Source organism: Crinia signifera, chromosome 2, assembly GCF_055691185.1.
Source record: "Crinia signifera chromosome 2, ASM5569118v1, whole genome shotgun sequence".
NCBI classification, from domain to species: domain Eukaryota; kingdom Metazoa; phylum Chordata; class Amphibia; order Anura; family Myobatrachidae; genus Crinia; species Crinia signifera.
In genome coordinates this window covers 343,693,755-343,759,180 of record NC_139218.1, presented here as the reverse complement: position 1 = coordinate 343,759,180, position 65,426 = coordinate 343,693,755, and the positions used below count along the sequence as shown (strand labels likewise).

General features: G+C 43.4%; 1 protein-coding gene across 1 annotated transcript; it reads right to left on the bottom strand.

Moving 5' to 3' along the window:
• Window positions 1-5,549: 5,549 nt before the first annotated feature.
• Window positions 5,550-51,910, bottom strand: LOC146059154 (keratin, type II cytoskeletal 6A-like). Its single transcript, XM_083171273.1, has 10 exons — window positions 51,869-51,910; window positions 9,825-10,353; window positions 9,413-9,633; window positions 9,160-9,220; window positions 8,985-9,080; window positions 8,275-8,439; window positions 7,617-7,742; window positions 7,215-7,435; window positions 6,504-6,538; window positions 5,550-6,410 (listed from the first exon to the last, which is right to left on the bottom strand). The coding sequence occupies exons 2-10, from the start codon at window positions 10,335-10,337 to the stop codon at window positions 6,184-6,186; spliced, it is 1,665 nt and encodes a 554-aa protein (XP_083027399.1). The 5' UTR covers window positions 10,338-10,353; window positions 51,869-51,910; the 3' UTR covers window positions 5,550-6,183.
• Between the last annotated feature and the right edge of the window lie 13,516 nt (window positions 51,911-65,426).

The window sequence follows — 65,426 nt, the reverse complement described above, 5'->3', positions numbered from 1 at the left end:
TACTGTGTCCACTGTCCATCCTCTTTAGTCATTGGCTGCTGGGCTCTGATATCTCCACTCCAGCTAGTGGCTAGTGCTGTGTTGCACTTTGCCCACTATCAATCCACTCCAGTCAGTGGCTGCTGGGCTGTCTGCATTGTTCTGGGTTCACTGTCCATCCTCTTTAGTCAATGGCTGCTGAGCTGTACTGTCTCCATTGTACTGTGTCTACACACTGCTGCTGTGTTGCCCTGTGTTCACTGTTCATCCACTCCAGTCAGTGGCTGCTGGGCCATGCTATCTCCATTGTGCTGTGTCCAATGTCCATCCACTCTAATAAGTATCTGCTGCTGTGTCCATCTACTCCAATGTGGTGCGCTTCTGTAGTGTTATTTACGAAAACAGTTTTTAGAAAAAAAGTTTAAAATGTACAAACTGTTGTCTGTGCTATACCATACTGCATTTGTTTGTATATTAGCACTGTGATACCATGCAGTGTGAGCATGCAAATTAAAGTAGTAAAAAATATATATATGTATTGTTCTATTATTTGCACTACTTCTATATTTCATCAATATGGATAACAAGAGCAGAAGCAGCAATTAAATACTAGCACTGCAACTGCTGCACCGGTCATTACGATACTACTTCATCAATGTTATCTACTATAACTGTGTAGGCATAAAGGTTGAAATTTAATAGGATGAGTTATTCAGAGAGTAAGAGATTTGGTAAGAAATCTCCAGGTTTTATAAAGCGGTAATAATTTACACTTCAAACTCCAACTGTTTTTTGCCGTGCAAATGAGTGCCGCTTTAAGAAAAAAACTTGATTTTTCTTATAAAATCTCTCACTTTCTGAATCTCTCATCCTATTAAATTTCCCCCACAGGGTTTAAGTCAGGGCATTTGAAGTAAAAAAAAAAATATATATATCTTTTCCAGTGGTAAAGAAAAAGACACATCTAATAAAAGGAAGATTTCGTTCAATCAATCCATCCATCAATAAATCATATTTTGATTCTTCTTTTATTATTCTTTTACCACTAGGCCTTACCTCACTGAGAATATGAATTATACAGTTACCTACCACAATCCTTTTTTTGATTCTTCTTTTATTGTCTTTTTTGTCGCTACACCTCACCTCACAGAGAATAAGGTTCATACATTTGCCAATGATGTTTTTATAAAAAAGGGGGGAAATGAAAATGTAGATTTAAAATCAAAACATACAATATCAGGGTGGATTTGGCAAAACCAAAACACAAAGATAATACATATTCAAAACTAAAGGGAATGATGCTGTAGAAAGCAAGAATACATTTTCAGGGTGGATTTGGCAAAACCAAAACACAAAGATAATACATATCCAAAACCAAAGGGAATGATGCTGTAGAAGGCAAGATTACATTTTAGAGGGCGCAGTTGCCTTCATAACTAGTCGTTCTCATATATTTATTACCTGCAGATGCTCCCTCATACCAAGTGGCTCTAGTCACAACAAATACCCCCTTGTGGCATGACAGAACACTGGTTGATCATCTTTTTCAATCAATATGTTCACTTACTTTGCATTAAGAAAACTTGGAGCGACAAGTCAGTACATTGCTACTATAGCTTGCACTGATCAGTTTGATGTGCTACATTTGGACGGATTCAGTATTGAATCCCGGCGATCGGGATCCCGGCGTTCAGAATCCCGACGCCGGAATCCCGACAGCCGAAATGCAGACAAGGGGGGACGTGGATGGCCCCCTATTGCGGGCTCGCTGCGCTCGCCACGCAGCGGGCCCGGTGCCTCGCTACGCTCGGCACACTAATTTATTCTCCCTCCAGGGGTGTCGTGGACACCCCAGGAGGGAGAAAGTGTCGGCATTTCGGCGGTCGGGATTCCGGCGTCGGGATTCTGAACGCCGGGATCCCGACCGCCGGGATCGTAACTGCATCCCATTTGGACATCTGGGTGCAAATGAGTCAGAATCTACATATGAAGTTCTACAATGAAGCAGCTGCAGTTTTTTGTGCTTGATATATGACTTTGAACATGTTTCACTTCAGTGGTATGCATACCACAAATTAAGGTATGCTATGGGATGCGATGGGACCCAATTTCCGGGCCCACAGACCCGCACTGTACGATAAAATATTGCACGCATGCCATTAGAAATGGCATGCGATGCGATATTAAATTCTACAAGCACCCTGATGGGTGATTACTATGTTAAATGTACCCCCATTGTTAACGCCACACCATTATCAACGGCCACCTGAAGCGTGGCAAGTGCAGCGAGCCCGCGAGGGGCGGCGGTGCGCGTCCTCCGACCTTTTCATACCCCCAATATCCACATCGGCGTGGAGTTGATTTTAGATAGTGTGGCGAGCGCAGCGAGCCAACGAGCCCAAAGTGTGGCGAGCGGATGTGGATTACATGTGAAGTAATCCGCGTGCGCTCGCCACACTATCTAAAATCAACTCCACGCCAATGTGGATAGTGGGGGTATGAAAAGGTCAGAGGACGCGTACCCCCACCCCATGCGGGCTCGCTGCACTCGCCACACTTCGGGTGGCCGTTGAGTGGGGGTGGCGTTAACAATGGGGGTCGATTTAACATATCCCCCATTGTTGCCTGTAGGGTACCTGTACAATTAAAAATCGGGTCCAATTTGGTCGCATCGCATCGCATGCGATCGCATGCAATCGGATCGCATGCGATGCGACCAAAACTATGTCGTACGATGGAAATCTTGGGCGCCGTGATAATACACAAGTACCCTCCCCGTCTCTTAGGACTGACGCCTTTGCCAAAACACAGCAGACCAGGTCACGCACGCTCTATTTTCTTGGGGGGAATCCCAATCTAAGTAACCGCACTACCCAGGCTATTGATCCATAGGAAGGTCAGGCCATCGCCCTACCCATGCTATTGATCCATAGGAAGGTCGGGCAAAAGTGTTGCTCAGGCTATTTATCCATAGGAAGGCCAGGCAACTGCACACACCCAGGCTATTTATCCGTAGGAAGGCCGGGTTTCCTTGGAAGACACAAATCTAAACAAGCCCCTGAGGAATTGCTCTTTAAGTCCTGTGCACAGGCCGACTATTGGACTCGGATACAGGACAATAATTGGGTACCGGTACCATTTTGCCATATTGTGTTATGTTTTACCTATACTCTCAGTTACCAGTTTATGTGGGGTATAGAGGGGTTTGAAGTACCGATTTGTCTGACCGCCGTAATACGGTAGGGATAACTACGGTGTTAGTCCATTCTGTTCAGAGGTGTTCCGTAAGAGGCCTAATGTATGCTGAAATGCCGAATGTTAAAGTGTAATAAATAGAGCATGTGGATATGCGCTCTTGTTTAGGTTTACACTGTTAGTACTGTCTGAAGTGAATTGAACGGCTGAACTCGCGGTAGCAGTAACATTGTAGATCTGGAGTTGTTACATTTGTTTTTGCTGAACAGTAAGCAATAAAACTAAACCCGTTAAATTGCACCTGCTTCTATAAATCTGTGCTTCAGTGTTGCCTCCCAATCCCCTGGAGTAAAGGCCCTAGCTGGGCCTGCGACCTTCACACATGCTGTTGACCATTAATGTCTCCTACACAGGGCCAGATTAAGACATCAGGGGGCCCCGGGTCACCCAAGACAGGTGGGTCCCCTCCCATCCCCCACGCCCACTTCTTCCCCACCCCCTCCCTCAGCCCACCGCCCCACTTGCCTCAGCCTTTTAGCATCGCTGCTGGCAACAGGAGACAGGAGCGGCCGGGGGAGGCCTATGCTGCAGGGTGGAATGAAGACTCCAAACTGCTGGGGATGGAGGGTTCCAATGCCAGCAGCTGTGTGGCACCTCCATACCCCTCCTTTTGATTAGCAGGCACTCTCTATGCTCTGCTGCTGCTAGCAGTGGATAGGTCTTACAGCAGGAGTGGATCAGTGGAGCAGCTGTGGCCAGAGGGCCCCCTAAGACATGGTTGCTTGGGGTTTGTACCCCCCCCCCCACACACACACACACACACACACACACACTTTATTAGGGCTCTACTACACTATTCTAAACATGGGTGAGAGAAGGCACTTAATTAGGATGGAATTGGCTTGGCTTTTGCTGACTGAAGCATATTAGCATTAGTATTTGAGCAGCTGAGCATCCTATTGGTTATCGTAAGAAAAAGTGGAAGTCTCACAGGTGAAAATCTCTATTACTACTGAAGTAGGGCCACTATATAATGTATAGTCCCTATTAATGTTATTTTTGTTTTATAGGGGATATCCTATTAAATGCATTAATGCTTCTTAGGGAAGCTTATCAGGGATTTTACTTCATATTCCATGTGAAGCGGAATCCCCAATAAGTGCCACCTTACAGAGCTAATTGGATAGCCCCATGGGAATCCATTAGCTGCAATAATGTACCTCAGCTAATATGATACCACCCATAGTGTACACTGTACCGCAGCTAATATGATACCATCCATAGTGTACACTGTACCGCAGCTAATATGATACCACCCAAAGTGTACACTGTACCGCAGCTAATATGATACCACCCATAGTGTACTCTGCTATCTTTGTGTTAAAAAATACCTCATTACAATTGTAAGCACAGGTAATAGTTTGGCTATAATTTGATCCACGTCACAAGCATGGCTGAAGTGACTATTTAATGGAGATTATTGATCACTGCATCATTGAAACTAATTAATCATTGGAATTGATTACAACTAATCAGCTGCTGGGAGGCACACATAGCTAGCACAACCAATAGGCAAACCTAGGGCAGGGGTGCTCAAACTAGTTTCCCCTGGGACCCCGTCAGACAATAAAAATTATTACAGGACCCCAGCAAGTTATTACTGAATGAATGACACATGTGTGGTCAGTGAAGTGAAGTGACCACTTTTGTGACAGGGAGGCAGTGGCTAATGGAGGGGATGGAAAAGGGTGACAGGGGGATGGAAGAGGGAAGCAGTGGGGGTTTACTTAATGAGTTATACCCTGTCCTCCCTCCACAGACACATTAGCCTGATGATCAGCAACATAGAGTCGTGACCCCATGCTGAGGTGGTCGGGACCCACTTTGAGGTCAGGGCCCACAGTTTGAGAACCGCTGGCCTAGGGAACCACTGGTTAGGAAGCCTAATCCATAAATGTATAAATGTATTACCCAAAGTGATGCAGAGATGCTTTGTTATGGATGATGGCTTACTATATATTTGCCAATGTATGCAACTGAAACTTCTGCATTACTCTTGCCATGTACTGCAGGCTGTATGTGTCTTTTGCTGGTCCATTGCGGTGTACTGGGGGAGGTTGTTTTTTTATATGAAGTAGCAGCAGCCAGCAGACTTTTACACATAAAGTTATCAATGTTAACCCTAGGTTTTAGCATGTGGGTGCAGGTACTCTCCATGGAGGTAAGGGTGATCCCAAAGCTAAGCCATGTATATTCTTATGTTCTGACCCTCTGTCAGTGTATAAAGTATAATTCGCCCATGGCTATATTCCTTAACATTATACCTTTTATAGATGATTTGAATAGCCTCCATGATAAAAATAGCACGATGACAATTGAGATCCATATGCAGTTTATTGAAGATATACAGAAAAGATAAGACATGCAAGCCTGGAGTTGAAAGATTGACTAATGCATTTAAAAGGTTTTATATACAACAAACACCCATCTCCCATTACTCAGAGACAAATATAAGCATGAACTTACAGGACTGGCAAAAGCCATAGCCTAGCTCAGATACCTTTATCAAGCTCACCTAGATGTGTTACAGGGATACAAAAGGGCTATAGCCGTCATACAAATGGACTATGAAAGATACAACACCTTCTCTATATTGCATTTGCTTCTGTTCTTCTTTGTGGCACACATGGTAGTATTGGCCTAATTTCCCAATTTGTCAAGAAATACACACTATATGAGACTACTGTATATTGTGGTCTCTATAGAACAAGTGCTGCCAAGGCACATAATGAATGGAAATTCTTTAGATTAATGTTATAGCAAGATATGGAATGTCTACATTATAGTGCATTGTATCCCTGAGAACAAGTAAAGATAGAGCTAGGATGATATAACTGAACATTCTAGTGAAGCTTCCATTACTGTATCTGAGCAGATCAACAAAGGTATAAGGGAAGTATGGCTTTGAAGGGTTGGTCACTGTGACTAGTGCTTTAACTTGGGAACATCTTAATATGATTTCTTTACTGAGGATGATGTTGATGTTGTGGACACCGCCAATGTGCTTCTTTGAGAGGCACCATATTGACTGCTGCTTCCTCCTCCAGAAGCCTGGCCACCGCCCATGCCATATCCACCTCCGGCTCCATAACCGCCAGCACCTCCTGCTCCTCCACGTCCGCCAGCACCTCCTGCTCCTCCACCACTAGCATGGCTTGAAGAACCTCCAACTACGGCTAGAATTAAAAATAAGATGTTTTAGTTTTCTTCATGCATGAAATGTAGATACAAATGAGAGTGCTTCATTCACAGAGCTGGTCTATACTTACAAATGGACACATGGTTGTCGTAGTGTCCAGACATTCTGCCAATACAAAAAGTGAAGATGTTAGCACAGCATTATTTGAAAGGTTACACACTGCAATATTTGTGTGTGTGTGTGTGTGTGTGTGTGTGTGTCAGTGCTTCATCATATACACTGCTGTTGGTGAATAAAGTCACCCAGTCATGGTGTGCTCAATCTAGGCCTTGATAGGCCTTGATCCAGTAGTTGAAAAAAAAACTTTTTTGTATGTTAACTATATGTATGTACTGTACTATATGTATGCACAATACATACAGTATAGATGTGACATACAGTTTTCCTGAAATATGAACACCTTGGAACTAAGGGGTTTCATGTCGAATCAAGTCAAAGTTCAGAATGACTTTGTTGTTTCGAGTGGAACCGAATGCTGACTCAGGTCTGTTGTCAGCTCATATCTGGGTTTTGGATTACATGCAAACAGGTCTAAATTACATTATTTTATCTGATTTTATACATTTTTATTATTTTTTTAATTAATGTGTATCAATTTATTTATTGTTTAATCAATTTTAAAGGAATACAAAACCGAGTGTGAACTAAAACACTTCAATGTGGTTTTGTCAAAACCAAAACACAATGGTGTACAGTATTAGAACCAAATTCAAAACATGGGGACCCACCACATCTCTAACAATAACATTGTACAGAATGCTACGGCTCAAGCTAAACTGACCTTTCCTCTTCTCCTTCCAGCATGGCTCTGTAAGTGCAAATCTCAATATCAAGAGCAAGTTTCACATTCATGAGCTCCTGGTAGTCGCGCATCTGGCGGGCCAGATCTTCTTTGGCCTTTTTCAAAGCAGCTTCAAGTCCAGCCAATTTCTCCTTGGCATCCTTCAAAGCCAACTCTCCTTTCTGCTCAGCCTCTTCGATGGAGTGCTGGAGAGCTGCGATCTGCATGTTGGAAAAGATTTAATGTTGTAAGTTGTTCTTGTTTATCTAAATACTGTTTCTACATCTTCACTTCGTAATCCTGCAATCTGCCTCAGGACAGTCTCTGTATGCTCCCCCAAAACACTTCCATAAGAAACATTGGATGATGATATACAACCCACAGCCAATAGGGTTACAGTACCTGCTTCTTGATGTTTTCAATCTCAGCCTTCAGTCTTTGGATCATACGGTTGAGTTCTGAGATTTCATTCTTGCTGCTCTTCAGGTTGTCACCATGTTGTCCAGCCACGGCTTGCAACTGCTTGAACTAATATACAGAAGGTAAAAGCCTATATTAGTAATTGGTAACTCAAATACAAGTTCACATATATATTCAATAAGGGACTAAATATATATATATTTAGACCTTGAATTAATGTAATATGTTAAGATATTTTAAAAATGGTTTAATTAGTTGAGCACAACTATGAGTTCAGTTTAAGAATATAGATTTTTCAAAGTGGGCTTGCCATGAAACCACAAAAGGGCTCTTTTAGAAGTAAGAGTAACATTTAATTAAAGCATGAATTATAGATAATGATGTAATGCCTATGCAATAGTAAATTAACTAAATTTTTTAAATATACAAGTTGTTCAGCTTTGGAAAGCTGTAGAGTGTGTTTGTGAATATAAATTATATTGTATTGAAATTATATGTATTCAATTATTTATTTCATAACCTATTTTGTAAGTCTCAACTTGCATTGGCAATATATCTCTGTGAACTAAAGGGTGTAGTTTAATTACAGGTGCTTATCAGGGTTCCATTCTGCATACATTAGAAGGTGACTAACACTCACTTTGTTGTCGAATGCTGCTTCTGCTTCAAGTTTGCTTCTCTGTGCAATCTGCTCATACTGGTTCTTAACGTCTTTGATTATGTCGTCCAGGTTCAAGTCTCTGTTGTTATTCATAGACAGAACAACCGAGGTGTCACCCATTCCTCCTTGAACGCTTGAGAGCTCCTGCAAACAACACAAGGCATCATTCAGTAATGTTATTTCCCTGTTTTTCTTTTAAATTAAAGTAAAACATGATTAACCAAACAAATCTATGTAAGACATCTGCATTAGGTCTTACGGATTACCTATGCTAGGTACAGATGTGTCCTTATACATCTTGCATCAACACGCCATACAGTGGGCGATGCCTGGCATAAGTGAGCTAACAGGTCCTGTGCAACTCCATAAGCGTCAGTTTCTTTTTGTGTCAAAAATGCATCTTATTCGCATCACTTTGCGAACCGGACACACAAGCAGTGTCTGCTGATTAAAATATGTGGCATGTCTATATTTTTTATGCAACTGTGGTTGCATCTGCAGACAAAATGGTATGTGACAGTGCTTTCTAGGATACAGCCACAGTCGCAGAATATACAGTAAAAGTATTGCAAAGTGGATTATACCTCATGAGAAAACAGGGGGTATTCCAAAGGCTGAGTTCCTCAAATTTATGCTGGAAAGTTATGCTGTATTGTATGCTGTATTTTCGAACAAACAGGTAAACTTACAGCATCATAGAGTGTTCTCAAGAATTCGATCTCTTCTGTCAGGGTATGCACCTTGCCCTCCAACTCCACCTTGATCATGTATGCAGCATCCACATCCTGTAGTGAACCAATAGAATTATCATTCATACCATGTTAATAATCAATATTATTATTGTATTACTCAAACATAACTCACCTTCTTCAACACCACAAATTCATTTTCAGCTGCTGTGCGCTTGTTAATTTCGTCTTCATATCTGCAGAAAAAAAGATTTGGAAACTATGTATTTTTTTTCTTTTTGTGAACATATCTATATATACCTTAAGTTGTCATTATAAAGTATAGGTAAAACACTTTAAACTGCTTAGCATTAGAACTCATGTAAGAAAGTGTTGAAGATAGAAAACATACTTTTGAATAATACAATAAAATAATCATGTAAACCTACTTCTTCTTGAATTCTTCTACCATTTCCTGCATTGTCTTTAGTTCACTCTCCAGACGGCTCCTCTCGCTTGTTATACTGTCAAGTTCTCTCTTTAGATTGCTTATAAATGCCTCAAAAAGGGGCTCTATGCTTGGTTTTTTGGAGCCACCTTTCTGTCCTTGTTCTTGTAAAAGGTGCCATTTTGTTTCTAGCACTTGATTTTGCTGTTCCAGGAATCTAACCTAGAATTAGAAATGGAGGCATCATCACCGACTGTCAAAAAAAGTTCAAAGCATTGGCTGATCTAAGTAACCTCAATAATTTAGATAGCATTTCTCTTAAATATTTACTGTATATCCCAAACTACCCCTATGCAAAAACTAAAGACACAACAAAAATTATGCAGATTGTAACAGTATTAAGGTTTACTTACCTTGTCAATGAAAGTTGCAAATTTGTTGTTCAAGTTTTTGATCTGTTCTCTTTCTTCAGTTTTGACTTTTTGAATTGCTGGATCTATATCCACCTTTATTGGTTGCAAAAGGCTTTGGTTGACGGTAACTGATTGAATTCCACCAGGTGGGCAAACAGGGAAGCCAGGATCACCTCCATGTCCACCATGTCCTCCATGACCTCCACCGAATCCACCAGCTCCTCCACCGAATCCACCAGCTCCTCCACCGAAACCACCAGCACCTCCGCCATATCCACCGGCACCTCCACCGAATCCTGCACCTCCACCGAATCCTGCACCATGTCCTCCAGCACCCTGTTGGTTTACACCAATTGAAATTCTTTTCTTTCCACCAAGGCTGACAAGACTTCGTGACCCAAAGCCACCTCCAGAGCGAGAGCCACCTGATCTTCCTCCACCAACTGAGCAAGCGCTAAAGCCCCTGCTTCCACCACCAGCTGCTCCACCACTTTGCATTTGTCTCATGCTCATTTTGGCTGTTTGAAGACTAAAGTTGAAAGGGAACAAAGGGAACAGATAAGCTGAAGGAGAGTGGGTCCCTTTGCTCTGAATGACAAAAGCCTCCCTTTTTATCTGTTTGAAGAATTGGGCTTGGTTGCATGGGTGGCAGACCAGTTTAATGCAATAGTGGGTTTGGCAAAGCTGGCAGCCACCCATCAATCTACTAAACTGATCACACCTATGGGAAATATTGCTTTGCTTGCACTGATTAATTCATTCAATTAATCTATTTCAATGTACCAGGTTGTGACAAAATTAATAGATTAAGAGTCATTTATTTGTTTATAAATTGTATTAAATTTTCTATGTACAATATTAAAAGAAGAAGAAAAAAAGCCTTTAGGGTTTTAATGCAACCTTCTCACGATCATTATTGTTACTTATAATTTGATGTGTGATTTTGACATTCCGATGAACTTAATTATTAAAGAAAGACATCATACAAACATACTCGAGTTCAGTGTTGATAATTCAGATTGTTTCTGAACTGATTATGCAACAGCTACAGTAGCATTAAATTACTTTTACTTTGAAACTGATTTATTTTTTTACTTACATGTATTTACTTGTACGGCCCAGCCCAGCAATAAGGTAAACGCTGCACTGTCCAGCTGAATTGGGCCCGTAGTGGAATAAGTCTATCGGATCAATATACAATACTAGAAATATACAATTTGTATAGAGAAATGCAATTAACATACATGAATTTTCTGGGAGTGAAGTTAACAAAAATTTATTTTTGATAGTGCACCTGCATCTTTTTTTAGTATCTGTCTTTTCAGAACCAGGAAATCAAAAAAGTGAATTCTCCTGCAGATAGGAATTGTAAAAAAGGATGTACTCTAATGCAAGAGCCAAAGTAACATGTCAGGGAAAATGTAGCAATCAGCCTTTCTTTAAAGCCGCAACACATCACTAGTGAATTTTTCCCCTTTAAACGCCTTTATTTATTATGTAGCCTTTTCAAGTCTTGATAGTAAAACTGCGGACAGTGTGGCTAAGTGCTTGCGCTTTGCAGTTTAATTTGCGATGGGGGTGGTGACAATGCACCGTTGAGCAGAGGTGGCGATGTGGCATCATGGGGGGTTCGGACAATTTGAGGAGGGGGGCGTAGTGGCAGCTGCTGCTACCCAAAATGTGGTTGGCCGGCATCTGATTAAGCAGCATGGGGAAGCTGATGATGTTCGAGGTGCAGTGCGAGATCTGGCATTAGGGGTGGCCTTGCTTTTAATTTTGCGAAACATGAGTTTATACTCGCCAAAACCCACGTCCTCTTTAACCACTGAACTGGAGATTTTTCACATTTTTTTTTTTTAAAGAAACTGCTCAGATATTGCCAGGTTCTGTTATAAGTGAATTAGGTGGGGAACATGTATTTTAACTTTTCTTACAACAAAAAATGATATATTTTTTATATTGGTAAATCACCGCTTTTTCGAGCATGGAAACATGAGATTATCACCATCAGCACATCGGAAACTATTGAGACTTTGATTTTCCCAGCAGCCACCAAGTACACGTTGATGGGCTGATGGGCTGGGGGAGATTTGCCTGATGGCTAACAGCCATGATTGTCAGCATAGGGCAGACACTGGCAGTGGCTCCGAGGGGGGTGGGGGGGGTACATTTTACCTGGGCCCTGGTCTTGCAGGTAGAGAGATAAGGAACTGCAGCTACAGCGTCCTCTCTCTCTCCATCCCAGCACACACTGCTCAGTACTGTGTGCTGAGCAGGGGAGAAAAGGCAGTGGCAGGGACCCATATAGAGTGCATTTGACTGTTGGCATTGATTGTGACCAGATCAGATAACACACTATCTCAGCTGCAGATTAGTGGAAGCTTCAGAACTACATAAAGCCAGTGGCAGTTTTTACCTATGGCCTGTAGGGCTGCAGCCTCCCCAGGTAAAATCTGCCACTGTTCCCTGCCTAAGTGAACCCAGATGCAGTCTGTGAGACTGCACTGGCTTCACGGTGACTGGCAGTGACTTCCTATTGGATCTTCAACCTGCCAGTCACCCAAGGCAGTCCCATGGGTGTTCTCTCCCGCCGGGACACCTCTACATGGGCTGCTGTTCGGCAGTCCAGAAATACTATGTTCCACGTATTCACAGTATGAGGACGATACTGCGCATGCGCTGGACCCAGGATCCAGCATATGCTTCTGGGGGCTGCTGCAAAAGCAGGCCATAGAGGCTGGGGGGTGGCGCATGCCCAGTACCAAAGAAGTTAGGACCGGGACTGATGGCTGAGACAGGAATCCTGGGACTATGATAGCCTAAATGAGCATGGCTATATCTGTTCTCACATTTGCACAGACTGCAAAAACCTTTCAATAGTTGGAATTGCTTATGGATTAGCGAATTAATAGCATTCTCCAATAGTTTTGCAATTCATCTGCAGATTTTCACAGGCCATGTCTCTTTCGCTCTGGGTGGCGAGCACCATGTGACTTTGTAGCACAGGCGTAGCATGGAGCCATGGCACCCAGAAAGCTCATGTCATGGCACCCAAATAATATATATAAATATGCCGACATTGTCCTTGACAGGACAAAAAACACTTATAGCCAACACAGGGAGAAAAATAATGCGCCCCACGGGAAATAAAATGCTATAGGCTTTAAAATATAACAATTATTATACATCGCCTTGGGCAGGTGCCGGGACCGGCATGCCAGGGTGCAGCCTGCTGGTGCACACAGCACAGTGCCATTCTGCAGGGGCAGGTGGCTAGACACAGGATCAGGGATGCTTGTTGCACTGTCAGGCTAGAGATGAAGCACAGCACAGGGGGCTATGCTGCAGGAGGTCTGAATAGCAGAGGCAAATGAACCTCATGAGAACTTAGGCGGCTGCACACAAAGGGGGAAATTTACTAAGATGGGAGTTCTATTTCACATGGGATGGGCAACCAATCAGGATCTACTTCTTATTTATTTAGCACCTTCTAGAAGATAATAGATAGTATCTGATTGGTTGCCCATGGCAACATCCCATGTGAAATAGAACTCCCTTCTTAGAAGATTTCCCCCAAAGACTCAAATACTGTATTCCCAGCTCAAGCTGTATCTTGAAAGAGTCAAGCACTGGACAAAAAGGAAGAGAAAAGCAATTCCAAATATTGTTCATTAAGAAAAGTGTAGCCACAAAAAATATAACTTTTATTATAAAAATATTCATGAAGCCAGAAAACTGTGGATTAAAAGTGAAATAAACAGTGAAAAAAAGGTGTAATCAAAATTGGATTAAAATATGCACTAATTCCACTATTCTGTCTATGTTACCAATTATATATATATTTTTTTTTTTTTACTGTAAAGACCTTTCATAGGTTATAATTAATCCACTTATAATTTAGGCAGCTGTGATGTATATTCTGTCCTATTAGACAGCCAGGGGAGAGTTAGCTGAATAGTCAATCATACTTGCCTACTTTGATGGTCTCCTCTCCGGGAGAAGCCCAGAGAGGAGACTCTCAGCAGCTGCTTCTGGGGGCGGGCATTGTTGGCAGTAAGCCCCGCCTACATTATGCCCCACCCCCATTTCAACTTGCATTAGATCGACATGTGAAAAGGTCGACACAAGCAATAGGTTGACATGGATAAGGTCAAAATGAAAAAGGTCAATATGAGTTTTTCATGTTTTTCTGGTGCCTATGTCGACATAAGTCAACATGGATACCGTATAAGTGTACATCATTCGCTCACTATGCTCGGCACACTATTATGTCCTCCCTCTATGTCCATGTGGATAGTTCATTATAAAAAAAAACACATTTTTCCAAAAGAAAAACTCATGTCAACCTTTTTTTCATTTCAGCCCTTTCCTTGTAGACCTATTGCTTGTGTTGACCTCTTGCCATGTCGACCTAATGTGTGTCGACATTTCATGTGTTGACTTTTGCACTGTCGACCAATACCAGGAGCAAACATTTCTTATATGAATGATACTAGTCAAGTGTTTTATGAAACCCAATCCTTTTTATCCTAAAGCCACGGAGCTGACTTCAGGTAGGATTTATTACTAGTGACAATGTTCCCTGGGGACAAAACAAAATGTATTTATTCATTCAGTAAATGTGGTGGGGGACATGTCTTTAATTCAAAAGTGGTTTCCTCCTGAATGCTTAAACCAGCGGTTCCCACCTGGGGTTGGGTACCGCTGCCTTATTTAAACACTGTGAGCAGTCAATGTGGAATATAATAAGCACAAGGAGATAAGCTGTATTGTTTTGTATGCATGCAGCTAATGCCGTGCGGCTAAAGTTGCTTCACCAGTTACCACTGTCAGTTTGTGTGTGTCACTGGCTAAATATAGAATCTAGTGCAATCAGATTGCAGGGGCAGATCATACAGTTGACACCGCTCTTGTACCTGCTGGAGCTGATGGTAATGATTGGGAGAGAGATGTCAAAATGCTTTCATAGAAAGTATATACTGTCTCTTTTTTTTTGACAAATTAATCTCTTAATTAATTGTATCAATACTAAAAATTCTGACAAACTTCATTTATTGATGTGTTAAGGCCCATACACACTGGACGACTTTAGGTAGAATTCCTAGAATTCCTTTATTCGTCTCACAATGGAGACATTTTCAATCGTTACAGCAAGGTTCAAGTACAGATAAGAGTAATAGCATAATAATAAGAACACACATAATAAGATAAGATCCAAATAATATAACTCAAGAATCTAGGAACATGCAGGTCTTCTTCAGACCATGACAGTTGTACATTCTAATTGCAGCTGGAAGGAACGATCTGCGATATCTCTCCGTTGAGCATCGAGGGTGAAGCAACCTATCACTGAAAGTGCTAAACAGATCCTTCAAAACGTTTTTGAGCGGGTGTGAAGCATTATCCAATAATGATGTTATCTTGCTGATCATTCTCCTCTCACCCACAATCTCTACCGAATCCAAAGGCATTCCTAGGACAGAACTGGCCTTCCATACCAGTCTATTTAGTCTCTTATTGTCGGCTGTTAAAACACTGCTGCCCCACCGGACCACTCCGTAGAATATGGCCGATGCCACTACACAGTTGAAGAAGGTCTTCAGGAGCGCTCCATGCACTCCAAAGAACCTCAGTCTCCCCAGCAGATAAAGTCTGCTCTGCCCCTTCCTGTGCAGAGCAGCAGAATTATCAGACCAGTCCTGTTTATTGTTAAGGTGAAAACCTAGGTACTTGTAAGTTCTTACGATCTCAATATCCATTCCCTGAATGCTCACAGTAGTTGGGGGGGTATGCTTACATTTCTTGAAATCAAGTACCAGCTCCCTAGTTTTCCTCATGTTAAGTTGAAGATGGTTCTCCACATACCAAGTAGCAAAGTTCTGCACAAGTTCTCTGTACTCCCTAATGTCCCCATCTACGATAAGACCCACAATAGCAGAGTCATCAAAATAGCATGTTTGAGCGGCTTTCAGCCGCTCAAAGGGGACGAGTGGGAGTGTAAAGGGATATAAGGTCAGAGATGTAAATGGGAGAGGAATAAATGAGGGCTTTGTAAGTGAGTGTGAAAAGTTTGAATTTAATTCTGAAAGAGAAGGGAAGCCAGTAAAGAACTTGTAGAAGAGGGGAGGAGGAGGTAGTGCATTTGTTTGAGGAAGATGAGCCGGGCTGCAACATTGAGGATAGATTGGAGTGGAGACAGGCATTGTCAGGGATACCAGTTAGGAGGAGATTGCAGTAGTCCAGACTGGATATGATCAGTGAGTGGATAATAGTCTTAGTGGCATCCTGAGTGAGAAAAGGTCTAATTCTGGAAATATTTTTGAGACGAAAATGACAGGTTTGTGAGAGGTGCTGAATATGTGGTTTGAAGGATAGAGAGGAATCAAGGATTACTCCAAGCCAGCGTACTTGGGAGCTAGAGGTGATAGTTGTACCATCAATAGATAATGAGATTGTGGGATGTGAGGTTGTGCGGGAGGGTGGGAAGATGATCATGATCAGTCTTGGACATGTTAAGTTTGAGAAAGTGCTGGGACATCCAGGAAGACATATCAGAGAGACAGTTGGAGATACGAGTGAGGAGAGCGGGGGATAGGTCAGGGAATGAAAGGTATATTTGAGTATCATCAGCATAGAGATGATATTGGAAGTCAAAATAACTAATGAGCTCACCTAATGAGGATGGATAGAGAGAGAAAAGGAGAGGACAAAGAACAGAACCTTGGGGGACACCAACGGTTAGTGGAAGTGGGGGGAGGTAGTGTTATGAGAGGATACAGAGAAGGAACGATCAGAGGTAGGAGGACAGCCAGGAGAGAGCAGTATCACACAAAACAAGGGAGTGAAGGATTCGGAGAAGGAGAGGGTGGTCCACAGTGTCAAATGCAGCAGAAAGGTGAAGAGGAATAAGCAGATAGTAGTGGCCCTTAGATTTGGCAGCATGAAGATCATTGCAGACTTTTGTGAGGGCAGTTTCCATGGAGTGGAGAGAACGGAAGCCAGATTGGAATGGGTCAAGCAGAGAGTGGGAGGAAAGAAAGTCAGTGAGGTAATTGTAGACAATATGCTCAAGGTTTGGAGGTAAAATGGAGGAGAGAGAGGGGTTGGTAGTTGGAAAGGGTGTTAGGATCAAGGGTAGGTTTTTTTAAGAATAGGGGAGACAATAGCATGCTTGAAGGCAGAGGGGACAGTGCCTGATAAGAGGGAGAGATTGAGGAAGTGGGCAAGATGGGAACAGGCAGAAGGAGAGAGGTGGCGGAAGAAGTGGGAGGGGATAGGGTCAAGTGGGGAGGTGGTGGGAGGGAGGGAATGGATGAGGGCCATAACTTCCTCACCAGATACATGGGAGAAAGATGTCAGAGTTGGTGAGAGGGAAGGGGAGGGGTGGTAAGGGATAGGAGGTGGCTGGATGCTGGCGTTCTGGTGGGATACAATGTCTTGATGTATGGAGTCAATTTTGGATGTGAAATAAGTGGCAAAATCAAGAGCCAACAGTGAGGAAGGGAGAGGAGTTGGTGGTGGGCAGAGGAATAAGTTGACAGTGGCAAAAAAGCGTTGGGGGTTGGAAGACTGGGAGGAGATGAGAATTTTGATAAGATTCTTTAGTGAGGGAAAGGGCAGCACTAAAGGATGAGAGCATAGCTTGAAGTGGAGGAAGTCTGCCTTAGACCGTGATTTCCTCCATTGTCACTCGGCAGTGCTTGAGCATTTTTGAAGATATCTGGTGCATTTGGTATGCCATGGTTGAGGTGTTCATTTGCAAGGGAGGGTGAATTGTAGTTGGTAGGGCGACAGTGTCAAGTGCAAAGGTAAGGGATGAATTGTATAGGGAAGTGGCTTGTTCAGGGCATGAGAGAGAGAGAGAGAGAGAGAGAATAGGAGAGAGAAGTGAGTCACATAGGAAGGACAAGGATGAGGTGTCAATAGCCTCAATGTTACATTTGGTGATGTATGGACCTTTAATCAAAACATTCCCTCATGTATCATAATAAGGGCATTAATAGTAGCCACATTCAGTTTATTTGCTGCCCAACTCATATAGTGCTGTTTATTTTAGTGTTTCTGTGTATAGATATATTCAATACAATGTCCCATAGGCATATACATGGACCTGCAGTGTAAACAATCTCGTCTCTGGAAATTCGGGTGGGGCTGGCAGCCTAATACATTTATGATGTAAATCAATGGGATTTATCATGCCTCTGAGACTAAGGGCCTAATACAAGTGCTTTTGGCAGCCCTGTCTGCGCATGCACATGTGTGTCTGCACATGTGCAGACCAGTGGCGGGCTGTGCCACTTTATTAATTAGTGCTGCGGGTGGTCCAGTGAGTATTGTCTGCCAGTCCTCATGGCCACCGGCCTCCTGCACTGAAGAGCTGTCTAGTGCAGGAGGCCTTGCCGAGGTATGGGCGGGATGTAGGAGGGGCCAGAGCAGACACTAATTCCGGCTTGTGCATGCATTCCATGGCCCACCTTACTTTCCCCTAGTGCTACAGCCTCGGTGTCTGTCCGGTGGTGGCGAGATCAGCCCTGCCTCATGTAATAATAGCATCTGTACAGACGGAGAAGCGGCGAAGCCTGTGTTGTCCTCATTTCCCAGTCCTGTTATTTCCTGTTATTATGCAGGGGAGCAACCTGTGGTGTCCTAGTGTTATTATACATGGAAAGCAGCCTGTTATGTCCTGTTATTATTATACAGGGGAAACAGCCTGTGGTGTCCTGTTCTTTTTATTATACAGGGGGTGCAGACTGCGGTGTCCAGTTATTTATTACCGTATATTTTTTTTATTAATACATTTTTTTTTATGAAAAACCTCCATTTAAAGATGTGCTGTTACTTATGGGCCACTGTTCTGGACTTGCCCCCTGCGGTCCCAGCTGCTAATGAAAATGACCCTCACAAAATGGCTACCCCTAACAGCAGACCATTTTTGAGGATGCTAGAGGAGGCTGCCGCCTCCTCTAGCATCCTCAAAAAGTGTCTGCTGTAAGGGGTGGACATTTTGTGTGGGCTATTTTCATTAGCAGGAGCCAGCCAGGAAGAGCACCGGGACCGCAGACAAGTAGATCTGCAAGTCCTGGCAGCAGTGAATCGATAGCCCCCGCAGAACCCTGGCGACCACACTTACTCAGCACCTCCCGCGACCGCGGGGTCTGCGGGGCTATTGTTACACCACTGTTTGAGCCCTACTGAAGAGAAGTGCTAAATAAACATTAGGGTGTATACTGTACATAATACAAGTAGAGTTGTTGCCCATAGCAGCCAATCAGATTGTTTGCGATTAAATTCTAGACTGTGCTATTTAAATGACAAGTAGAATCTGTTTAGATGCTATGGGTAACACCTCCACCTCTGTAAACCCACACTTTAGTAAAAATACACATTTCATACTAAACCCTGGTTATAACTCTTCTAATAACTTGGGTCAAATTGCTGGGTTGGCCGGTCTGTGTTATTTAATTTGGTGCTTTCATGCCACACTTTAATTCAGGTCCTCCCAGCAACAACCCGGCAATGTCCCGGGTTTACAATGCAGTGTGAAAGTGGTAATACTGTTATACACATGATGCATGCCTTTTGTACTGTACTTTGTTATTGGGATTCCCTTTCAGTTTAAAACCTAGGATCTTCTCAAAGACAACAAGATTCATGAACACTTGTTTTATAAGAAATTGTTTCCCAGCTGGATGTTATTCGCATTATTAAGATACGGGTTGTATTGTGAAACCTCATTAGAAAATTTGAGCCTGCAGTTAAAATGCTTAGAGGAGAAAAAGGTTTCTGTTCTGTGTTTTTTTTTGCTGAGAAGTGCATTAGATTAATAAGGAAAGTAGTTTCGTTGGGAACTGTGCCAGTAAAGCTCAGTTTGGAGATTCAATTTCACTTTATAAAAACCATGGACCACTAATTGTAGGATCACATGCGTTTCAGTAGACATGCTTTCAGTGGCGTAACTATAAAGCCCGCTGCCTGCCTCCAATCCTCCAATCAATGTTCTCTTGTGAGTATAACTGTTGATTTGACTAGATCAGCGGTTCTCAAACTGTGGGTCCCGACCTTCTCAGCATGGGGTCACGACTCCATGTTGCTGACCATCAGGCTGTTGACTTTTCAAAACTCAGTCAGTGATTCAAGGAGTCTGGAAAATCTGTTGAATTGTCTGTTATGTTAGACTCCTCCCATCATGTTGTGGCTCCACAATGCTGCCATGTATGTGCCGTCTCCTGACTACACATGTGATGCGATGACCTTCTGCAGTAACTTGCTGGGGTCCTGTAATTATTTAGTATGATAGGGTCCCAGAGCAAAATAGTTTGAGGACTCCTGGACTAGATGCATGCAGTCAAAATCTACTCAGGCGATGGCAATGCGCGAGACCAAGCATCTGGTATCTGGCGGATGGCGAGCGCCGGCGGACGTCGGCAGACATGAACACAGGAGCGTCTCATACACTCATGCATCCATTGCCAAGAATGGGGAGTGTGAGCTAGTGGCTGGCAATCGGCGCGCCAGGAGCCTCTCTGATGACAGTGGCTCCATGTATGCCCTTTAAGAATGGCACTTGTCCCATCTGTAGCACCAAGTGTAAAAGGGATGATCAGAAACCCACTTTGGGACTAGTGTTGGGTATTAATAACATTTCTGTCTTTCTGCTTTTGGAAACCTACTTAGACCAGTGGGAAACCTGCATCACAAATGGTTCATTGGTTTCAGTGTTTATCCCAATCAGACAAACAGATGTTCTCACTTATAAGATGTATAGATGCAGTGAGAGGCCTTTGGAACTGGGAACTTGTGAGACAAGCTGGCAATTATTATGCTACAGTTTAGTCTAATACTCATTACTGTAGTAGGCATTAACTAGAATAATGCAGTAAAATTTAATTTAATGAGTTGCAGACTATAATTTGACTTTTATTGTCATATTTATGTAAAAGTCATTATTTTGCTCACATAAAGAACTAGTAAATAAACCAAAGTTTATTTAACATGTAACTAATACCGCTTTCAGACAACGGTGCCCGAATAACCCGGTAATTATCTGCAATTACCCGGCTTTTGAAATGCCGGGTTATTCACCTGCCGCTGTCAGATCCCCCTTCACACAGGAGAACAAATCTCCGGTTCTAAAATTTACACCCAGAGATTTGCTCTATTACATGGGGTTTTCGCCTGTTTGAAAGGGTCAATCCGGATCGACCCTGGTTTTTTGCTGGGTTGGATACCCGGAGTTTAAGATTAGGACCGACCCTTTCACATAGAAAATGGACCAGTGTATTTAATGATATTCCTGGGTGGAACTGCTTCACATTGGAATTTCATGTTCTGTGTGAAAGGGGTATGAGTTTCAGAAGTGAACCTTGCATATTTTTATAGAGAATTTTCATGGCACTACACAGACCAAAGATAAAAACAGGGTAAACACAGTCACTGCGATTGAGAAATACACAGCTTTTACCCGGCATTAAAATGACTGCAGGGACGGACCCCCGTTCTCACTGCAAGGCAAATTCCCGGGTGAAGAAGTTCTACCTGGTAATTCGCCTTTTAACACAGGTTTTTATGCAGTGAGAACGGGTCAACCCGTGTCTGCATACCCAGATCTCAAACACGGGTAAAAAGAAGGGGTTTTACCTGTGTATGAGATCCGGGTATGCGACCCGTTCACACTGCAAAAAAACCTATGTTAAAAGGTAAATTCCCAGGTCCACATGCTAGACCTGGGAATTTGCCTGCACTGAGAACGGGATATAACAAAAAAACATCTAGACATACGTCTGTTTGGCATACTATACAATTATTTACAACTACATCATTTTGTGGCCGATCTGTCAAATATTGATGGATTACCCAAATAATTGTAGTATATTGCCACAGCTGACCACTAATGCATCTTATCCAAAAAAAGGGTGACAATACATCTGCCCCACTATCTGATGGTTTAAGCTTGTCAGATAAAATGTTTGTCGGTCTGACATGTCATGATACTCTTGATTACTTGGATAAGACTGCTATAGGTACACAGGAGAGGTCTCCTAGCCTATACCAGCACCGTTTCTTCCCTTAGAACTGTATGCGTTCACAGATACTTGAGTAGCCGCTAGGTCTTATGTTCTCATGCTATAGCAGCTAATCACAAGCAACAGGAATATCATGAGAGTGTTCTGTGAGTGCCATACATGACTCAGGAGACGGAATGGAGCGACTCCAATGGCTCCAATGGCACAGGATAGCTGTTTGTGGAACAGCACCAGCAGTACAGGTGTTACTTGTTTGCCGGATTGCGGAGCAGCACAGACAGGACAGGTGGATTACTGGATTGGGAAGCAGCACTGGCAAAACGGGATAACTGAAAGACAGAAAAGAGTATACACACGGACACTAAATATAGCTTCACAGACCGGGACCAGAGGTAAGTGTGTGCCACTGCTACCCAAACTATAACCGTTAGGGTTGTGCTAGCCAGATGTCAATTTATTAGTGAGATTCACCAATCAACAGGAAACCCGGAGGAGGCAGGTAATTAATTAAGAACAGGGGAGGTGATGCACGTAGCAGCACCTCCATGGAGTAGCTAGGCAACCAGGAATGTGGAAGTGTCCTGGTATCCCGGTTGCAAGCAGTTAGGAGCTGATTCGCAGGTAATTTAGTACATCTGACACCAAAATGCTGGCTCCTGCTCATTGACAAGAGCTGGGTGCTGCACTGTAACATTATCTGCAGCACCCGGCTCCTGTCACTGTGTAGGAGCCAGCACTGCAGAGAACAAACTCATTGAGTGGTGCAGCAGCATCTCTGGGACCTCATAGAGGGTTTGGATCGCAAAGCCACGCCACTCCCACAAAGTCACACCTCTTTTGCAGAGCTGCACTGAGTGTAATTGATGTGATCAGGGCCGGCAACAGAAATCTTGGGGCCCTGCACAATGATATTTCTGGGGCCCCCCACCTAATCCCAAATCAACGCAACCCTCTTCTGCATGAGCCTCATTTAACCTTTCGCTGCTCCAGGTCCTGCTTTCAGGTGCGCCCTTCCCTCATTCTCACTCCTGCTGGCTCCTGGTTACTGCTTCCTGCTTGCTCCCGGCTGCTGCTGGCCTGTCACTTTCACAAAAGAATGGCGAGCACTACGAGCAAGCAGGGCGGGCCGTTCGCAGTGCGTGGAACAGATGACCCGCGCATGCGCAGTAAAAGTACAGGAGCCAGAGAATGAGGCCATAGCGCCAGCTGCGGGTACAGCTGTGCGTCTGCGGCCCCAGGCCGTGTGCACACACAGAGTAGATGGCTCTAAGCACCGAGCGGCAGGGGGCACACACTGTACACAGCAGTAGCACACAGTGAGTCAGTCAGACCCAGCCACACATAGATGGTGAGCAGTAGGCGGCCGAGCCGAGAGGATCACTGAAAAGCCAGTTAGTTCAAGCGGCGGCCTTGCCAGGGCATGGAAGCTCTGGGGCCCTTCAGATTGCTGGGGCCCATCACACTTGTCCCCCTTGACCCCCCTGTCGCCGGCCCTGGATGTGATGCCCCTGCATTACCTATTTGTTTTTGTAAAGGTTATTGTGTAATTATGTGGTGTACAGTACATGGTTGTGTATACTTACATTTAAATTTTTTCATAGTACTGTAATAATTATATTAATAAGAAGAAGAAGATTACATTATTTTGCATTAGCCTGCCCAATGGTAGGGTATAAAACCCACCACGATCCTTACTGCTGGTTCTATTTTTATACCGCAGTGAGCACACTTTAGAATTATAAACTTGTGAGACGGGCTGGTTTTTAACATACTGTATTACAGTTTATCCGAGTACTCATTACCCTAGCAGTCATAAACTAGAATATGCTGTAAACTGAGCTTTTATGAGTTGTAAACAGTAAAAAAAAAAATTATTATTATTTTGATGTGATATTCATTTGAAAGACATTATTTTGCTTACATAAAAATAAAACCTTTGGTACTTGTATTCTAGCACGGCGCCCATCGCATACCGTATTTAGTGGTATGCGATGCGTGCGATGCGATCTTCCCGTTAAATTAACAGGAGTGCTTGTACAATGAAATATCGCATAGCATCGCATGCCAGCAAATGGCATGCGATGTGATGCGATGCGATTTTTAATTGTATAAGCACCCTGATGGGTGCTTACAATGTTAAATGCAACCCCATTGTCAACGCCACCCCCACTATCAATGCCATCCCGAAGCGTGGCGAGCCCACGAGGGGCGGTGGTACGTGTCCTCCGTTCATTCCCCCACTATCCACGTAGGTGTGGAGTTGATTTCAGATAGTGTGGCGAGCGCAGTGAGCCACCGAGCCTGAAGCGTGGCGAGCCCCGCGAGGGGACGCTGAATACATGTTAAGTAATCCGTCTCCCCTCGCGGGGCACGCTGCGCTCGCCAAGCTTCGGGCTATTTAAAATCAACTCCACGCAGACGTGAATAGTGGGGGTATGAAACGGTCTGAGGACGCGTACCCCCGCCCCTTGCGGGCTTGCTGCGCTCGCCACGCTTTGGGTTGATAGTGGGGGTGGCGTTGACAATGGGGGTGCATTTAACATTGTAAGCACCCATCAGGGTGCTTGTACAATTAAAAATCGAATAGCATTGCATGCCGCTATTTTGCATGCGATGCGATAAGATGCACTTCGATCAAAATCGGGGGTGCCGTGCTAGGAAACAATTACTAAACCTTTTAACTAAAGTGGCACATTTTTTAGTCGGCAGCTGTATTTCATCCATCTTTCTATGGAACATTCATAATAAGTTCCCGATTCGTGTCAACCTTTTGACCTTCTCATGGTTGACCTAAAGCTTATGTAGACATTAGGACCCTGTCGACCATGGGTTTGTCGACCTACTCACTGTCGACCATTGGGTGTTGACCTAGTGATTGTTGATCTAGAGCAGTGGTTCCCAACCCTGGTCCTCAAGTACCCCAAACAGTGCACGTTTTCCAGGTCACCCAGCAGGTGCACAGATTATTCAGGCACATGTTAAAAGATCCACAGGTGGAGCTAATTATTTCACTGATTCTGTGTGGAGAACTGCAAAATGTGCACTGTTGGGGGTACTTGAGGACCAGGGTTGGGAACCACTGCTCTAGAGCCTGGATACCATTATCTAGAGATCTCATACAAATGTGATTTACCTTAAGTTCATCAGCAATCTGTTGGATCTCATCCGAGACTGGCAGTCTTGGCTGGGATAGCATGTTATATATCGTATGAGAAAGGACTGCATAGAATATATTGCATGCAATCCTGCGAATGGCTCAAGAGGGGATTGCGTGCGACTTCTCAGTGGGGAGAAGTCGCATAAGTGTATGTCCCCTAAAATGATCAGCTTTTTGACCATTGAAGCTCATAGGAATGGAATGAATTCTGCAATGTAATTGTGCCGGTGAGCTAAGTATCTGCACCTATAGTAGACCAAATTCATAAAGGGAGGCCCTGTACAGCTCAACTTTGCCAACCAAGAGAACTCACCACTGCAGGTGACATATTCAGCAATGTTCTTAATTGTAAAATAATAAAATAGGTTCGGAAAGCATCCTTCATAAGTTACTCATACTCTATGGAGGTCATTCTGAATTAATTGCTCCCCCATGCATTCGCACAATGGAGCGATGTTGTCCATCTGCGCATGGGCATACTGATGTATGTGCAGAGTCCCTGGGCGAACGGACTTGGTGACCTGCATAGTCACCGATCCGTTCGCACGGGAGAATGCGGGCGGGGACGTGGGGCTGCAGGCCCGGGTGTTGCCCATTGGAACACCCAGCAATTTCTCTGCCTGCGGGACATGAAAGGGGATGTGTCTTCGTGACACATAACCTCACAGTGTTGCAAGGGGATAAGAGCACACGGGGTGGCGACTCTGCTTCGCAGCTTACCAAGTCAACCAGTATGTCCTTACTCCAGCCCTAGATAAAACTGCTTTGTAGGTAAAGCCTACATAGTCTTGGTGATTTCGTCTGAGCCCCGCATATATCAAGATGTAGTTTAACCCTTCGAGTGCCAACATCTCTGTGTGAGATGTGCAAAATATTCTCGTAAAATGCTCACATTTATATAATTATATAAATTCAAATAAATAATGTTGTGTAAAAAAGATTATATTTGTGGCACCCCAACCCTGACCAATTACGCCACCATATTGCTTGGCTGCCTCTTGGCTGCCCTAACATTGGATAAAGGGCTGATCGTCAGTGTAAATTTCAACAGGGGTTGGGGTGCCATATATGCCCTGTATAAGGTAAACATTACAGGCCATTATGATGAATAAAAACATGTGCATGGCAATTTTCACACCTATTTTGAAAAATTCACTTGGCAGTCAAAGGGTTAAGCTGTCAGAGGGACGGCTGACTACATTCTGCCAGACCCGGGACCAAGGCCAGATGCACAGAATAGCAAAAATGTTCTTGCCTGCACTGTCTATTCTGCTGGGCAATAGCGACGCTGCAGGGCTGTGCATTGCTATCGCCCCACTATAGGCCTTTAGTTGTAGGAAATGCAAGTACTCAGGAGAGAGCGATCATCTTATATGTTATTATTATCTGAACAAACAGTTTCCGAAGACAAGATCATCAGACTTTTGATGCGGCCATGTTTATTTTTCCAGTGTTGTCTTTGTCTGGTTTTATTATATGGACATGCGTATTTGGCATGTGGCCCATATTTTGTGTACTTTGAGTCCTCAAATTTGAGCAAAGCTATAAATGAGACCCACACTGAGGAATGACGTTCCAAAGAATGACACAGAGGAAGCAGGAATCAGACATTGTATCACTGTAATGTTACAATTTGTAATAGAGCCTTTTCTGTTATGAGTGTATCTGAGCTCAGCTTCTGTTTGTACTTTTGGCATCCAGGAATTGGTGCAATATATTATAGATGGCCACTAAGAAAACCTTGGACAAAACAGTAGGGGTCACCACCAAGGGCATAGGTGCAGCGAGTGCAGGTAGCGGTGCTATGGGGCCCAGAGCTGAAAGGGGCCCACCTTACCAGCCACATTAAAGTCCCACTGGGGCACGGGGCAGTTACTAAGATGGCAGTTCTATTGAAGATGGGATGTTGCCCATAGCAACCAATCAGATTCTGTCTTTTATCTTCTCAAAGGTGCTAAATAAATAAATAAATAAGTAGCATCTGATTGGTTGCTATGGCAACATGCCTTTTTTTTAGAACTCCAATATTAGTGAATTGACCACATAACCTCTGCTTTCTAAATATATACCACTTCGACTTAACAGATCAGGGGCGGGATGCACTAACATCCGATGCCCCTTACCGCCCACCTCCGTCACCTACCGCCGTCGGCTTGTGCACATTGAGTGTTAGGGGTGCACAGGCACACTTTAATGCTTTGCCCACCCAACCCTATGAACACCTCCCTGCCGCTAGCTATACCAGCAATACCTTTTAGCAAAGACTTTTACTTTTTAGAACTGTATTTCATTAAAAAAAGCGCCCATCAATGACTTGTTTGTGTTGCGTTGTTAATGGTACGAGACAATTGGCATATCACTGCATACCTGCGTCATCCATACATGTTTGTGACTTTATTTATTAACAGAGTAATTAGAAGATTAAAACTGAAATAGGCAGGAGATTATGGTGTGGCTGAGAGACCAATAGATGATGGTAGACACGCCTGATTGGTGGTGTTGAACATGCCCAATAAGTGATGCTAGGCACACACCTATGCCTACCGCAATGATACTAATCTAATTTTTCACAATACAAATGGTCTATAGTATAATCTGTTTTAAACATTTAAAAAAGACAAGTGGTCAGGAAAATTATTAAACATCATAATAAATAAATACACAAACATAAGTTGGAGACAGAACTGCACTTTGTAAGCTCAGAATCTCCCACTTCATGGTAAGGCTCCTGTCGCTTCATCCTGGCAGCTACTCTCTGGTCCATTGTGATGATTCAGGGCTCAGATCCACACATACAGCAAATGAGGTAGAAGTATCTAGTACACTAGGCATGTGCAGCATCTCTGCTCTGTCCCTTACACTGCATGATGTGGTGGCATCTTTAGTGATCATATTATATACCAGTGCTATTGTTGTCATAATTTAAGGCACATGCCGAGAGGAGGGGGGTTTCTGGGCAACCAAAAACACCCCCTGCGTTTGCCTAGGAGGCTGCCCGGACATAGGTGAAGGTGGAGCCGCAAGGGTCTGTGTGGGGTGGCAGGGGCCAGTGTGGGATGGCAGGGCATACGGTAAGAAGCCCATAGGCTTCTATGGGGTATTGGCAACTAATAGAATCAAAAGATTACCTAAGCTTGAGGTGGAATAAGCACCCTGTTTTTTTGTAGGAAGAAAGAGTTAGCTGCTCTGTTATTGGTTAGTTTTTGTAGTGGCTTAGGTGTGTGTCTATCAAATTAGTTAGCCAGTAGGATCTGAGTTGGGGGGAGGGCTTTAGCAGCATATATAGGTCTTAGCTGAGGTAACGGCTTCCTCTTGCTAAGTTTGGATTACCACCCACCCACCTGAAGTAAGAAATTTAGTTGTGTAAGAGCATGGAGGAGTTGCAAAGGTTTAGGACCTTGCAAAGGAGGCGCAGAAGGCGGAGAGCATGGCTCCTCAGTGGCAAAAAGATTTGCGTGACAGAGATTGACTAGCATTTCCCCTTTGAGAGCGGCAAGTCGGTCACTACCTTAGGGGAGGACCAGGTCGCCATCTTACGGAGGGATCAGTACTTTGCCAATTAAGGGGAAATGGAGCTACTCGGTAATGTTACGCAGGGCGTGGTAATGGCCACGCCCATTTATTTAACCATACATAGGCTATTGCCGAGGGGCCATGCTTCTTGGCCACTTTTTGATTAATTCCAGCCATTCAATTTGAACAAACTCTGGCTTTGACCTTAATTTTCCAATTTACACAGTTGTACGAGTCCCAATTATTGTGTACGAGTCTTTATTTCATTGCGTCGAGTTCTGATTAATAAAAACATATGGTTGACTTATTGCTGTAGATGCTGTAAACTTACAGTACATTTTCTTATTACTTACATTTGTTACAGCCCAAAGAACTGAAATTGGCAGGGTCTGAATGGTATGCATAAGTGGGTGTGTTTATATTAACAATTAATTTGTATTTATTGCCTATAAAACTGTTGGAACTGGAGATGTATATTTAGAAACACATTTTATTGCCTTAGAATCTTGCAGCAATGTTCATGCCAGTGTTATTCATCATCTTTAGGAGGATAAGTATCTCAGATGTCACAGTAAAAGAGTGGCCTATATATGAGCTTCTAACAGTCCGTGTATGGTCAAAAGCAAGGTTAATAATTAGATCCATTTTTATATAGCGCAGACATATTCCACAGCGCTTCAGGGAGAATATTTGGACATTCACATCAGTCCCTGCCCCTGTTGACCTTACTTGACTATATATGTGGGGAGAAAGGGAGGTTGGGATAGCACCTGAGCACAAGTTGCACCGCAATTTCTTTTTTTATATTATATGAGATTTTTTGTAGGAATAGATTTTGTCCACAATGATTAAGTATAATGCTCTCCGATAGACAATTTTTTAAGTGGCGGTGCTCCCCTGAGAGTAACATTGTACAGTCAACGAGAAAAAAAAAGAAAAAAAGTACTCTGTTTTTGTTGGGGCACTCCTTTTGCGTGTGTCAGAAAAGATTATTATTCTAAAATGTAACCTTAATTTAATCACATATATAATTAGGGGTTGGACATACAAACAAACTACATATAACATTTATTGGTGTACAGTTAACTGGGTCATATCCAAGGACCAAATTGTATTCTTATGATCGTCAGTAAATGAATGAGTTTTTCATGGAGTGACGGTTCTTTCTTTACATGAAAAGATTGGCAGGGATATATAAACGACTTTGTAACACTTTCTAAGTATCCTCAGTCTCTGGCCTTGTTTGGACCAGATAAATTAGAGGTTTTAAAGATATAACTTCCCTTGTCAATGATAGGGCACTCTAGTTAATTTACTGAGAGCTTTACGAAATATCAATCACAAATATGGTTCAGACCAGAGAGGGATATCCCTGTATCCTGGTACAGTCCAAACAGTTGGAGGAGTAATATTTAAATGCCTAATGGGCATTTAAAATAGTAAGAAAGACACCCCATGGCATCTAATAAGTTGTAGCGGTAAGCAGAGAAATACAGATAGTATAGTGACTCCACAGCTGTAAAGAAAACCAGCCGCGGCTTCTGACTATCAGGGTCGCCATGACCCCCTCAGAGTCAGTGAGTGAGCTGTGTCCAATATGTATGTACAGAGTCTAGTATACAAATGGTTGGAGCACCTGCTGTCACTCTCAGCAGCTGCTTGCTATGTGCGGGAGAATTGGTAGCAAGTGAGTGTTACCAGCATGCCTGTTTGCGTGAGGTACAGCGGAGACAGGCTTGGATGTGACCCAGTCAACTGTACACCAATAAATGTTATATGTATTTTGTTTGTATGTCCAACCCTTAATTATATATGTGTTTAAATAAAAGTTACATTTTAGAATAATAATCTTTTCTCACACACGCAAAAGGAGTGCCCCAACAAAAAGAGAGTACTTTTTTTCTTTTTTTCTCAATGAGCTTACTTGACTACTGTATAAGCTCAACAGGGGCATATACCCCATGCACACACTTAATTTACCTAATTAACCTACCAGTTTATTTTTTGATTGTGGGAGGAACATGAGCACCCAGGAAACCCACGCAAGCACGGGGAGAATATACAAACTCCACACAATTAGGGCCATGGTGGGAATCAAACCCATGACCTCAGTGCTATGAGGCAGTAATGCTAACCATTACATCCATCATACTGCAAAATTTTATTTTTCTTAACATTGTGCATGCATCCAATCCCAGTATACCTAGCTACTGGTGAGTCAGCTTTGTAGGTATCTCCATTTCAGGCTGAATGGGTGTAAAAGGGCAAGTGTTCTACTGGCACTATAGTCATTTATATGGACAGGCGGCCTATGCAGAGTTGAGCGTATTCAGAGGTTTAGCAAACATGTCTCTTGCACCAGGTATAGAGCTGGTGCCAGTGCTCACTGATGATGGCTACTTTCACAAGGTGATGGATAGAGGAGGTGAGGCCAACCCTGAATATCGATGAAGATCAGTATCTGTTTCCAAACATGCAGTGCAAGCAACTCTGAATCATAGCACTGGAAAGGGCTCTGTGTCACCTTGCGCCAGCCCACCCCTACACACATATCATGTTACCAAACCGAGGGGTGGTGCCATCGGCACCAGAAAGTTCAGCATTTACGGCCCCCATAAACTTTGCGACTTCTCCTATGAGAAAAGTCGCATCCGATTCCGTCCAGAACCCCCCAGAGCATGCAACCCTTCTACATGCAATGTATCACATGCAATACCCGCTGCCTGCCACCGGGAGGGGTTGAGACCCCAAGATCATATATTATGATATATTCGATTGGACATCAAACACATGCTATTTGGGCTGATTTCACCTAATTTCTTGTTCCGATCCACCACAATCAGGTTAAATTGGGCCAAATCACATAGTGTATGGGGACCTTTAGGATTCAGGGTCCCAGCAGGTGTGTGGGGCAACGAAGGTACCAATGCAGGGCTCAGCACCATAGGAAGGTTTGTCTTAACAGCGTTGCAGGCCCTGAGAAATAACTTGCCACTGGCTGTCCGCATGCTACCATGCAGTGAATGGCTATCAGCACTCTTGACAGCCATTCACTGCACTGTCAGACATTTGGTGTATTTCTGCAGATTGGTGCACTCTGATTGGTGGATAGCTCCAGCCATCCACCAATCAGTATGCTTACAGACATTTACTGTCAAATACATGCAAGCAGAGCAGCACAAGTTAATGGCTTCTTTAAAGAAGGTGGATTTTTCAATGGGAACAAAAAACAGCCAAAGTAAATAAACAAATGTTTACAGGCAACGTTAATATACAAATGATCACATGCCCACATAAGCTATCACTGTTTATATAGCAGAAACATATTTTACAGTGTTACAAAACTAGTGACAATCATCAATAATATAATGACTAACCACACAATAAAACAGAATATGAGATGTCCTAGTTTGCTAGAACTGGCTCCTTCATACAATTACTGTACTACAATTGCAATCTCCAATATTAGACTGCTATACCATCCCTGTGCTCACAAGCCACACTGTTCTCCCAAATTCTATAACAGTCTGTACCCATCCATTATATAAATTATGCTGTGCCCCTACCTGTCACAGCTGTCACTGGCGGACTGCCAGTGACAGCTGTGAGGGAGAGGAGGAGGGAGAGAATAATGCCTCTCTGTATGGTCCGGGCATGTAGCAAAGACCGGAACAGTCTGGACCACACAGGGAGGCTGTAATCTCCCTTCCCTATGTCCCTGGTGAAAGCTATACCAGGGACCCCCACCAACAAGACACCCACCAGACGGGACACCTTCTGGACAAGACCCCTGAAAGCCAGACATCAAACTCTGCATTCTGGAGATTGTAGTGTCCGGTCCGGCATTCCGGGGTCTTGCCCGGGCCCGGTTTTTACATAGTCCCTTATAGCAGTGTGCCGCCATGTGCACCGGGCTTGGCATCGCTCAAATACATTATACAGGTGCCGGGATCTGACAGCTTCGCGGAGACAAAGCATCAGAGACCCAGCAGCATCCCCCTCCTATATCCTATACCCAGGTAGAAGCCACTGCTGAGTGCTGACATAAACATTTAAACAAACTATGGGGGTCTTGGCCAATATTTCAGATCTGCTCAATCCCCCATAGAAACTAAAGGCCTGATTCAGAAATGGAAGCTTTTGTACAACAGTCTTCAGTATAACAAATCTAGATTGTAAGCTCACATGGTCAATATCAACTCAGCCATCTGTGTCACAGTTGTTACATGAGTCAGAGTCTGGCTGGGCTCTATAAATAAATAGTAATTAATATCACACAAACTGTCTTAATGTTCTGCAACTGAAAATTAATTACCAGTTTCTGTGACTGTTAAATATGTATGAGAAGCAGAAACTACATTCCCATGGTAATTTAAATGTAGATAATAATTTTACAGGGAGCAACACCCTTCTATACTAATCCTTGCGCATACAAAACTGACCTTCAAAAATATACCCTTTGTACTGTCATTTGCCAAGTTGATGCGCTGCTTTTTTTAATAGCATTCCAGGGCTGGATTTCAAGTCTGTAGAAGGTATTATCTAACGAAAATGTACAGATCCTCTAATCCCAAATCCTACTGTCCACAAATGCAGCTATATACAATAAGTAGTTTATTATACACATTAAATGATCTACAAGAAAAATTTTGAGCATTAATTTAATGCATTTCTTACCTGAAATAAAGTATTTCACAAAATCTCTACTTTAACAAAATTAGAGACAGTGCATTACAGTGCAGTACAGTCTGTTGAATCTTGTAAATGTATTTGGTAAACAGAACTTACTGTACATGAACAAGGCACAATTACATGAGTGTACGGCCACCCTCCAATGTGTCCAAGGGTCTGAGGCTATTACTGCATGAACTAATATTACAGGAAACATTTGATAAAGGGTCTACAGTCTAAGGGGGCATACACATGGGGCGAATTATTTGCTGTTTTCTAATACCCCTTTTACACCAGAGCCTTGACCCGGGATATTGCCGCTCCAGTCTGGGCCGGGGCTTGGTGTAAAAGGGGTAAAAAATAATAATCTGTGTTCTGTTACCCGGTGTCTGACCCAGCAAATTTTCAGGGTCGGACATGGGGCTTCCCCGGAGTTAGGGGCCGTGTAAATGGGTAACCCGGGTCATCCGACCCAGGGACCCATTTCCACTAATCAGGGAGCCCCAACCTCCAGATTGCAGCGCCCTAAGGTCAGTCTGAAGGTTGGGCAGAGGCTGCGTACAGCCTCAGTTGCTGTCTGTGGTACTATGCAGACAGCAGCAGAGGCTGGGCAGGCTCAGGGACCGACTCAGGGCCCAGCTCAGGGCCCGACTTCACCGGCGTTGCCCACCCGGCATAATGCCGGGGGGGACGCTGGTGTAAAAGGGTCCAAAAACCAGGGTGCGACCCGGCAGTTTTGGTGTAAAAGGGGTATAAGAGATCTGCATATATTGCTTAGTAATTAAGCCCAAATCGCTCCATGTGTACATTCCCTAGCAATGGCGATGCGCAGTCCTGCTCATCAAAATCGCCCATTCAGATCTTTAGCACATGCAGTCAAGATCTACATAGATCACCTGCAGGAGTGCATGTGCATAAAGAACACAGTGTTAGCACAGATCGCCCATACACACATTGCTAAGTGTGTACGGGCAATCTAGTCCCTGGGAGAAATCACCTGCCCTACGCTTAACAGACATTGCTAAGCAGGATCGCCACCTGTGTATGGGGCTTTAATATTTTATTGACTGATATATGAAGCACAGAATTGGATCAAAACTTGTCAGTGGGCCCATAATATCCCTAGCTTTTTATATATATATATATGTGATCCATAGTTATGCATGCATCTCCCATACTTCTGAAAGGAAAAACAGAACACCCACATATCCTAAAGTTTTCATAGACAATCATCAATTTTACTGTTTTCTGAAAATAATATTTTTCTAATAGCAATAATCCATTCATTATCTTGTAATGTCAGGCCTTTAATCCACTCCTGATTGCAGTACAAATTTGTTTGGAAAATGGGCAAAACCATGTGCACTGCAGGTGGGGCAGAAGTAACATGTGCAGAGAGAGTTACATTTGGGTGGGGTGTGTTGAAACTGAAATCTATATTGCAGTGAAAAAAATAATGCAGTCAGTACTTACCCTGCACAGAAACAAAATAACTCACACAAACCTAACTCTTTCTCTATACATGTTACATCTGCCCCACCTGCAGTGCACATGGTTTTGCCCATTTTCCAAACAAATTTGTACTGCGATCAGATCTGAACAAAGGCTCAAATGTGATATTCTTGCTGATCAGATTGCTCTTCAATGCATCCACTATCCAGGGCAGAAGCTGTCCATTATCATCACCCGGGCAAAGCAGTCATTTGGCTCCACTCAGTCTCCCCCTCCTTGCATACACGTATGGGTATCACATCCAGCACTCGGGGCATGCGATTCTCTAGCATTCCGATATCTGCGGTATCCAAAATACATTCCTGAAAATTTTTTAAAACCTATGTTCCTTATGGCCATACATGTGGCTCTTTGTCTAATCACTCATATGTTGCCCACATGTTACAGAGTGTGTGACCAATGTTACGTGACTTGCTCAACTGATCTCTTTGTGCATCAGTAATCTGCTCCCCTCATGCCTTCTCCACTACAGTACCTCCTCTATGGTCATTCATAACTCAACCTACCATCTTAAAGCCTCATAGAGAGACTTCCATACCTCCCAACATGACCCTCTTCAGGAGGGACACAATGCTCTGCTTCTGGACTTGCCTCTTCATGTATGATTGCCATCACCTGTGGTTAAGCACCTTTCTTATTAGTAACCCTGTTGAAAACAGTTATTGGCAATCATACATAAAGAGAAAAGTCCAGGAGCAGAGCATTGTGTGTCCCTCCTGGAGAGGGTCATGTTGGGATTATGGACTTCCTCCCTGTTTTTGAACAGCATAGCAGCATCTGCAGCACGTCATGCAGTGGGAGAGTGAAGACTGCTTCTGCTCTGCAGCAGCAGCCTCCCTCCCCAGCCCAGTACACACTTATGCAACAGTAGCATTCTTCCCATGATGCTGTTCTGCTGCTGCTACACAGTGGCAGTCGTAGCAGGCAGATAAGGCTGATCCCCCAAACCCAGGAGAAGGTCCTGCATGCATCTTGGCAGGCTCAATCCCCTGGTTGGAAATGGAATCATGCAGATAACAACGGGTATGGTAAAAACTGGACCAGGACAAGACCCCCCCGGACCGCGGGACCTGACATCAAAATCTGCAGTCCGGAGCTTGTAGCATCCGGTCCGGGGGTGTCCTGTCCAAGGGGGCTGCCATTGTCACCTTTCACCAGGGAGAGGAGGAGGGAGAGAATAAAGTCTCCCTGTATGGTCCGGGCATGTAGCAAAAACCGGATGGGCTGGACCACACGGGGAGGCTGTAATCTCCCCTTCCCCATGTCCCTGATGATAAATATCACAGGGACCCCCCCTGGATAAGACACCCCCTGGATAAGAAACCACCCCCCCCCCCCGGACGGGACACCCCCCGGACTGGACACTACAAGCTCTGGACTGCAGATTTTGATATCCGGTCCGGGGTTTTGTCCTGGTCCGGTTTTTACATAGTCCCGATAACAACTTTAACCTTTAAGGTTCCACCAGAAGAGGCTGACAAAACCCAGCTCTGGTTGCTCTGATATTAGGGGTTGCTCCCATGATGATTTTCCCTTGAGTTTAGGATTAGCCGCACTGAGATGAAAGCCCAGCAATGGAATGTTAATCACCTGGTTAGGTGGATCAAATCCTATAGAATCAAAATAGAAGTTTTCTGTTATGAAGCATTTTCATGATAACAGCCGATAATCGTTCAGTCTTCAGATGCTCCAATACCTCCAAAGTGAGCGCTTAAGTGTTTGAGTCTGCAACCAGTTCAGTAACAGGCCTGCGACACTTCCATAAGACAGATCATCTCTGTACGTCCGCTCAACCACTTCCCAGCCGCCAATAAGGAGCACTAATACACTTCCAAGGCATTCCTGAGATGTCACCTCTCCATAGCTACTGTGACTGTGCACTCTGGATGCATTCACAGTATAACTTAGGGCCCAATTCAAAGCTGCTCGCTGGGTCATGAGTATTTGGAGCCCAGCGAGCAGGTAAACGCTGCCCAACCGAGCTCCCACCTCGGTGCACTGCTGTGGATACTTGATGGGTGTGATAGGGAGAGAGGGGACATGCTGCTGCTGCTGCAGCTACCTTTCTCCCCAGCACAGCACACAGTACTGAGCAGCGTGTGCTGTGCTGGGGAGAGAGGCTGTGCTGCAGCCGCAGCCTGTCCTCTCTCTCTCCCACTGCCCGACTCCCTGCAACATCGGAGGGGGTGGCGGATGCCAGGGATTAAAAAAGACATAGGATTGTATGGCAGGATGGCCTTGCGCATTCGTACTGCAAGTTGTACACATGTGCAATTGATCGTGTGATCAAGTCTGAATAACCCCCTAAGCCAGGACAGTCCCTTCCTTCCTATACATCTCTGGACTGTCCTGCAGTGCATTGTGGTTTGCCCAGGAGCACATTAATAATTATTTTTCAGACCCACAGCAGTTATCTGATGTCTATGCTTTTTCCATCGAATGCCATTCAGATGTGTTATTGCTACTCCAGAGTTCCCCGTGTAGCCTGGTCCTCTGTGACTACAAAACAATGGTTTGGGAAATCCTATACATAGAGACTTGTGCTAGCGTGGCCAGCAATATAAGCAGGTAGCAGCCTGCTGACTGCCTGATCATCTGTCAACACTTATAATACACCCAGAATCTGTAAGAGTAAAGCGGGAAATAAAGGGCATGAAATAAACTTACTGTTGCAAATAGATAAAGTAATAATTACTTTTGAGTAACAACTTTGCAATAGACAGGTCTATGATTATTGTGCCCCCACGTCATCCATAAATTCCAGATCTGAAATGATTGAATAAAACTGCTTATTTCTTCCTTACTGACATTTACAGCATGTAGTCTTGCACTCCTGAATATTATGGTGGTAATGGGATTATTGTAACTGTAACTGTAAAGTGAAAAGATTTATGGCCATACAGGAGGTAAATAAGGGGTTATTCTGGTTCACTCCTTCTTAGATGGACAAAACCATGTGCACTGCAGGGGGCAGATGTAAAATGTGCAGAGAGAATTAGATTTGGGTGAGTTACTTTGTTTCTGTGCAGGGTAAATACTGGCTGTTTTATTTTTACACTGCAATATAGATCTCACTTTGAAGTAAATCCCCACCCAAATCTAACTCTCTCTGCACAAATAATATCTAACCCACCTGCAGTGCACATGGTTTTGTCCATCTAAGAAGGAATTTGCCAGAAGGAGTGAACCAGAATAAACCTCTATGTTTGTCATTACTAATAATGAGAAAAATTCTAAAGGCCCTTACAGTCAATGTACAGGGTCGTTAGAGCTTTATTGTACATCCCATATGTACTGCTGTTGCCAACATTACAGATTCAGATTATTCTTCACTATGAATGCATTTAAATAAAATACAATTCAAAAGGAATTCTAGGCATTAATCAAGGTATACTGCACGTTCTATTATTAGAAATATTGCTACAGATCTGCAACATATACGCATATTTGACTTCTGGTGTAGCTCAACAGAGGGTGGGGCTCTAAATAAATAAATAGGGGGCAGAATTAGGGCGTGGAGATGCAATGCCCACATTACCAGCCGGGGGGGGGGGGGGATTCAGTGTGAATCATAAAATTGCCCTTCACTTTTTTCCTTCGGTAGTAGGTGGTTGAAGCAGTGAGCACATGCAGATGACCAAAAATCTCTATTCGGTGACTTTAGCAATCTGCACATGTGAACACAGTCTAAGGCCTGTGGGGGGGAGTGGCGATTAAAGTGGTGGCAACACAGTGTTGCAGGAGCACGTTAAATAGCGAAGCATTTGCATAATGGTGATGTTATTCCAAGATTTGCAATCGCATCATGGGGAGGGACCTGGCATATGGGTGGCCTTGCTGTGTGCCCCCCCCCCCCATGCTAGAACTGGGAGTTGTAGTTGTTCTAATTTTCAAAGCTGAATCAGGCCTTATAATTACAATCAGGTGCTAGAGTCAGATTTCTGGAAATCTGCATATATGCTTATAACTGCCATCTCTTTTCTGGGCATGTACAGGACTGATTTGTGGTTTTTACACTACACAAACTAGAGTTAGTCCAACTCATTATCAGCATCAAAGCATCTTAGATAAAGGCAACACAGGGCAGTAGATTGTAGGATAAATTCAAGTCTTCCAGTAGAGGGGACTATAAAATGAATCAGTTTTCTGCAATCAGGGGGTCTGGGAGATATATTCTGCACCCTGAGAATGCTGTGGCTGCAGAGTCAGCTTCTACACAGTGACAGGAGACAGGTGCTGCATGTAATATTAATAATAATAGTAATAATAATAATAATTTTATTTATATAGCACTCTTTCTCCAATAGGACTCAAGGCGCTTAACAGACAGAATGAATATAATACAGTACAGGAACAATAAAGTACAGAAAAGCTTTTCATAAACAATACTTAAGGGACTGAAGTAAAAACGCTTGCGTAAATAGGAAAGTCTTGAGTCTGTTTTTGAAGCATTCTAGAGTGGGGGTCTCTCGAACTGTGCGGGGAAGTGAGTTCCATAAAGATGAATTATAGTGCAGCACCCAGCTTCTCTCACTGAGCAGGAGTCGGCACTTTGGGGTGTGTCTCCGGTGGGTGACATCTGGGTGTGGCCCTTTACCCCCTTTATTTATATATGATCAGAGCCTGAAGACATAGTGTATACGTTTTAGTGTCCTATTTCTGAATCAAACCCCCCTCCCCAAAATATAAAAAATCTTGTGGAAATGTCGGCATATATTAGTGAGTAGCTAGCCTATCAGAGAGATCTCTTGCACTACGCAAATTAAAGGCTCCCATCCATTAATGCAAGGTATCACATGCAGTACCCGCCAACACACCCGGCAGCTCCTGGGCGGCTGGACCGCATACGATACATCATAGGCGGTCCTTTTGCATACAATGTATCATATTTATGCGATCCCATTCATGGCTGCATGATCCAATAGATCCTTCTGGCAGCCATTGAGAACTGCGATTGCAAAGAGAGGTGCATAGGAACATGCCTCGCATTGCAATTGCAGGAAAAGGACATGCGATATGACACTTTTTTTATGCAATCCATCGCAAAAATGCATTGGAATCGCATGAAAAATGCCCATGTCGCACTAGTGGATTAACACTGCAGTCCTGATTTTTATAATTAGGGACTGCAAACTGGCCCTATTAGTCAAGCTCCAAAAAGCTTAGTTTATAAGTAGGAATTAGCCATTGCAGGCCATGGGGCACCTGGGAACTGAAGTTTTTCACTTAAAGGGGTACATTTAATAAGATGGGGGTTCTATTGAACATGGGGTGTTGCCCAAAGCAACCAGATTCTATTTCTCTTCTAGAATGTGCTAAATAAATAAGTAGAATCTGATTGGTTGCGTTGGGCACCATCTTCAATAAAACTCCCATCTTAATGAAGCTCATTGCTGGGACATTATCACCCCACACATATCTCAATGGCCATAACATCAGGTGAAGCTACGCATATAGCTTGAACTTGCTAAAAATGGTCTGTGACTGCACCTAGTGGCCTCCCTGGAAGACCTGCTTTAGTTGTATGACATGCACAGTCATAATTGTAATACTAGGAGTAAAGCTAAACTATGTCTATAAAATTCTATTTAAAAAAAAAAAAGAATTCACAGCTAGAATTTATTACATGTTTTACCATGTCTTCTGTCAACTATCTGCTTGCAATAAAACACGTCTGAAACTTAACTCTGGATTGGTTTCCATGGCGAATAATATTTTAGAATTTTTTCGGATTTCCTTATATTAGACAAGATGTTTCCAAACCTACTAATTAGCTATAATAGAGGAGTCAGAATACCACATTCCAATGTTATAGGCTGTTACTTCTTACGCTTTTTAGTTAAATATATACTAAATGCTTTAGTTATTACATAAGGCATATCTTCATTTCTTTGCTCTGTTCAAAGGATATAGTGATGTGGGAGCGGATAATTTTAGCACCATAGTAGCCCTATAGCAACCTCTGACAAGCTGAAACACATCAGAGAAAAACTAAAATCATATCATCTAGTACTGTCTCTCAGCTAGATGTGACCATTAATAAACAGCATTACTGACACAAAGAATGGATATATACTTATCAGAAGTATTGTAATATTCGGAGAAGCCGGCACTCACCATAGGCAGCTTTAAAAGTTGAAAACGGGTTTTATTCAGTCATAGCTGTTGGTCAACGTTTCGGTCCTCGACAGGGACCTTTGTCAAGACAAGAATATCCAAAGGACTGGAGGCACCAGGCAGTGTGAAGTATGAAGTATGATATAGAGTATCTTATGGTTCTCCATCTAACTGTGGTTGCATTGGCAAGTGTTCTCAGTGCCATCATTTATCGTCAAGCCTAAAGCTACCCCCAAATAGAGAGATCCTGGTCTTGGGTGAAAAATAAGATCATTGTCAAATGAGGTCATAAATGGACAAATTGGACAAATTCATGCATACAAATTTGGTGGGTAGGTATAAAAAGAAAAAGATGAACAGGATTGTCAGGGGAAGGACACCCGAAACTCATCCAGCGCTGCAACACTTCCCGTATAAGAGTTGAATGCGGAAAGAGACATACAGGCCTTCACAGCAGTGATGTTGGATCAAGTGGAACCATGTTTATGCATGCTCTTGTATATAAGGGGTCTATTTACTAAGCCTTGGATGGAGATAAAGTCCCAGCCAACCAGTTCCTAACTGTCATTTGTCTTTACAAATGACCTGTACTGTGACAGTTAGGAGTGGATTGGATGGTCAAGTATCTCCATCCAAGGCTTAGTAAATAGACCTCAGATACAAGTGCATGCACAAAACCCTTTGTGATGCCCTCACATCAGAGGTGCCGAGTTATGTTTCTGCTGGTGGGTGTTCAAGCTTGTTGAAAGGCTCAACAAGCAAATACAGTGGCCCGGCATTGGGACTCTGGAGTTACAGGCACGTGGGTGCTCATTAATTCCTGTGGGTGCTCGGGCCCTTGAGCACCCACAGAATCGGCACCTATACCTCACATGCTCATGTAGACTTCCATGCAACAACCCAACTTCCACATTTACCCTTAAAACCAATGTATTTATAGTCTATTACACCATGGGAGAAATTAATTAAGATGTGAAATACACTTCACAAGTCATGTTGCTATGGGCAACTAATCGCATCCTGTCTACTATATTCTAGAGGGTGGTAAATAAATAAGAAGTAGCTACAGCCTGTGGCCACCACTTATTCCCTACTCCAGTGGTTCCCAAACTGTGTGCCTAGGCACCCTGGGGTGCCTTAGGACACTTTCAGGGGTGCCTTGGGTTGGTGGACCATGATCAATTGATATTATTTAGGTGCAATATAACAGGCAAAACCAGTGCTGGTGGCTGCCTATTATAACATATGTGGACAAACAGGAGCAAATCATGTTCCGCTCCACTTAATTGTGATATATATATATATATATTTACAATTTACTTAATTTAATATTATTTTCTGAATTTCTCAATAATAAACATGTGGCCTAGGGGTGCCTTGAAATATATTTAGATGTTCTAGGGTGCCGTGATTCCAAAAAGTTTGGGAATCGCTGCCCTACTCTCTGTTCACTTCCCCCTACTGTGTTCACCTATATTCTCTCTCCATTGTCTTCTTATGGCATTGAGCACTGTATCTACGTATTTATGTAAATATATGATTTGTTTGTTTCAGTTTGGACTTCTGTTACTTTGTCTTGTTTACTATGTACAGCTCAACAGAACATGATAGCACCTTAGAAATAAAAGGCAACAACAATAAAAATGTGAAGGGTGCAGTGTGGCCAGGGAGGCTCTTAAAGTATTATTTTTTCTGTATTTTATTTAAAAGGTGCATGCCCATGACGTCAATGATTAGGCCACACCCAAAACACTAACATCTGGGACTGGCAATGCCCTCTACTGCCCTTTCAGTAAGTATGGTCACAAATATGTGTAAAATGTAGCTACAGTTCAACTAAGATGTTTTTAGTGAAATGTTCTCTTCCCTACCCATCCAGAGCATCTCAGTCACCTCGGGTATCTTCCATCCCATGGTGTATAGATGCTAGTTACACGAGGACACATCTGTATTTTATGGAACTATTGTATAATGAATAATATTGCTAACCAGGCTCCTAGCTGTATTGAGGAAGGCTGAACTGCCAATAGCCGTGCTGCTTGGTCCGGAAGGAACTTTTTCTAACTGCCAGCCAGGTGGTGGCACTTGTACAATGGAGCAGACAGGTACCGGAACCAGCAAACTAGCTTCACTGTAACTACCAGTTACAGTGAAGCTAGTGCATTCATGGACTGCAAATGGCTCACTGGGGATAGCAAATAGTACTCAGGTAGATAAAATCAGTTTGAACTGTAAAATGAATACATGATGTCTCGGATCTATTTCTCCTAAAGTGTAAAACTGGGAATGATATTGAGTCACCAGATTTCTGTGCTGCATCCAACATGATACTCACTTAATCATAGCAGTGAGCACAATAATTATAAGAAAATGACAAGTGTAATACAAAAATCCATTTAACAAGTTTGGCCCTGGTCAGAACATACTAGTACTACAGTATATTACAGGTTACTAGAATAATGCCATAGTGTGTCACCAACACAATCTGTGCTATTACTGGCGTCACTCCCCTCTCTGAAGCTTTTTTAAGACCTGTAATTTGCTGTTAGTCACTATAACCTTTTTATTGCGTTTTCTCATCATTTTGTTATTTCACAACAGGGATTAATAGGCACTTAATTTGCAGAACTCATGGCTGCCATATAGAAAAGATACCAAATGCTTAGCTCCACCACCTGGCCATCATGTTTTAATATTAGACTTTTACTTTACCTTACCGTTCTGCGTCCTGCAGCTATCAACTTCGACAGCAGCAGGGTGGCTGTGCCCTATACCCACAGCAGGGTCAGCGCTGTCCCTACTGCCGGCTCTGGAGTATGCAGGAGATCTTGCATGAGTAGAGAGATCTTGTGCGTGCTTAGTACAGCCAGCCGAGCAGGCAGAGACAGCGTGTCAGTGACCACTGATGCTCTGTCTGCTCAAGGGGACATCGCCGGAAGGGGGGAGTTTGCGCTCCCCCCACTTGTTGGTGTCTCTTCCTGCTTTGCCTTGGTAATGAAGCAGTTTATTAAATGTAAGAGACAAGCACGGAAGATACTAATCTTGTATCTCCAGGACTCCTTATCAATAGCAGAATTGAATACAATTATTCAAAAGAAAGAAAGAAAAACAACTAATACCTAAATTTGCTTGCATATCTGTAGAACTGCTTTGACCGCCACTGCCTACAACAACCTCCTGCAGCCCGTAGTTATATGAAGGCCTTGTGAGATAATTCCCAAAAATTCCGGTGTTAAAGGTAAATAGTTTCCTAAGTATTCAAGGGAATAAGGGGGTTATCTAGACACGATTACTGATGTGCGAATTCGCAATCCGTTTGATTAAGGAATAAACGTGAATGCATAAGGATCACAACCCCAAATAGCAAAATAAATAGTGAAAATATCTACAGTAATTGTAATCCCCTCGCAATTTGACTGGCAGGAAGTCGGCGTTTGAGGTGGTAACCGGCCCGTTTCTGGGAGCGTTAGAAACAAACCAGACATTTTAAGGGGGAGTCTTTGACGTCCCCGCCGGCCTCGATTAGCCTGTCTCTGTTGCAGAGTTGTGGAAGGGTCAGACGTTTTCACACATGCACAGAGTGGAAAAGATCATTAGATGGTGAGTGAACTGGGTATGGATGTGCGACTGGATACACGATAGCGATATTTTTGCAATTCTCTTGCAGATTTAGAAAGGGCGGGTTTTCACTTGGTTTGGTCAGTGGCTAACCACTCACAGCCAAAGGTGAGAAATCCCTTGTTTTAAATCAGAATTGTAAAAGCAACCGGTAAATAATTAACATAGTTGCAAACTAGCCTGGACCTTCAAGGACCACCCCAGATGCTCCATTCCTGTTGTTGACTGCTCTCTTGCTCTCTTTAAACTTGGCCAACTGTACTGTATCATGTCTCAAATAATGTATACAATTCTCAGCACCATTGTGCTCCCAGAAAGGCTCCTGGTATATCATTCTCAACTGGATGGTGGAAACAAGCCTTGTTCTAGTTCTTCTCCAAGCATGTTAACCTACAGTATGTCCCTTTAATCTGCCATTCAAATCATTCAACTCTTTTGGCAGCTGATATTAATATGCAACCCATTTTGTACATGAGGCTCTGTGAGGGTATAGCGTAATGTTTTGATGTACATTTTTTGCAGAGCTATGGGTGATAAAGACTCACTTACATTTCAGGCATATCAACAACCGAGTACACCTAACAGTACTGTAATGGTGAGCTCTAACCTAGACTGGATACTTATAATTAAGATGGAGATGGAGAGCGGACAGCTGAAATTACAATGGTCATGAGTCAATCAATAAAAAACAACCTGTATTAATATGTGGTGGCAGAGGAATTAAACCACCTACCAGTGTTGACCGTAATGCCAATGGTAGTAGAGATTATGGGCCAGATTCACTAAGCTTCAAAAGTGATAAAATGGATAGTGATAAACAGCCAGCCAATCAGCTCCTACCTGCCATGTTACAGACTGTGTTTGAAAAATGTCAGGCAAGAGCTGATTGGTCAGTTTTTATCACTCGCTTTTTATCACTTTTCAAGGCTTTGTGCATACGTCCCTATATTAGAACAATATGATCTGGGCAGAAAATCTGAGTTATCTTTTTATATTGCTTATAAGCCCAACATTGCTGTATTTGTAAGATCTTTGTAGTGTGCAATAATATACTGTACCATTTACAGATAATATGATCAACCAATGAACTACAGTACACATTTATACAGCCTCCTCAGTGCGCCTCCAAGCAGGTGAGTAGACAATGAGATAAGGTGAGAACCTTGGATCAGGGGCATACATCTAAAGGTGACAAAGGCTAGCATGTACCAGCTACATGGTCAATGACCAGACAGGCCACCACCAGTCAAATATGACTCCTGGAAACCCACTACTGGAAACTCAACAAAGTATTGTGCAGAGAAGGCTACTGTAACTGATTTATACAAACATTGCTAGAAAATACAGTTATAGCAATATGCCATTTGCAACATACTGCACTTAAAGATGTTTTTGTTCTGATGCTGAAGGTCTTTTGAAACCACACATTCTAGGCAATTGCACTCTTGACATTGTACTAAAATGAGCCATGGTGCCAAGAGCCATATAGATGCCAGGTTTCTTCCTACTCTATGTTAAACTACCCATCCAGTACATTGACTGATCAGCAGGTTTAGCAAGTCAATGGGTGTATATGTAATTTGGCCATACATTTGGGTGGCGAAACGGGATTGATATGCGTTCCCAGCCTTCAAGCCAAGTGATTGATCAAATTCAACCCAGTTGTTAGGATACATAATGACAGTACCTATTAGATCAGGTAACTGATTTCTAGTCATTTCCAATTACCATCTGAACTGGAGTAAACAAATAGCCTTTGATGACAACCAGAGTTGCTTACACTCACAGTTATTTGGGCTCCTTGGTCTAAACCAATAAAACTGTCCATTATCTAATATAACAACGCTGGTCACATAGCAGCAATATTGCAAATTTGTTAACAATAATGAGTTAATTAACGTATCCCAGTTTTCCTACAGTTATTGCATCGTAGCGTAAAAGGTACCAAAGTTATCTGATAGTTCCTATGCTGAGGGGTCTATTTATATCAGTGTCCAGTGGCTGGGGTAACCAAAATTATGTAATACTTCAGAAATCTCTATCAGTCCTACTCATACAGTGATTCATTACTTTACCCATCTAATGCCACCCTACGTACGTTCTATGGCAGCTTTCCCTCACAGATACACCCTGCAACTGTTTCCCCATTCCCCACCATCGACACGGATCCTGTATTTCTGCCAACTTGTTGGGTACCGTATGACCAGTACTATTTTTCTGAGGGTGGATGGATTAAATAAAGAGAGAGAAAGAGAGAGAGAGAGAGAGAGAGAGAGAGATGGATGTATACTGTATTTAGAAACAAAGGCACTCATAGATGACTTTAAAATAAGACTTATCTTAGGGAAAGTACATTTTGGCTTAGAACAGATTCAAAAACGCAGTTTCTGATGACATCATGTACTTGCTCCAAATTTCAGGAGAATTTTCATTATTTGCTTTTACTAACTAAGGAGTGGCATTGCCTATTACTATGTTCAATGAACGTACATGTGTTTTTCACCATGTTATGAGCACACATTAAATACCTGCTGCTAAATGGAAGCTTTCACAATCTCTGGCAGCCTACCATCGCTGGTTAAGGGTTACAGTGAAATACACATGTCTCCAGGGTTTTTTAAAGCGGCAATCATTTACACTTCAAAATTAAGTTTTGCAGTGTAAATGGTTGCCGCTTTTAGAAAAAAATTAGATTTCTTACCAAATATCTCCCTTTCTGAATCTCTCATCCTATTAAATTTTACCCAATATATATCTCCTTAAATTGAGAGAGACCACTTCATAAACAGAGCCCTCAATACTAGATCTTTACAATAATGGGGACACTTAATAACCACACAATTGAAGTCACAACATACATACTTCAGGAATCTTTCACCCTGGCTATTATATATGATGATGATCTATGACCATTGCCATCAAAACTCAGAATGCTGTCTTACGCCTAAATATTCTTAGCTCTGGTGATGAGTTTCAATTTATTTTCAGCTTGCTACAAAAAAAATATTGTAAAGACTTCAAAGAATGCAGCTTGTAAAAAGACAAGTGTATTTGACTTGGAGTGATGAAAATTAGCCAATAGCAGTGCAGTGTTGTAGATTGATGATGACACACCCATTCCCAGCAACGCTGCACGCTACAGTGTCTCTGTACTCACAAGCAGAGCACTGTAGTAGGAATGGGTGTCAGGATACGCCCTAATACTGTATATTGTGAAATTTCTAGACAGTTGTAATATAGCGAGAATGTATTAAACAAAGGGATTCCCATTGTAGCTATTGTTCTCACTTGGTAGCAGGGATATCATACTACAATTTGCTTCATATAATTGTTAAAATATGCTAATTTGTAATATATGGATTCCTTTGATCACTTATATATTAGTGTGGAGGGTTCCATTTATCAGTCCATAGGTCTACCCCATATGGTCGACAGGTACAAAAGGTCGACAGTGCTTAAAGTCGACATGTACAATGGGTCTACAGGTTTAAATGGTCAAATGGACATTTTTTTCAACTATCTCATCATTTATTTACCATCTACATGGACTTGGGATGGGTCGCCTGTGCCGAGCGCAGCAGTAGTGGAGCATGGCACCTTGCCCGGAGCATTCCCAGTGGTGCAGTACATTCATTGGAGTCACGCGGTTTTAAAAGATAAATGGCACCAAAACAAATCTTGCATCAACCTATTCTATGTCAACCTTTTGTACCTGTCGACCTTTTCAGGTCAACCGATTACAACCTTTTGTAGCTGTCAATCTTTTGACCCTTTCATTCTCTTGCATATCAGCCAAGTGGGGTTGACCTGTCGACTGTCAACCCAATGATCCACAACCATGCAGTAGCATTTACTGTAGCATCATCTTAGATGACTCAAGAAGTTCCAAATAAGTCACGTAAACATGCACCCTGTGCCACAGCAGGGCAAAATGTACCATGTGCCACAGCAGGCCAAAATGCACCCTGTGCCACAGCAGAGCAAAAATGCACCATGTGCTACAGCAGGGCAAGAATGCACCATGTGCCACAGCAGGGCAATAATGCACCCTGTGCCACAGCAGGGTAAAAATGCACCCTGTGCCCAGCAGGGCGACACTGCACCCTGTGCCACAGTAGGGCATAATTGCACCCTATGCCACAGCAGGGCATAAATGCACCCTGTGCCACAGTCTGACAGGAATGCACCCTGTGCCACAGCAGTGCAAAAAAGCACCCTATCATTTTATAATCAATAAAGTCAGATTGCTTAGCAAATGGGCTGAAATCACCCCATGTGTAGGACCCAATAGACTACTATTTAGTTGTACAGTATAATTTATTTTGTTAGGCAAACATAGCACTTCTTACATCTACACATTCCTGTCATGTGCTAATCCAGTTTGGCAGAGTCTCCCCACTGTCCTGTCACTGACCTGTAGCGTGTAACAGACACATCGCTCTATTCTTGCCCTGCAGCTCCCCCTCAAGGAAATGCTACTGAGAGAAAAGCTGGTAAATTCACTCTCTACATCTTGTCATTGTCCTCCTCTTCAGACAACTTAATCATCCCTAACGCCACATGTTTACAACAAAAAATCCTTTTCTTTACCTAATTTCAATGAACCTTTGCTGCATTGTATATGAATGAGAAAGTATAGGTTTGGGTAATATGTTGTTTGTATAGTAAAAAAGGTTATTCAAGAAAAAATATTTAAAATGTAAAAATGAGACATTTTCAAAAAAAATCTCATATTTATAATTTACTAGCAAACTATTACCGTGTTCTCCGCTTTTCATTCCACTTCTTTACCCCATCACAGATAAACTCAGAGCCGGCCCTAGCCTAAATGATGCCCTAGGCAAGATTTTGAATGTTGCCCCCTAGCACCGCCACTAGTTCCATCTCTGACCCTGCTCCCCTTTCCCAGCACCATCAACCCTCATCATAGCAGTCATCATTTTGGTGTCCCTACCCGCAATATTTTAAATAGAACCAGCACACCCATTCGGTGCCTTTTTAGCTGAAAATTCATCTTATTTGCAATGTTATGACCAGCACACACAAGGAGCTTCTGATGAATAAAATGATATGCAGCATGCCTATATTCTGTGTGCGACTGTGGCTGTACCTGCATACGGAATGCTATGTTACAGTAATTTCCATGAATACACTATTTCATATGCAGATACAGCCTCACTCACACACAGAATATAGGCATGCTGCATATCATTTTAATCAGCAGAAGCTGCTGATGCCCCTAGGCATTCCAAATGCCCTAGGCAATTGCCTAGTTGGCCTATGCCTAAGGCCGGCTCTGGATAAACTCATAGAACCTACTTGGATTTATCCATGCAAAAACGCTTCACATACACATACCAGACAACTTTGCCCGCTGGTGAAGTGGGCCCTGTGGTGCAGCTTCCTCAATAGGAGGTGGGGCCTCAGGAATGATGGGCAGAGTCTTAGGTGCGGGGGGCATGATCTAGTGCCGCAACCCCCGCTTTTGACATTTTGGGGGAGTGTCCAGTGCTTCATGAGTAGATGCTCAGCCCTGTGCACCCCCTCCCCGCACTGTTGGATGCTGCACCCCCTCCCCGCACTGTTAGATGCCGGGCACAAACACATGGCATCTATAGAATGATCAACAGCTATTCTGAGCAGTGATGATCACTGGATCCCCCAACCTGCCCCCCCCCCCCCCCCCCCGTCCGTAGGACACTATAATAGTGTCTATCATAGGGATACTGCAATGAATGATTCTACAAAGAATGAAACACATGCTGTGCATATGTAAAATAATACTTCAATGCTTATAAAATGCAGACAGAAGTAGCCATCATGTAAAATTAACATCTTGACCTGAAGGAACTGCTAGAGCTATAGATAGACACACTAGATTAAGCAACGGCTGCATAGGCATGAGGGCATTTAAGAGCCTGTGAATTTTGTGATTGTCTCAATAAAGTTGTTGTAGATATATCTAATACCCATAGAGGCTTAGATGTGTGATTGATAGATGGTTCAGCCAATTAGGTAGCCAGGGGGTAGTAGCTTGTACAGGGGTATATTAGGAGGAGTCAGATGATGCTGCTTTCTCTGTGAGTCTGGAATCCCACCCTCCCTTCCCTTGCTCTCTCATTTGCTACCCAGCTGATTGGCCATCACCTAATTTCTCTTTACAAAATGTTTAATTAAAATAGGCAGGAAGGCGCTCTCGACCAGTCATTTTGAGGTACAGGTGGTCGCTGTGCGGTATTGCCCCCCTTTGACAGGATGGCTGGTGAGTCCTGCCTCCACGGGGGGATGTTGGTCACTGCCTGGAAGTGTCCTCGCCATGCCATAGAAGGGGCAGTAAGATCGTCACAGCGCGGGCTGCGCCTAAAATATATGGGAGCGTTTCATCGCCTAGGTTATAAGTTAGGGCATTATAGTCGCCGCCATGATTAACCTTTTGACCGGAGCTGGTCTCCAAGCGCTTTCCTGGCTATCCCTTTACAATAGGGTCATACAACTTAAATAAATATCCATGACCTTTTAACTTATGCAGTTGTTGTCCGTGTTGTTATTTCTAGTATAAGATGTGTCAGCGTGATTTATTTCTAGGTGTAATATAGAGTTAAATTAAGGTTAAATGACAACATTTCAAAAGTGGGGGCTCATCGCATAATGTAACACATCATTGGGTGATATGGGCTGTAAAAGCTTTGCAGCTATGGGCCCGATTTAACTTTGTTAGTAAAGCAAAAATGCACACAAATGGGTAAATCCATGTTGCAGTGCAGGTGGGGCAGATGTAACATGTGCAGAGAGAGTTATGGGGCATACAAACGGGGTAAATTCAATGCCATTTTTTGAGATGAGATATGAAGGCGAGCAGGGGCAAGCATGCAGTATATATACAGTGTTCTCTCTATTAAGAACATGGGCAGTGACAGATCGCTCAGCACACATTGCTCATGAATCGCTGTGCACAGAGTGATCTGTGCATAACTATATTGCTCAGCCCAAAGGCACAGTCGCCAAGTGTGTATGGGGCATTAGTTTGGGGTGGGGTGTGTTCAAACTGAAATCTAACTTGCAGTGTAAAACTAAAGCGGTTGTATACCCCTTGCAGACCGCAATTATTATTATTATTACCCGCTATATTGCCTTTTTTACTGTTTGAAAACGGTCATCCATTTTCAAGGGATTTACCATAAAACCTTTTCAATAAATCTGTCTTGTGGGATCATTCACAGCGGTTCATTCAAGAAAAGGGATTCCTTTAAGAATTACAATTGCAGAACCTCGGGAGAAAGTGTGGGGGTAGGGTCTTAGAAGTTCAACACCTGCCGATTGCAATAAGTTCCAAAATGCTAGGTGCAAGGAGTGCAGCTGCTATGGAGCCCACTTCAGAAAGGGGCCCACCTTTCCTGTAAATGTTTCATGTGCTATATACCATGGTTGCCTACCTGACCCTCTCCTTCAGGGAGAAAATGTTCTGTTCCTGGACTCCCCTGGTCATGTAGGATTACCATCACCTGTGGTGAAACACCTTTCTTATCAATTACCTAGCTTCCCACAGGTGATGGCAATCATACATTACTAGGGGAGTCCAGGAGCAGAGCATTTTCTCCCTGAAGGAGGGGGTCAGGTAGACAAACATGTTATATATATCTTTCACCATTGGGTTTGTACATACTAGAGGCCCTTACAAACTTGCTATGAGGCCTACAAATATCTAGTTATGCCACAGCTCAGAGTCATCCCTAATTTTGGGATAGTCACACTCAGGGGCAACCCCCAGATCCTGGAGCTCCTTGGCAGCTACCTAAAGCTGTCTAATGCTCTCGCGTATGTGGAAGGGGTATCTATGGTGTTACTCACAGGTGACTTGGATACCCCTTTAGTTTAATGCATTCATCGCAGTCCAGAATGACAATGTTGGCAATCTGATCCTACATAGCGTATTTTACATTAGTATCATGAAAATGAGAGTTTGCATTTAGCATCAACATGTGCAGTCTTCTTTTAATTAAAGGAACTTGGTGCAACGGGTGAAACTTTTATCAGTACCCCCATCCCTAAGCTGGCATCTCCTGTGCAAAAATAAGCAACCACCTGGCATTAATCCAATGCTACAAAACAGAAACAAAAAATAACTGAGAATTCCATGTAAAGATTGAAACAAGAAAACAAAGAAAAGAGTTTACGTAACAGACCAAAGAATCTTTCCTGCGGGCAGGTCAGACAGATAAGAAGCCTCTTTCCTAATTAAAGCTTTCACCTTTGGTCCCCTGCCCCCTGGTTTGTAAGGACCCTTCCTTAATGGATGAATCACACCTTTGGCTTTTCTGCCTGTAGGGACTCGTAGCTGTGTAAAACTACCTGCAGCATTGGGAGGGGAGAAAGAATCCAGTTTCTCCTGAGTTTATTATATCTACCTTTAAGAAACAAGCATAAACACATAGTGAATTCCAGTGTCAGCTCAAGGGAGGTTCCCTGTTCACTTAGAGATGTGTAGGGCGTTGCCACTTTACAATTACATGGATGCAGAATATTACTCTATTAATTTCAGCGCCGCAGAGTATTCATTCATTGCAACTTGCATATATAATATTTATTTTATAAGCACAATACAAAATAAACACTATTGTGTTGTATGTCTTTGGTATAGTACAAATTATTAACTACAGTGCAGCATATTTAGAGGGGCCTATGTACTAAGCCTTGCAGAGAGAGATAAAGAACCAGCCAATCCGTTTTTAACTGCCATGTTCGAAGCTGGGTTTGAAAAAGGACAGTGATTGGTTGGTCATTTATCTCTGACCACTTTATCTCTGCAAGGCTTAATACATAAACCTCTAAAATCTCCGCTTGGCAAATATCTGGCCACTTACAGTCCAATTGTTCCACAATAGCACAGAATTCTTGATTTGGAAGGTGAATTACCTTTTTGACAGTATTATAAAAAAAAATGGTGCTGTACTGTCCACTGTGCTTGACCCTCCAAATAAGACTAATGCTGGGTATGTACGCATTGGACGATATATCGTTAATGATATGCACGATACAGATATTGTTAACTTTATATCCATACTTGCCTACCTGATCCTCTCCATGAGGGAGAAAATGCTCTGTTCCTGGACTTCCCAGGTAATGTATGATTGCCGTCACTTGTGGGGAGCTAGGTAATTGATAAGAAAGGTGTTTCACCACAGGTGACGGCAATCATACATTACCAGGGAAGTCCAGGAACAGAGCATTTTCTCCCTCATGGAGAGGGTCAGGTAGGCAAGTATGCTTATATCCTGCATATCGCCTAGTGTGTATGCTCAATATTAACAAAAACACACACCCGCCCAATCATCTCTGTACATGCAGACATCAATGTTGACTATATAGTTAGTGATGTATGTACAGAGCGAATGAAGCCACTGACCGATATTTTTTATATAGTTTAAGATACGCACCCTGTGCTATTTTTAAAGGGCAAAATACACATTGCCCCTATAGCGGTGCCCCGCTAAAACAACATGCACTATCCTTTACTGCATTAAAGGGAGAGTTTGGGGAATGCCCAGCACCTCCGTAGGTGCTGGGTGCCCCCAGCAGAGACGCTGACAGCTGGGACATGGTCCAGTAGTGACGTAGTGGTGGGTAGATCACCCCCAATAGTGATACAGGTGGGGTCCCTCCCCTCACAATGTAAGGACCTTGCAGCCCCTGCACCCTCCCCACCCAGCATACTAGCAGGAACACTATAGCCTAATGAGAAAAAATACATTTGGTGTAAGCTAATTGAAAACTTCCAAACTCCGACATTTGTACCCTTGTTTTGCATGGGGCGTTTGATACCATGAGTTAATACACCAGATGACACCAACCCTGGAACCCTGGTGACGCCTCTGCAAGGACCTTCAACTACACTATGATTGATGCTAATTAAACCCTACTGTACGACCCTGTAAGTGGGCACTAGCAGGGAGATGGATGAAGCCTGCAAAAGTTACCCACAGCAGCCAGTCAGCTTAACGGTTGCTATAGGCAACTTCTCCACCTGTCCTTTTCAGAAAGTTTGCATCATTTAAGTTGCAGCTGATCTTAGTGTGAATGGATGAAGTATGCTAATAAGGGGATCAATGATCCCTACTTACTGTAGGAATTGCACATGCATTGCTGAGTGCACTGCTTATATAATACAAGGAAAACCCAAACGTGAACGGGCTCTGTGTTTCCTGGAGAATATGCTGCTTCCAGGTGGGGCACTAAATGGCCATCTGGATATAGCTATTGAATCATGTTTTTCTATTACTGTGGTACTATCTTAAATATAAAATATAAAGAATTTCAGAACCAGCCCATATTAAACAGACGCTGAGAGATGTGTTTGTACCTCAGCAGGAACGTTCAGAAATGACTCAAAGTTAACACCCTGTAATTTCCAGCTGCACACCAAGCAATACTTTGTGTCTCGTAAAACAGATATTGCTAATAAAATATTGCCTTTCCTTCCTTGAGAACGCCTGGCTATTTCGGCTTTACTAGTGTGCCTGTAGCATTGCACATCTGTCTTAAAGACCACAGCAGTGAAAGTAAGACGCCTACCTGTTGGGTAACTGTGGCATTAGTTGCACTTTGCTAGTATTCTGGGGTCACATGTTCTCTGTTTTACTTTTACAAGTTTCCATTGGCTACAACAAGGAATGTGATCAGTCCGCACCCTATTGGTTTAGAAGAACAGTTGAATTTGTTTGTATTATAGATTCATAAAATGTAGTAAGTGCAGTTGTTGTGCTGATGACATCGCATAGGGCGGTATGCGCTAACCTCCGCCGGTGCATCCCACCACACATAGCGGGTACCGCATTGTTAATAATCACATATGCACTAACATATGCGATTATTAACACAAAAAAACAGCTCTTCCAATAAGTCTGTGACCCGGGAGTGCCTATGTGGAAAGTGATAGTGGCTGCCGTGGGGCATGATGGATCCCTCAAACAGCGCTACAAGCGTGTGCGGTTTAGTGTATCGGGAAATGTGGTCAAAATCCTGAAAAAGTGGGATTTTCCCTTTAGTACATCCCACCATTTATTGATATTATGGAGCAGGGGTATTCAACAAGCAGTCCACCAGCTGCTTTGGAACTACACATCCCAGCATGTGCTGCCACAGTTTTAGCATACCCTAATAGGAAATCTGTGTCAGGGTATGCAGGGTTGTAAAGTTCCACAGCAGCTGGAAGGCCACATGTTGAATACCTCTGATCTAGAGTCTAGGGGCGGGATGTATTAATATACATCACCGCCCCTCGCCGCCTGGCCGCCGCAATGCTAGCGCATATGTATTAACAAATGCGGCTAGCATCGCACTGTGGTAACGGAGTCGATGTGGCGTGGAGGTTTCCGTCACCTCCCTGGGCTCCTCCTCTTCCCCTCACACCGGGACAGCTAAGCAGGCTATCCCTGATGCCTCCTCCCCCTGCAGCAGGAAGGATGTCCGGCTGCGTTGCTAGGGTTTACGTTCTGGGTCTAGGATGACTTGCAGGAAAGTAAGCCAGGAGGAGGGGGAGAGGGGGGGTCGGCGGAGGCATTAGGTTTGCAGCAGACGGCGATAAGAAGCCCATAGGCTTCTATAGGGTATCGCCACCCAAAGGTGGCAATACCCTGCTATGCGATGACGTGACGGTCGGATATTCATACATTATAAAATGTGGTAAAACCCTTGTAAATGGCGGTTTTACCGCAAGTTTAGCTTAGTACATCCCGCCCTAAGAGCACTCAATATTACCAGTTATTTTTAGTGATATAGGTCCAGATGCACTAAGCTTCAAAGGTGATAAAATGGAGAGTGATAAACAACCAACCAATCAGCTCCTGCCTGACATTTTTCAAACACAGTCTATGATATGGCAGGAAGAAGCTGATTGGCTGGCTGTTTATCACTCTCCATTTTATCACTTTTGAAGCTTAGTGCATCTGGTCCATAGACCCTTTAAAATTCTTAGATACGTCGCTGCTGACATTTAAAAAAGCCCTCTGCAGATACTGTGTGGGAGGGGCAGGTTGGAGGTGCAAGCGTTGTCTCATAATGAGTCACATCATCACCTACGATCCAGGTTGGTATAAGAATCCTAGGCAAATCTTCAAGCTACTATCCCACAGCACGACCACAACCACCAATACCCACTTCCCAGACCCTCAGGTGACAATTTGAAGGTGTAATCTAATATATTCCATCACCACCTGCTTTGAATATAACAAGGATGTTTCTAAGAGGCATTTATGGTTATGTTAAAGGCCGCTGTTCATTGCCTTGATACGTGGCCTCTTGTATTAAGGAATACAGTAGGACAATGTTGCTGAGATTGCTAAACCTGGGAGAGCTTCCCGAAACTCAAGAGTCTCCTGGACAATCAGGGACAGTAGGAAGATATTCCCTGACACTTTGGAATTTCATTTACTAAGATAAGAGTTCTACTGAAGATGGGATGTTGCCCATAGCAACCAATCACAATTTATTTCTTGTTTATTTAGCACCTTCTAGAATATAACAGATACAGATAGAATCTGATTGGTCATAGCACCATCCCATCGTCCATAGAACGCCCATATTAGTAAAAAAAAAAAAAAAACTTTGTTAATCACCATATGCCAATATACGAGTGATTTCTGCAGCAACTTCATATTGCGCAAGCTTTGTGAACAGAGCGAGCTAACCAATATCATAATACAATGCAAAGTGAATTAAGGTCACCGTAGAGCGTTTCTTCTGCATGGTCAGTACATTTCTTGTTTATTTTTTTTTGTCTCCACCCAATGTACTGTAAGGAGCGGAAAGGAAATATCAATATAATTATTTAAGCTCTCTGCATTGACTGCCAGACAAAATATTTGACGTTCATGTATAGTATATTAACGTGATGCCAATTGCCATGTACAGTATTACTGAGTTCACAGGTTAATATATTTTACCATTGAAAAGAAAGCCACAAGTTATGCCATGCATAATCTCCCTGTGCGAGGGTATACAATTGCAGAATAGCTAAGTAAAGTATGTCGCTGCCATCTACCAACTTGGCATGTAAATAATGGGTTCTATGCACTTATACAAAGCACTGACACACCCAGCTGCACACTGGCACAGACACATGGACAGGCATAAACACCACGTACGGGTAAGTCAAACAGAGACACGAGACATACAAAGGAGCATGTGTGGAGGGCGGATAGGAGTGGCACACATACATACTGTACTCTGCAGCACTGGGACACGATGAATCTGAATACTGGGAGACATGAAACTCTAGTATAAGGGAACCAACCTTTTCTTCCCAGTAATACCACTTACCATGGTACACAAGTAGTACATCAGTATGCCTCAATGTATGTAGTACAATCGGGTCCATGACAACACATGTACTGTTAATGTACTTACTGTCCCAGTCACTAGGGAAAAGCTATATCATACAAAGGATATAAGGCTTGATTCAAAGGTGGACAGTAAAGAAAAAACTGTTATAGGGGTCTTAAGCAAAATGACACTCAATGCAAACTTCCATGGCCGGATTGAGGGGTCAGATGGCGTCAAAGGGTGGCCCCGCCAGGGCCCTCACATATGGTCAATCTGACCCTTCACTTGCTAGGAGCAGACAGTATACAGCTCCTGAGTCTCCTCAGCAGAGGCACAGGGAACATCATATCTGTGCAGCTGATGTGGGCACTCAGGAGCTGCACTGCCCTGCATGCAGAGCACAGAGCCAGAAGCATGCTGCCATGAGGGGAGTACCCGGGTGGCACAATGGCCTTATGTGAGGGTGCAGCGTGAGGATCATTTTTTTGGGAGGGGGCCTCACAACTTAGTTTGCCCCATGGCTCTCAGAAGTCTTAATCCGGTCCTGCTGGCTTCTATGATCAGTGGCCAGTATCGGATCACCATCAAAATCATCTATTGTGTACATACTACATACAGTATATACCTGACATACTAGCCTTGATGAAGTTCTTCTGCACATGAAACAGATTAGACCAGATGTACAAGGATTATTTAAAGCTTCCTGTTTCCCCCCGCCCTACCCCACAAGCTGGAAAATGGTTTGGACCTTTTGCCCTAGTAATCATTGACAGATTTTACCTAGCTGCAGCCACCCCACATTAAAATATGCCACCTGAAGGGAATGCCTAGCAATGGCAGTGACTTCCCATTGGATGTGCTTCCTGCTAATCACATCTGGACAGCAGTCCAAGGGGATAGGATCAGCGTCAGCCTTTCCCCCTTGGACTGCCAGTCTGGTCTGCCATAGTAAGGAACACTTTCCCTTGGAAAGCCATTCCTCTGTTATTATGACAGCCCATAGTAGCTTATTAAGGCTGCAGGGGATGTAGTCCTTCCTTAGGGGTGTGGTATAACACACTGACCGTCGGGATTCCGACAGTCATTAGCCCGACGTTGGAATCCCGACTGCATAGCGGGGGGAGAGCAACGAAGCCCCTTGCGGGCTCGCTGCACTCGCCACGCTGCGGGCACAGTTGCTCGCTGCGCTTGCCACCTATTTTATTCTCCCTCTATGGGCGTTGTGAACCCCCTGAGGGAGCAGTCGGGATTCCGACGTCGGGGTAATGACTGTTGGAATCCTGACTGTTGGTGAGTCATCCGGCACCCGTCCTTAGAGACCACCTGCCTTGCTAATTTGTGCTTGTGTGTGGGATCGCAATCCAGCACAAAGACTAAAGCTGAGGCCATCCAAAGCAGTAGCCATCAGTACATATAATACAAACTGATGTCCTACAATAGCATTTCATAATGGGAGGTGAGGCATCATCCTACAGGTCCAACAGTGGGGCATTTACAGTATGTTGGTATGCTCTTGGGCTAATTTTCAAGCACTTGTGAGTTTTTCAGTTCTTCAATTCTTCAGTTCTTCCAAACATAAAAAAAAATCACTGAAACTAACTACATTAAGTGGACTTTCAATGCTGGAAGGCAAAATACTGCGTTGGTAAGTCTTAGCCCAGCAAAGAGTGAGCGTGTATGTGTCCTTGTGTGTACAGTATGTGTGAAATCACAGCCAAGCTTGGGTGGATACAGAATGCTGCTGAATGAACTTTAATTGCTAGCACAAAAAAAAAACTTGCATGCAAGCAAAATCCAGCATTTCACACTGAGCTTTAGCCAGCCCCACCCTGCAAGCTGCTCCTGCCCAGTAAGATGCTCCACACCCAAAACAGACACAACTGGATTCCTGCTGTCACAGGTAACACAGTCAAATAGCTTGACCAAAGGCTGCGTGATCAGTTTTTATGTGTAAAGTACCCTTATTGCACTGGGTTCTATTACCTATTACCGATTCAACTATTTGTTTTATCTTCCCTCTATGGTCAGACAGTTTTCAGCCACTGATAGAGGCCTTCATGTAGAATTGGATGCAGCAAAAAGATGCATATCGCCATTGGTCAACCACCAGAGTGCAGGTCACATAACATCAGAATTTGCTGCATCACTTTCACAATACAATGTGAAGCTGCCCATACACGCCCCGATGCGGGCGGGCGTTGTGGGCTTAAATAGCGCGGATCACATTGCATTGAATTGCCTGTGCATGCGTTGTGCTTGCAATGCAATGCGATTTGATGAGAACTTAGTGTGGCCATACATCAGAAAGATATTGTACCCAATCATACAATCTCAACTGATTGTAAGATGGATTGTATGCAGATTGTGTGCACATCTTATGTACATAATCATACAATCAATCAGCAGATGGATTGTATGACTGATTGTAAAATGGATTGTATGCAGATTGTGTGCACATCTTGTGTACACAATCATGCAGTAGATGGATTGTATGATTGATTGTATGATCGATTGTGTGTAGATTGTGTGTCCAAAAACCACCAAGGACTGCCGGGGATTTCAAGGGAAATTGTACACAATCATGAGCGCAATCGATCTTAAGATCGATCTTTCTGATGTATGGCCAGCTTAAGTACAAAAAGTATGTGCAAGCACATACTTTTTGTACTGTGCGATGAGGTGCGCGGGAGCGCGCACCTCAAAGCACAAAATGCACAGCCCGGCATCGCAGCGTGTATGGGCTGCGTTACTACTGCAACTGCTATTTCAATACCATGCTACAGCTGCCTAGAGTTATCTATAGTGGCTTCCCAGCACGGCCTTATTAAGTGAGAAAGGGGCCTGTGTGCTGTATCTGTTTGCGCCTCCCTTCCTCTCTGGCCACCAGGAGACGCTAGAGCTGTGCCAGAGTATTTTTGCTTTGAGAAAATGGCGTAGTGGGTATTTCAAGGGTGATTTTCCTACTGTGCATGTGCAAAATGCTGAGAAAATGCGGTGGCATCATTGTCCTGATTGTTCTGCAGCACAGGACTGCCAGAATGTCAGCCCCCACTTTTAAACCCTAAACCTAAAATTTTAATTCTTGGAATTTTGCAGATGTCAACATGTTGGTGCCAACATTATGACTATAAGGACTCTTGGCCGTTATGATGTTGACCATTTGACTGGTGACATTGTGACTATTGACATGATGACCACAATCCCATTTTTATATATAACTCTATATACAGTATATAGTACTTGCAATACTTATCACAAGAATACAGCTACATTCAGAGATCGACCCTGTTTAGGGTCAATTTAATGCAGTGGCGTAACTATCAAAACTGTGCCCCCCCCTCAGTAAAGATAACAAACACCCCCCCTCCGCCCCCCATACCCCCTGTGCCTTACTTTCCGCTGTCCTTCAGTGCCAGGGGCCCGCAGCCGGCTCCCCTCCTGGCTTCTGCTGGTATGAAAAACAGACCATACCAAAATGTCCGCCCCCATGGAGCAGACAGTTTCAGAGAACTGTCTGCTCTATGGGGGCGGACATTTTATGATGCTTAATTTCAGTAGAAGCCAGGATGGAAGCCGGCTGCGGCTCCCTGGCACTGAAGGACAGTGGAAAGTAAGGCACGGGGGCATGGGCGGCGGTGGCGCGGGGGAGGGGGGGTGTTTGTTTGGCATTACAATAGCCCTGCAGACCCCCTGCACCCGCACTTACACAGCGCCCCCCGCGACCGTGGGGTCTGCGGAGCTATTGTTACGCCACTGATTTAATGATTGATTTAGATGGAAAAATTAGGAATAGAAATGTCATCCTCTGTGATAACATCAGGGTGGTATAAGGCATATGTACATGTATCAGGGCATACAGTATTACCATATCTTATGGGCACATTATCTGTGTATCTGGCTGTAACATGACCTTCCCAGTTTGCAAATGATTTACAGTGAGACATGTCCGAAGAATAATGAGTGGCCTTTGATATATATATATATATATATATATATATATATATAGAGTGCATACACGGGTACTATTGTGTATATACATTCACATACAGTATATTGTTGTGGGACTTACATTTACAAGCTCTGGTGTATACACAGCTAATAGGCCAATAGACTTAGGGGCCATGCACTATATAATGTTTAGTGTCTTGTGGTAATGCTGCTATAACAAATAGTTTTTCCTTGTCATTCTTATTTGACAACTTTTACCAGTGCTGCTGGGGAATGCCAGAGGGGGAAGCAACAGCAATACAATATACAAGTCTGCCAAATGATATAAATACTGAATATAGAAGGAAGATAAACAATATCTTTATATAAGGCTACATAAAATGTTGCACAAGCCAACAGAATAGCTAGCAAAGCAATCCCAGTGAGGGTCACTAACACCAGTTCTTTAGGATCTTTAAGAAAATGTATGACCAGGGACACAAATAGGGAGTTGAGAGAGGAGCAGCGGGTACCTTTTACCTGGGCCAGATGTACGGAGCCAACAGAGGCCTGAGGGGCAGATTTATTAAGCTTGGAGAAGAGATAAACTGGAGATAAAGCGGAGAAAAGGTAAAAGGAGATAAAGCACCAGCCAATCAACTCCCAACTGTCTTTTTCAAACACAGCTGATTGGCTGGTGCTTTATCTCCTTTTACCTTTTCTCCGCTTTATCTCCAGTTTATCTCTTCTCCAAGCTTAATAAATCCGCCCCTGAGTGAGCTGAGGAAAGGACATTGGTCCCTTTCCCTACGATGCTGAGGCAGAAGGGGGGTGAACAGTGTGACAGGTGGGGTGATCGCACTGTTCGCTCCCTCAACCTGGAGCCTCTCCTGTGTTCAGCGCATATATTACTATATTTTTGTAATGGAGTGAGCATGACAAACAGAACCCACCACACCACCACCACACCACCACCACAAGAGTTGGCTATGCCGCCAGCACTCATTCCTGCTGATTTTTGACAACAGGTCACTGTGTGATAACTACAAGTCCCAGCATATCTTGTCAACTATTGGACTGATCTACACTGTTAACGTTCCCACCCTAATATTGGGCCTAATTCAGACCTGATCACTGAAAACCTTTTTTCTCAAATCGATAAAAAGCATGCTGCACTGTAGGTGGGGCTGATGTAACATGTGCAGAGAGAGTTAGATTTGAGTGAGATGTGTTCAAAATGAAATATAAATTGCAGTGTATGAATAAAGCAGTTATTATTTATCCAAATCTAAATCCATCTGCACATGTTACATCTCCCCCACCTACAGTGCAAATGGTTTTGTCGATTTGAGAAAAAGGGTACTTTGGGATAACGTCTGAATATGAACACAGTTGCTAAATAAGCTTTGATTTATAGCATAAATATTCCCGGTTATCTATGCAGGGTACACATGTATTCCACAGCTCTCTACAGAGAATACAAGACCAGTCACACCAGTCCCTGCCCAAGTGAAACTAACAATCTATGTGCCCTACCCTATGCCTCACACATTCCTGCTAGGGTTAATTTTGGGAGCCAATTAGCCTACCGATATATTTTTGGATTGTGGGAGGAAACCAGAGTACCCGTAGGAAACCCATTCATGCACAGGGAGTATATACAAACTCTACACAGTTAGAGCCATGGTGGGATTCGAACCCTCAGTGTTGTGAGGCAGTAAGGCTGGTTTCACACACTCCGGCTCCTGCCGGACGGCGAAAACCCGCACGGCCAGGGAGCCGTGCCGCACACAGTAGATTATCATGGAGGGGATGGCCACAGCCCGGCAGCCGTCCCTTCCAGTGGCGGGATCCGGCTGCAACCGTGCGGCCGGGCCGTGGCTGTCCTGTGTGAATGGACACAAAACTACTGGATGAATATGGATGGTGTTTTGTTAGTTATTTAGTTTAGTTTCCTAGGGGTCAGATGCACTAAGCTTCAAAAGTGATAAAACGGAGAGTGAAAAACAACCACAGAGGAAAGTTAATAATATTGTCATTTTACAGCTACAAACTGAAATAAGATTTTAGTTTTTTTATAGTTTATACACTGATGCATTAATTTCTGAAAGTTTACCCCCCTCATCTACAATATAAGAACATATATTCTTAGAGGTTCTATATGGGCACACAGAGTACAGGAAGGAATACCCTGTATAACCTTTAGAATAATGGTACAATTTGGTGTTGAATATGCTTAGAAACTATGTCACGTTATGTTTTTATACATGTTCTACCAAATCGAACTGAAGATCTATGCCAAGTTATAACAGCTACAGTATATCCATGTACATTACTGGCCATTGCAAATCACAGATCACCGTGTATTAGCATGGATACATGGGCGTTTCTATAACGGGTGCAGTGTGCGCAGTGCACACAGGCCCCTTGTCCAGGGGGGCCCACACTGTGCACACTGCACCAATATATTATACTTATATAACATCTCGGGACCTAGCCAGCACCGAAGATGCAAATCACTCGAAAAATAGCTGCCGTAGCCATTTTCCAGTGGTTTGCGCATGTGCACTGGGTATGTCCCGGGAACAAGGCATGGGTACAATGTCTACTGCTGGACAGAGAGAAGGGGGCCCGCAGCAGAGGCTGCACGATTCCCTCCGCAGCGCTGACACTGCATACAGAAATGCAGTAAAAACCCAGATAACAGGGGTTTTACCGCATTTCTGCTTTAGAGAATCCCACCCCATGTCTGTGCACTGTGGTAAGTCTGGATATTTGCATGGATGGTCTGTCAGTTACTTGCACTATGGTACGGTAGGTAGGAATATTTGCATGGATGGTCTGTCAGTTACTTGCACTATAGCAGGGGTTCCCAATCTTTTTCGAATCACGGCACCCCAGAGTATCAGATTTTTTCCACGGCACCCCCTAGGCCCCCCAAAAAATATATAAAATTAAATAGATTGTGTTTATATGTGTTTCTTAGGTTCAGTTATGTGTTAAAGGGCATGATTTGCTTCTGATTGTACAAATATTTTATGATTGGCAGTCACCAGCACTGGTTTTGTCCATAAATAATTTGAAATGGTCCTGGACCACCAACCCATGGCACCCCTGCAAGTGTCCCAAGGCACCCCAGGGAGCCACGGCACACAGTTTGGGAACCACTGCACTATAGTAAGTAGTGATATTAGCATGGAGGGTCTGTCAGTTACTTGCACTATGGTAAGTAGGGATATTTGCATGGAGAGTCTGTCAGTTACTTGCACTATGGTAAGTAGGGATATTTGCATGAAGGGTCTGTCTGTTACTTGCACTACGGTAAGTAGGGATATTTGCATGGAGGGTCTGTCAGTTGCTTGCACCATGGTAGGTAGGAGTATTTGCAGGAGGGTCTGTCAGTTACTTGCACTATGGTAAGTAGAGATATTTGCATGGAGAGTCTGTCAGTTACTTGCACTATGGTAAGCAGGGATATTTGCATGGAGAGTCTGTCAGTTACTTGCACTACAGTAAGTAGGGATATTTACATGAAGGGTCTGTCGGTTAATTGCACTACGGTAAGTAGGAATATTTGCATGGAGGGTCTGTCAGTTACTTGCACCATGGAAGGTAGGAATATATACATGGAGGGTCTGTCAGTTACTTGCACCATGGTAGGTAGGGATATATATGCATGGAGGGTCTGTCAGTTACTTGCACCATGGTAGGTAGGAATATATGCATGGAGGGTCTGTCAGTTACTTA

Bases quoted from the DNA above. Each gene is read 5' to 3' on its own strand.
- LOC146059154 (XM_083171273.1), bottom strand. From the start codon at position 10,337: ATGAGCATGAGACAAATGCAAAGTGGTGGAGCAGCTGGTGGTGGAAGC. The intron at 7,436-7,616 runs GTACTGTAACCC...TCCAACATGCAG, and splicing joins TTGAAAACATCAAGAAGCAG to ATCGCAGCTCTCCAGCACTC. The intron at 6,411-6,503 runs GTAAGTATAGAC...TTTTAATTCTAG, and splicing joins CGACAACCATGTGTCCATTT to CCGTAGTTGGAGGTTCTTCA.